Here is a 72,089-nt window from a genome sequence, read left to right as displayed (position 1 = left end):
ACTGTTCCGCTGGAAGAGTGATTGGTAGTGATTCAAGATCAATATTCATTGCATCCCTCTTCCTGTTCTACAAGTATTTTAATGGGAGGTGTTCCAATGTACTACAAGCCCTTGTACCTCCCCTTGTTGTACATACCCCTGACAAACCCGACAAGCAGCAAAATCCCACCCCTACACAGTAGAAATCTAATAGTTTCTTCCCAAGGACTGCTAGACTTTGTAATTCCCTTCTGGGTTCCTGCTTCCCTGACTGCGCTGACATGCAGAAGTTCAGGTGTAATGTGAACAGACATTTTTTTTTTTTTTTTTTTTTTTACACAGTGATCACCACTTATCAAATTGGATTATTTAAGAGGAACGGCTCATCAAGAACTTATTTACATTGGACTTGAAGACGACGAAATAAAAATATAAAGTTGAAAGAACTATCATTTTAATGATGCCTTTCAAATCGTAAACTGCCTGTTTACATTTTTTTACATTTTTCGAAGATAATAAAAAGTGTAAAAAAAAGCAAACCTATAGAATCCTAAAAAGATCTCCCGGGAGCATTTTTGAAACATGAAAAATATACAAACCAAAATAAAGAGAGGAGGCAACCCTACTCAAATATATGGTTTATTACATCGCCTAAAAAAAAGAAGAATCGGGGGCTCCAATAATACGATAATTTGATGGGGAAGTAAATTGTTTTCTTTTTTCTAACTTGGTTTTAAAAAGTTTTTATTGCTAACATTTATTTTCATAAACTCTAACCACACCTCACAACCCTAATCCCGACCGGTCGGGAAAAAAGTTTTTATTTTTTTTAATTTTGTTGAAACCGACAACACACATACGCACGCACGTACACACACACACACACACACACACACACACGCACGTACACACATACACGCACGCACACATAAGCATCGCTTGGCAGCAAGCTGAAGAAGAGAAAAAGTGGGGGAAGGAGAGAAAGGGTCGTGTTCTCTGCACTGCAAGTGCCGGGGTCAAACAGAAGTTAAATGAAATCGATTAAAAATGGCTCCACAAAGTTGTGTCTGAACGTTTTATTCTATGAAACTTAAGATTAATAAAACGAAATAATCGTGACCCGTGGAAATTCCACGGCGAATATTTCGCATTCAATAAGAACAAAACGAAAAAGTAGTGAACAAATAAATATATAAGAAAATGAATGTTACCAAAGGCAAGATAAGTTACTCTTCTACCTACCTAGATCACATTTTTGTTGTTTTAACTTATTTTAAAACGTTTATTTAACACAAACAAAAGTAGCGCACAGTTTTAAGTTAGAACAATAAAGAAGTGTCTGACATTTTACAGACATCTTGTGAGACTCGATAATCGCTCCAAACTCGAAAATTAAGCAAAATACTAGTAGCAACACATCCAATAAATGTCAGCAAACGTTCGAACATGTTTTTTTTTTTTTTTTTTTCACATTAGCGAAACTCTTATCAGAGCAAAAGCGAAAATGAGAAGCAAACACAAATGAAGAAGTCGGTTTTTATCGTTGAGCACAAAAACAAAAACAAAAAGAGTATCTAATCTAATAGGCCCCGTGCTATAGGTCAATCTCCAAAGTCTGTCCCATCGCCTCAGTGTTGCATCCCTGTTTACAAGTACTTTAATAGGATGTGCTCTGATGAACTCATAGCACTTACACCAGTGCCCGGAAAACTTGTCCCGGGAAAACTCGTCCCTGGAAAAACCGTACCCGGTCCAACCCGTACCGTTCAGTTTGTTCAGGTATGCTGAAAACGAATATCGCAAGGAAAATTAGCAGAGACAAATAGTTTTGGAACTAGTTTTATTGATGCGTGTATTCCGAAATGTAAATCACTGGCGACCATGTTTGAACAGACGGCATATGAAAGGGGCCAACCCTCAGTTTGTTCAGGTATGCTGAAAACGAATATCGCGAGGAAAATTAGCAGAGACAAATAGTTTTGGAGTTAGTTTTATTAACGCGTGTATTTTGAAATGTAAATCCCTGGCGACCATGTTTGAACAGGCGACATATGAAAGGGGCAAACCCTCAGTTTGTTCAGGTATGCTGAAAACGAATATCGCAAGGAAAATTAGCACATACAGACAGAGTTTATTTTGGGAGCTAGTTTTATTAATGCGTGTATTTTGAAATGTAAATCCTTGGCGACCATGTTTTAACAGGCAGCATATGAAAGGGGGCAACCCTCAGTTTGTTCAGGTATGCTGAAAACGAATATCGCAAGGAAAATTAGCACAGACAGACGAATAGTTTTCGAGATAGTAATGCGTGTGTTTTGAAATGTAAATCACTGGCGACCATGTCTGAACAGGCGGCATATGAAAGGGGCAAACCCTCTTTTTGTTTCAGGTATGCTGAAAACGAATATTGCAAGGAAAATTAGCACAGACAAATAGTGTTGGAGCTAGTTTTATTAACGCGTGTATTTTGAAATGTAAATCACTGGCGACCATGTTTGAACAGGCGACATATGAACGGGGGCAACCATCAGTTTTTCAGGTATGCTGAAAACGAATATCGCAAAGAAAATTAGCAGAGACAGACAGACTACTAGTTTTGGAGCTAGTTTTATTAATGCGTGTATTTTGAAATGTAAATCACTGGCGACCATGTTTGAACAGGCTGCATATGAAAGGGGCCAACCCTCAGTGTGTTCAGGTATGCTGAAAACGAATATCGCAAGGAAAATCAGCACAGACTGACTATAGATTCACCATCAAAGTAGTGAAATTTTTATTTTATTTTATAAAGGAATCACTACTTATCAAGTCCCAGAAGCCACTCGAGGATAAGGGTTAAAGTGTGTACAGTAGTCAATGGACAATATCATAGTAATCGTTAGAAGTGTACATTTGGTAAATTGGATTATTTAAGAGGAACAGCTCATCAAGAACTTATTTACATTGGACTTGAAGACGACGAAATAAAAATATAAAGTTGAAAGAACTATCATTTTAATGATGCCTTTCAAATCGTAAACTGCCTGTTTACATTTTTTTACATTTTTCGAAGATAATAAAAAGTGTAAAAAAAAGCAAACCTATAGAATCCTAAAAAGATCTCCGGGGAGCATTTTTGAAACATGAAAAATATACAAACCAAAATAAAGAGGTGAGGCAACCCTACTCAAATATATGGTTTATTACATCGCCTAAAAAAAAAGAAGAATCGGGGGCTCCAATAATACGATAATTTGGTGGGGAAGTAAATTGTTTTCTTTTTTCTAACTTGGTTTTAAAAAGTTTTTATTGCTAACATTTATTTTCATAAACTCTAACCACACCTCACAACCCTAATCCCGACCGGTCGGGAAAAAAGTTTTTATTTTTTTTAATTTTGTTGAAACCGACAACACACATACGCACGCACGTACACACACACACACACACACACACACACACACACACACACACACACACACACACACGCACGTACACACATACACGCACGCACGCACACATAAGCATCGCTTCTTGTCACCAAGCTGAAGAAGAGAGAAAGTGGGGGAAGGAGAGAAAGGGTCGTGTTCTCTGCACTGCACGTGCTGGGGTCAAACAGAAGTTAAATGAAATCGATTATAAATGGCTCGACAAAGTTGTGTCTGAACGTTTTATTCTATGAAACTTAAGATTAATAAAACGAAATAATCGTGACCCGTGGAAATTCCACGGCGAATATTTAGCATTCAATAAGAACAAAACGAAAAAGTAGTGAACAAATAAATATATAAGAAAATGAATGTTACCAAAGGCAAGATAAGTTACCATTCTGCCTACCTAGATCACATTTTTGTTGTTTTAACTTATTTGAAAACGTTTATTTAACACAAACAAAAGTAGCGCACAGTTTTAAGTTAGAACAATAAAGAAGTGTCTGACATTTTACAGACATCTTGTGAGACTCGATAATCGCTCCAAACTCGAAAATTAAGCAAAATACTAGTAGCAACACATCCAATAAATGTCAGCAAACGTTCGAACATGTTTTCTTTTTCACATTAGCGAAACTCTTATCAGAGCAAAAGCGAAAATGAGAAGCAAACACAAATGAAGAAGTCGGTTTTTATCGTTGAGCACAAAAACAAAAACAAAAAGAGTATCTAATCTAATAGGCCCCGTGCTATATAGGTCAATCTCCAAAGTCTGTCCCATCGCCTCAGTGTTGCATCCCTGTTTACAAGTACCTTAATGGGATGTGCCCTGATGAACCCATAGCACTTATACCAGTGCCCGGAAAACTTGTCCCGGGAAAACTCGTCTCCGGAAAAACCGTACCCGGAAAACTCGTACCGTTCAGTTTGTATGCTGAAAACGAATATCGCAATAAAAATTAGCAGAGACAAATAGTTTTGGAGCTAGTTTTATTAATAAGTGTATTTTGAAATGTAAATCACTGGCGACCATGTTTGAACAGTTTGAACAGGCGGCGTATGAAAGGGGCCAACCCTCAGTTTGTTCAGGTATGCTGAAAACGAATATCGCAGCAGAACTTAAAACACTTGTTCAGGTAGGTAGAAGAGTAACTTATCTTGCCTTTTGTTAACATTTATATATTATATATTTGTTTTGTATTTTTTTTATTAACTTTTACGCTTTGTTGTCTTAACTCCGAAGGATTAACCTTAGAATTTCCACAGGTCTCATTAGTTAAAACGAATTATTTCGCAGTTCAAATTGGCGTGAAATAAACAAATCTGACTGAAACAGGGTTTGCCATTTCCGGTTGTCGCCGCCGACAACGCTCTTATATTTACAATCGAAAGCGTCGCCGAGTTCGTTCGTCGCTGTGTCTGGGTGTGTGTAGGAGTGGGGGCAAAGTTGTAACATTCAATACATAAAATCAACAGCTTTAATTTCTATGAATCGTCATTCGCGTATCGGTGCGAAGTCGAGTGTCGGCGTTCTTGTCTCGAAGTAAGTTTTTTTAACACAGTTGAGTTGGAAATGGATTTCTGCACGTGCATGGCTGGACGATAAGAATAACAATACAAATAACAATAATTATTATCTTCAAGTCTCTTCTTAAAGGGGCATTCGGCTACGAAGTTACAACTAGCTAATCGACACTGTCAATGAGTTATGCGAAACAGACGGACTCTTCCGCTGTATCAAAGTTATTAAGTGTGGTTAGACTGAAACTCATTAAAGCCAGTAATCTAAGTTTCAACTAGCTAATAGACATTCGGCACTTTCAATGAGTTATGCGATCACCGCCACTTGTCCAAAAACGGACTGTTCCGCTGTATCGCAGTTATTAAGGGTGGTTAGAGTGTAACTCATCAGAGCCAGTAACCTAACTTACAACTAGCTAGTCAACATTCGACACTGTCATTGAGTTATGCGATACACTGCTAATTGTCCAGAGACGGACTGTTCTGCTGTATCACAGTTGTAAAGGATGGTTAGACTAAAACTCATAAGAGCCAGTAATCTAATTTACAACTACCTTATCGACAGTAGACACTTTCACTGAGTTTACGTGTGTGTGTGTCTTTTTGTGTGTGTGTGTGTGGTTCGTTAACATTCGGACTGTCCATTTTAAAATCCTTCGGGTATGCTGAAAACGAATATCGCAAGGCACAGACAAATAGTTTTCGAGATACTAATGCGTATATTTCGAGATACTAATGCGTATATTTTGAAATGTAAATCACTGGCGACCATGTTTGAACAGGCGGCATATGAAAGGGGCAAACCCTCAGTTTGTTCAGGTATGTTGAAAACGAATATCGCAAGGAAAATTAGCATAGTCTGACTATAGATTCACCATCAAAGTATTGAAATGTTTTTATTTTATTTTACAAAGGAATCACTGCCTATCAAGGCCCAGAGACCACTCGAGGGGTTAAAGAGTGTACAGTAGTCAATGGACAATATAATAGTAATCGTTAGAAGTGTAAATTTGGTAAATTGGATTACTTAAGATGAACGGCTCATCAAGAACTTGTTTACATTGGACTTGAAGACGACGAAATAAAAACTATACAGTTGAAAGAACTCGCGAAAAATATCATTTTAACGATGCCTTTCAAATCGTAAACTGCTTGTTTACATTTGCGTACATTTTTCGAAGATAATAAAAAGTGTAAAAAAAGGCAAACCTTTAGAATCCTAAAAAGATCTCCCGGAAGCATTTTTGCTACATGAAAAATATACAAACCAAAGTAAAGACAGGAGGCACCCTACTCTAAAATATGGTTTATTACATCGCCTAAAAAAAAAAGAAGAATCTTAATTTAGACGCTCCAATAATATGATAATTTGGTGGGGGAAGCAAATTGTTTTCTTTTTTCTAACTTGGTTTTAAAAAGTTTTTATTGCTAACATTTATTTTCATAAACTCTAACCACACCTCACAACCCTAATCCCGACCGGTCCGGAAAAGTTTTTATTTTTTTTTTAATTTTGTTGAAATCGACGAAATGTTCGTTTGGCATTATGTGACCAAGCTAAATCAAAACTAAATAAATTTGACCTGATGTCGAGTTTATCTAAAAGCGATACTCGAGTTTCACTCGGAATTATTCCTCGTTCAATTCAAGTTTCACGACATCTTGATTACATTGTTAGATGACAGTACAAAGAATAGATTTCTAAGTAATAATGTTTTTATTTCGGCACGGTAGCATAACTGCATAGGATGCATATATTTTTTTAAGGAGAGACTGGGTGTTTATACTACGCTGGGGTAGGTCGTAAAAGTAACCGTTTTTTTTTTTTAATTGCAATTTTTAAAGAAATCATTACCTTAAAAGTTAAGACAGCCATTCTTAATGTAGAGAGGGGAATGTTAACTATTCTGTACTTTCATCCAATAATTTAATAGGCAAAAGATAGGATAAAAATTGAATTTAACTTCAAAATTTTACCCAAAAATATCGCAGAAGTTTTCTTTGATATTTTTTACAAGTTGCCCCAGCGTAGTATTATCACCTCTAACCTCTCCATGATAAGAACGGCTTTCTGAAAAAAAAAAAACAACCTAGGAAGCCGTTCTTAACATGGAGAAATCGGGGGGAAGGGGTTCATTCCGAAAATCGTTCTTAAAATCGGGAGGTTGGGGTGTTTATACTACGCTGGGGTATGTCGTAAAAATAACCTTTCTGTTTTTACTGTGCCGCACTGGCGCACTTTAATAAATAAAAAAACTTGGGAAATTGAAACACTCGCCCAAAGTTATATTTACTTACGAAGTTTAATATCAGGAATAGACTCTGACCAAAGACCAAAGACCGTATGCTGTTACCCTCTCTCTCTCTCTCTCTCTCTCTCTCTCTCTCTCTCTCTCCTTTCCCCTATCTCTTTCTCTCTCTCTCTCTCTCTCTCTGGCTTCTCCGTGCCCCGGCTACTAAGTTTTTATATATATATATATATATATATATATATATATATATATATATATATATATATTTTTTTTAACTTTTTATAACTTTTTAAATTACCGGGTGCTAACCTCTCTCTCTCTCTCTCTCTCTCTCTCTCTCTCTCTCTCTCAACGACGCACACACCCACATACACACACACTTGCATAAACACACACACACACACGCCCACGGTTACTCTTCAAACTAAACAAATTTAACTCAGCACACACACACACACATACACACACTCGCATAAAGACACCAACACACACCAACACAAAGTATTACTCTGTGTGTGCGTGCGTGCGTGCGTGCGCGCATATCACGCCACATTCACTCTTCAAACTAAACAAGTTTAAATGAACCAATGAAAAGGCAGCTAGGTAACACAAACTCCATAAAAGGTAAAAAGGTTGCGTCATCGACTGCAAACTGTTCGATTTTTCCCGGAAAAAGTTAACGGTTTTCACGCCGATGGTGAAATATAAAAAGATCCCTAAAACGGGCTGTAAATTCAGTTTGGACCCTGGCAGCGAGATGAGTTCCTGGAGAAATGATGACCAGCCAGTCGACCCAGCTAAGCCGCCGCCCTGCCGCTCCTCTTTCTACTTCTATGATGTAAAAAAAAAAATAAGGTATTTCTTCTCGTTTCAAAGTAGATGACACATTTATTTCAGTTGTGTAAACTGCACAAGTGTTCAAATGAACGTTGTTAGTATGAGCACAGTTCATAAACACGTCGAATTTCTTTTCAAATTTCGACACTTGTGTAGTTTACACGATTTTAACGTTTAACGTCTTTTTATATTTTATTATACTGTTAGAAAGCCAGCCAACAAATATTACCGTGACAATTGTGCAGTTTATAGACCATGCTGTTCTTGGTTAAAATATTTAAATTTAAATCTAAATTAACGTCTTTTTTTTTTAATTTGTTAGGTGAAAGCATACATATAATATTATTTAAGGGTGGTCAATAAACTATAGAATTACCGTGACAATTGTGCAGTTTATATACCGTGCTGTTCTTGGTTAAAATATTTAAATTTAAATCTAAATTAACGTCTTTTTTTTTAAATTTGTTAGATGAAAGTATACATATAATATTATTTAAGGGTGGTCGATAAACTATAGAATTACCGTGACAATTGTGCAGTTTATAAACCGTGCTGTTCTGGGAAAAAAATATTAAAATTTAAATCTAAATTAACGTCTTTTTTTTAAATTTGTTAGATGAAAGTATACATATAATATTATTTAAGGGTGGTCGATAAACTAAAGAATTACCGTGACAATTGTGCAGTTTATAAACCGTGCTGTTCTGGGAAAAAAAATATTAAAATTTAAATCTAAATTAACGTCTTTTTTTAAAATTTGTTAGATGAAAGTATACATATAATATTATTTAAGGGTGGTCGATAAACTATAGAATTACCGTGACAATTATGCAGTTTATAAACCGTGCTGTTCTGGGAAAAAATATTAAAATTTAAATCTAAATTAACGTCTTTTTTTTAAATTTGTTAGATGAAAGTATACATATAATATTATTTAAGGGTGGTCGATAAACTAAAGAATTACCGTGACAATTGTGCAGTTTATAAACCGTGCTGTTCTGGGAAAAAAATATTAAAATTTAAATCTAAATTAACGTCTTTTTTTTAAATTTGTTAGATGAAAGTATACATATAATATTATTTAAGGGTGGTCGATAAACTAAAGAATTACCGTGACAATTGTGCAGTTTATAAACCGTGCTGTTCTGGGAAAAAAATATTAAAATTTAAATCTAAATTAACGTTTTTTTTTTTAAATTTGTTAGGTGAAAGCATACATATAATATTATTTAAGGGTGGTCGATAAACTATAGAATTACCGTGACAATTGTGCAGTTTATAAACCGTGCTTTTGCTGGAAAATATATTTTAAATTTAAATCTAAATTAACGTCTTTTTTTTTAATTTGTTAGGTGAAAGCATACATATAATATTATTTAAGGTTGGTCAATAAACTATAGAATTACCGTGACAATTGTGCAGTTTATAAACCGTGCTGTTCTTGGATAAAATATTTTTAATTTAAATCTAAATTAACGTCTTTTTATTTAATTTGTTAGATGAAAGCATGTATATAATATTATTTAAGGGCGGTCCATAAACTGTAGAATTACCGTGACAATTGTGCAGTTTATAAACCGTTCTTTTTTTGGATAAAATACTGGATGTGTATTTTCCCCCCTAAAGTCCAACCCTATCCTCACCGTGGTAGGGGGGTGTAACGTTGTAGTTTAACAGCTACACGGCTAAATGGGCTCTGGCAAAAAAAAAAAAAAAAAAAAAAAATCCAGAAAATGTCGGCATTAGTTTGTTGCGTCCGTCATCTGGTCGTCTTTTTATACGCTTGCATGTGGCGAGCAAAAAGGCGTGAAGGGAGCAGGCTGAAAGGAGAACAATACCCGAAAGATGTAAACCGAACGAAAGAGAAAAATGGGCCTTCCTGCAAGGCCCCGTGTTCTCCCCAGCCTGCTCCCAGTTTCCCCGACTTTGCATGCAACTGGTTTTGAGCTTTTGGAAAGCTCTTTTCTCAGTGTCGGGGTGTTGACTCCACTTCCAAGTTAACAAATAGCTGCAAGTCTGGGTACGGTCCGATTGGTTCCGAAGCTCTTCCGCTGTGAGGTGCGCTTTCGAATCTCCCGAAGGGGGCTACCCTCTAAGCAGGCGACACGTGCTCGTGTTACTATATAATGCAGGCTTGCCTCGACTCGACTAAGGACGACTAGAGTTCGACTAGATTGTGTGCTCACAAGCCGCTTTAAGGCCGCTTTTATTATTCCTACTGTCTAGGAACTCCGAAACGGTATGGTAGTGCAATTATATATGACCGTCCTCCAATACGAAATGGTAGTGCAATTATATATGACGGTCCTCCGATATGATAGTAGGAATGCCAGTTTTGTGAGCGATCATCGCCGTCTTATGAACACAAACTAGTGGTATCTTTACGAATCCTGTTGGGTAGAGAGAACACCTCTGTTTTCTGCTCCGCCTGTTATTCTGAGTAGAAACCGCTTTTTAGGAGATGTTCGCAGCAAAGCTTGTTTTTATATAGTGCCCCTCCTTTCGGGAGTTCATCACCTCGCTGCCCAGACGAGAGCTTTCTCCGGTGGAACCTCTTTTTTTTTTCTTTTTTTTATTTTACTTTCCAGTTTAATGGCGAACGAACAGTCACCAGCAAGTGGTCTGCACCGACAGGAAGATGAGTATAGTATCACCCTTTCTTCTTTTTATTTCGATTTCAGTCTTTGTGATTTGATAATTTAATTTAACTGTTTCCATTGTTCGAGCTTTCACACAGCAGTAGATTATCAACACTATAAATATCATCTCTTTTTTATAGATTGGAACAAGCAATGAAACCTAGCAGCATCACCGTTCCTGTCTGCCACATGTCTTGTGCACTTTGAATCCAGTATTTCTTTGTTTGCGTTCAAGCACATCTGGGTACAATCAAACTGCGTATGATGTATGTCTATCTGTTTCTTCCAACATTAGCATCTCGAAGTCTTGGCAGCAATCATTGTCATAGAAGTAGAGTAAGTATTCTTTTTCTTTCCTTCTGTGTGTATATTTTTGTAATTTCAGGTACTCCCCTTGATCATGGTGGAATTCTACTATCAGCTATTGTTAGAATTATGTGCATTGGAAAAAACAACTGAATCCAGCAGCATCACCTATCCTAGCTGCCACATGTTTCCTGTAGTTGCAGAAGTCCTCAAGTAAGTGTTTCTTTCTTTGTGTACATGCACATCTGGGTACAATCAAATTCTAAACTATTAGCTTTATTTAAATGAATGCAGTTCTGCTTGTATTTCTTCTCATCAGCTAACTTATGCAACTACAAAAAAAAAGTAGTACATGGGTGTTTGATCATAGCCAGAAAGTTAAATATATCATTAAAAAAAAAGTTTTTAAATTATTAAAAAAAAGAAGTTTTTAAATTATTAAAAGGAAAAAAATCATCACAGTAAAAATTATATATATGTAACAAAGAACACAAACAAACATGAAATTGCCATGAGTTTCAGCAAGAAGCAGAAAAGAGAAAAAGTGGAGATAACACCTGGGAAGTAACAGGTAAGAATTTTCTTTATTTCTTATCTCAACTAGCACATAGATTTTTTTCAAATATACATTAAAAAAAATTACCCAAGTCAAACAATTGATGGAAAAACTAAGCATTAAAGTTCAATTAAGCATAAAAAAAAATAAATTCTAATAATTATGTAATCTATATACAAATTGTCTCCCTTGAATATATATATATATATATATACATATTCAAGGGAGACCATTGGTATATAGATCACATAATAATTAGAAGTTATTTTTTTAATTGAAATATATATATATATATATATTCAAGGGAGACAATTTGTATATATATCATATAATTATTTGAAGTTATTTTTTAATTCAAATATATATCTATATATATATTTATTTATTTATTTCAATTAAAAAAATAACTTCTAATAATTGTTATCTGTATTCACATAGTCTTCCTTGAATATATATATATATTCAAGGGAGACAATTTGTATAAAGATCACATAATTATTGGAAGTTATTTTTTTTAATTGAAATAAATAAATATATATATTCAAGGGAGACAATTTGTATATAGATCAGATAATTATTAGAATTATTTTTTTTAATTGAAATAAATATATTTATATATATATATATATATATGTATATGTATATATATATATATATATATATATATATATATATATATTATACTTGCATGGGTTACTGGCGTAGCCCCGGTGTTTAGCGGTGTATGCTGCCCCCCTCCCCAACCCAAAAAAAAAGCAGAGAAACGGTTAATTTTTTAAAACTTGACCCCTATTATGAACCCTTAAAATTTATTGTTTGGGGCTCCAACGGAGATATTAAGTTAGATCCATGTCCAAGGAAACTATATGTAAAATTTCAAGTGTTTAGACCCATAATTGTCGGAGGAGATTTGTAGGGTTCTCAAAGGCCAAATCATTGAAGTTTGACCCCTCAATCGCCAAATTTCTGTCCAAGTACCAATCACATAGATTTTCCAAAATCTCAGTACCCTTTTTATCAAAATTTGGAATATGTAGACTAAAATTGACAGAGAAATGTACACACAGACAGACATATTCAATTCTATAGATAGATAGATAGATAGATAAATAATGAGAGACAGAAAGATAAATATATACAATGATAAATGAATTAGTAGAGATAGTTGTTAAATTTTTGGAAATATGTATGGCAATTTGATGGTAAGACTTAGAGCTAACTGTTAATATTTAAAATATATACACAGAAATTCAAATGACAGGACTTATATGTAGAGTGCTCAATACATCAGTAGAGCAAGGTAATAAGTTAAAAAAAAATGCATACGTCAATTTAGATAACCACAATTTTTTTGGTATTCTTGTGTGAATATGACATAATGTAATATAAATTTTAATAATTTTATTCTAAATGTTATGATTCTCAATGAAAAATCTAAAATGTCAATATATATATATATATATATATATATATATATATATATATATATACATATATATATATATTTCAATAAAAAGAATAACTTCTAATAATTATGTCATCTATATAACAATTGTCTCCCTTGAACATATATTGATTATATATATATAAAATATATATATTTATATATATATATATATATATATATATATATATATATATATTAAAAAAAATAACTTCTAATAATTATGTGATCAATATTAAAATTGTCTCCCTTGAATATATATATATATATATATATATATATATATATATATATATATTTCAATAAAAAAGTAAGGTCTAATAATTATGTGATCTATTTACAAATGGTCCCCCTGTAATATATATATATATATATATATATATATATATATATATAAATATATATATATATTTCAATTAAAAAAATAACTTCTAATAATTATGTGATCTATATACAAATTGTCTCCCTTTTTTTAGCACTATTTAAAGTGTAATTATTAAATACAAATCTAAATAAAATGTCTTTATTGCTCTATGTCTAATTGAGCACTCTTATATAACTCTAGTTTAATCTTAATGTTTACTTATCCTGTAATAAAATAAACGTTTTATAATATCAGCTCTGTCTAGTTTTGAGCACTATTTTAAAGTGTTATTATTAAGTAAAAATCTAAATAACATGACTTTATTGCTCTATGTCTCATTGATTGAATTGAAATAAATATATATATATATATTTACTTCAATTAATAAAAATAACTTCTAATTATTATGTGATCTATATCAAATTTCTCCCCTGAATATATTTCAATAAAAAAAAACTTCTAATAATTATGTGATCTATATACAAATTGTCTCCCTTGAATATATATATAGAGAGATTATATATATATATATATATATATATATATATGTATTTCAATTAAAACAATAACTTCTAATAATTATGTGATTTATATATTTACCAATGATTCTTGCATGTGCTCCATAGTTTTATATAGCTGTGTAGTAAATTTAAAAATTGCTTTGTTTAATTATACAAGACGATTTTACTTTAAGAGTGCTCAATGCATTTATAGAGCTTTGTAGTAAGAGTTGGAAACATTTTGGCAATTATTTTAGACAAATCTACTTCCAGAGTGCTCAATATATTAGTAGAGCTAAATAAAACATTTGAGAAACAGATATGGCATTTCAACTGCATAAATTTATTTTGACAGAGTTCAATACATTAGTAGAGCTAAATATAGACTTTCAAAAAACATGTATGGCAATTCAGCTACACGAATATACTTAAGAGTGCTCAATACATTAGTAGACGAAAGAATAAAATTCAGAAAACATGAAGAGCTCTGCAGTATGTTTTGAAAACCTAAATGTCAATATGTAAGTATAGATATACTGTAAGTGTTTAATATATGACAAGTATTTAAAGCAAGTTTCTTATTTGAGTGCCTAATATATTTGAGAGCTCTATGGTAACTTTATAAAACATATTTCAAAAATTATGTTAGATAAATTGTCTTTGAGAGTGCTCATTTCTAAGTAGAGCTCTGTAGAAAATTTTTGAGACATGTTCAGCAATTTAAGTTCATATGAGTTAATAAATAGAGCTATATAGTGACTTGTGCAAACTTATATGGCACTTATCCTAGACAAGTTAACTCTTGTAGCTGTGCAATACGTAAGTAGAGTTCTGCATTAGTTTTGGGGTATGGTTCTCACTTTATTAGGGCAATAACTTGGACACATTATACTATGGACAAATCCATTGAGGACAACCAAAGGTAACCTGTTTTTTTCCACTCTGCTGAATAAGACTCATCCGTCTTGGTTCACTCTTGGGACATTAAAACACACAAGGTGAAGAATTAAAAAAAGAATGCAAAAATGTAAATGTCTTTGCAACTCATTCATTTTCACTTTCATAACACAAAAACATCTGTAAAAACTTGATAAAAGAATGCACAAACAATAAAATACAACTTTGCTGTCTTGGAATCTGAAATCAGTAGAAACTTCCCCTACTGAAATTCCTGCACACCTCAAAAAAAAAAAAGAAAGAAAAAAGAATCCTTCCCAATGCAATACTTTTCAAGCAATTACAGTGTCAGACTTGGTACTGCAATGACTCTGTAAACTGAAAAAATATACATAATCAAAAATGTTAAGCAAAATTGATTCATGTTAACACCTCTCCCAACACCACAGATTAACTACAAAAATACTTGATAAAGCAAGACGCAATTACAAATGTGTATGAAAAAAATAAAAAAAATCAACCAAGCAATGGCTCATGATTTCCTGGTGTTTGATGGAATGTGAGTAGGCATACAGCCTGGATAATTTTCCAAGGTAAGTGATGATATTCATCATTATTGTCTTTTTGGATTAGTTCAGATATATCTCATAACTATAATTGTTTTATGTATATATTTATATGTCTAGATGTTATGTGTGCTATTTGCATGTTCCCTATAGAAAAAAAGCTACATAAAATCTACAAGTGTATTCTGATGTAAAATTAACCAGTAAAAACAATGCTTGTGTTCCTGATACACCAACTATTTCTTATTAGCATATAAGTTGAATCATGAAATTTATCTCCCTTGCCTGTCTCTCTTTATACCTCTGTATTTATCTAGATCTGTCTATCTCCCTTTTCTTATTCTTTATCCCTATTCCCCGTCTTGCTATCCCAGGTAACAGTAGGCGTCGATGAGGCACATCCAGACGCCAACCTACACGGTGCAGAGAAAGGACAGAAAAAAAACTAAGTCCCGATGTGCCTAGCAGATTAGAAGGCATTTTGCTACGCCTACATGCACCCAACATGGCAGTAGGCGTCGATCGGGCACTTCCAGACACTTACTTACACTGTTTTGGACTTAGAAATTTCAATTGAATACTACTTGACATGTGTTGGTCAAGTAGCTCCTCATCTACCTATACCTACGTCCACCCCTGTTTGGACTTAGAAATTTTCAATTGAATACACGTTGACTTGCCTTGTTCTGTAAGATTCTCATCTACATATACCAACATCCCCCTCTTGTTTGGACTTAGAAATTTTTCAATTGAATACAATCTGAGAAGGCTTGGTCTATAGGATTCTCACCTATCTATACGTACATCCCCTCTTGTTTGGACTTAGAAATTTTTCAATTGAATACAATCCGAGAAGGCTTGGTCTATATGATTCTCATCTATCTATACCTACATCCCCTCTTGTTTGGACTTAGAAATTTTTCAATTGAATACAATCTGAGAAGGCTTGGTCTATAGGATTCTCACCTATCTATACGTACATCCCCTCTTGTTTGGACTTAGAAATTTTTCAATTGAATACACGTTGAGAAGGCTTGGTCTATAGGATTCTCACCTATCTATACCTACATCCCCTCTTGTTTGGACTTAGAAATTTTTCAATTGAATACAATCTGAGAAGGCTGGGTCTATAGGATTCTCACCTACGTACATCCCCTCTTGTGTGGACTTAGAAATTTTTCAATTGAATACAATCTGAGAAGGCTTGGTCTATAGGATTCTCACCTATCTATACCTACATCCCCTCTTGTTTGGACTTAGAAATTTTTCAATTGAATACACGTTGAGAAGGCTTGGTCTATAGGATTGTCACCTATCTATACCTACATCCCCTCTTGTTTGGACTTAGAAATTTTTCAATTGAATACACGTTGAGAAGGCTTGGTCTATAGGATTGTCACCTATCTATACCTACATCCCCTCTTGTTTGGACTTAGAAATTTTTCAATTGAATACAATCTGAGAATGCTTGGTCTATAGGATTCTCACCTATCTATACGTACATCCCCTCTTGTTTGGACTTAGAAATTTTTCAATTGAATACAATCCGAGAAGGCTTGGTCTATAGGATTCTCACCTATCTATACGTACATCCCCTCTTGTTTGGACTTAGAAATTTTTACAATTGAATACACGTTGAGAAGGCTTCGTCTATAGGATTGTCACCTATCTATACCTACATCCCCTCTTGTTTGGACTTAGAAATTTTTCAATTGAATACACGTTGAGAAGGCTTGGTCTATAGGATTCTCACCTATCTATACCTACATCCCCTCTTGTTTGGACTTAGAAATTTTTCAATTGAATACACGTTGAGAAGGCTTGGTCTATAGGATTGTCACCTATCTATACCTACATCCCCTCTTGTTTGGACTTAGAAATTTTTCAATTGAATACAATCTGAGAAGGCTTGGTCTATAGGATTCTCACCTACGTACATCCCCTCTTGTTTGGACTTAGAAATTTTTCAATTGAATACAATCTGAGAAGGCTTGGTCTATAGGATTCTCACCTATCTATACGTACATCCCCTCTTGTTTGGAATTGGAAATTTTTCAATTGAATACAATCTGAGAAGGCTTGGTCTATAGGATTCTCACCTATCTATACGTACATCCCCTCTTGTTTGGACTTAGAAATTTTTCAATTGAATACAATCCGAGAAGGCTTGGTCTATATGATTCTCATCTATCTATACCTACATCCCCTCTTGTTTGGACTTAGAAATTTTTCAATTGAATACAATCATAGAAGGCTTGGTCTATAGGATTCTCACCTATCTATACGTACATCCCCTCTTGTTTGGACTTAGAAATTTTTCAATTGAATACACGTTGAGAAGGCTTGGTCTATAGGATTCTCACCTATCTATACCTACATCCCCTCTTGTTTGGACTTAGAAATTTTTCAATTGAATACAATCTGAGAAGGCTGGGTCTATAGGATTCTCACCTACGTACATCCCCTCTTGTGTGGACTTAGAAATTTTTCAATTGAATACAATCTGAGAATGCTTGGTCTATAGGATTCTCACCTATCTATACGTACATCCCCTCTTGTTTGGACTTAGAAATTTTTCAATTGAATACAATCCGAGAAGGCTTGGTCTATAGGATTCTCACCTATCTATACGTACATCCCCTCTTGTTTGGACTTAGAAATTTTTACAATTGAATACACGTTGAGAAGGCTTCGTCTATAGGATTGTCACCTATCTATACCTACATCCCCTCTTGTTTGGACTTAGAAATTTTTCAATTGAATACAATCTGAGAAGGCTTGGTCTATAGGATTGTCACCTATCTATACCTACATCCCCTCTTGTTTGGACTTAGAAATTTTTCAATTGAATACACGTTGAGAAGGCTTGGTCTATAGGATTGTCACCTATCTATACCTACATCCCCTCTTGTTTGGACTTAGAAATTTTTCAATTGAATACAATCTGAGAAGGCTTGGTCTATAGGATTCTCACCTACGTACATCCCCTCTTGTTTGGACTTAGAAATTTTTCAATTGAATACAATCTGAGAAGGCTTGGTCTATAGGATTCTCACCTATCTATACCTACATCCCCTCTTGTTTGGACTTAGAAATTTTTCAATTGAATACACGTTGAGAAGGCTTGGTCTATAGGATTCTCACCTATCTATACCTACATCCCCTCTTGTTTGGACTTAGAATTTTTCAATTGAATACACGTTGAGAAGGCTTGGTCTATAGGATTCTCACCTATCTATACCTACATCCCCTCTTGTTTGGACTTCGAATTTTTCAATTGAATACAATCTGAGAAGGCTTGGTCTATAGGATTCTCACCTATCTATACCTACATCCCCTCTTGTTTGGACTTAGAAATTTTTCAATTGAATACACGTTGAGAAGGCTTGGTCTATAGGATTCTCACCTATCTATACGTACATCCCCTCTTGTTTGGAATTGGAAATTTTTCAATTGAATACAATCTGAGAAGGCTTGGTCTATAGGATTCTCACCTATCTATACGTACATCCCCTCTTGTTTGGACTTAGAAATTTTTCAATTGAATACAATCTGAGAAGGCTTGGTCTATAGGATTCTCACCTATCTATACCTACATCCCCTCTTGTTTGGACTTAGAAATTTTTCAATTGAATACACGTTGAGAAGGCTTGGTCTATAGGATTGTCACCTATCTATACCTACATCCCCTCTTGTTTGGACTTAGAATTTTTCAATTGAATACACGTTGAGAAGGCTTGGTCTATAGGATTCTCACCTATCTATACCTACATCCCCTCTTGTTTGGACTTAGAAATTTTTCAATTGAATACAATCTGAGAAGGCTTGGTCTATAGGATTCTCACCTATCTATACCTACATCCCCTCTTGTTTGGACTTAGAAATTGTTCAATTGAATACAATCTGAGAAGGCTTGGTCTATAGGATTCTCACCTATCTATACGTACATCCCCTCTTGTTTGGACTTAGAAATTTTTCAATTGAATACACGTTGAGAAGGCTTGGTCTATAGGATTGTCACCTATCTATACCTACATCCCCTCTTGTTTGGACTTAGAAATTTTTCAATTGAATACAATCTGAGAAGGCTTGGTCTATAGGATTGTCACCTATCTATACCTACATCCCCTCTTGTTTGGACTTAGAAATTTTTCAATTGAATACAATCTGAGAAGGCTTGGTCTATAGGATTCTCACCTACGTACATCCCCTCTTGTTTGGACTTAGAAATTTTTCAATTGAATACAATCTGCGAAGGCTTGGTCTATAGGATTCTCACCTATCTATACCTACATCCCCTCTTGTTTGGACTTAGAAATTTTTCAATTGAATACACGTTGAGAAGGCTTGGTCTATAGGATTCTCACCTATCTATACCTACATCCCCTCTTGTTTGGACTTAGAATTTTTCAATTGAATACACGTTGAGAAGGCTTGGTCTATAGGATTCTCACCTATCTATACCTACATCCCCTCTTGTTTGGACTTCGAATTTTTCAATTGAATACAATCTGAGAAGGCTTGGTCTATAGGATTCTCACCTATCTATACCTACATCCCCTCTTGTTTGGACTTAGAAATTTTTCAATTGAATACACGTTGAGAAGGCTTGGTCTATAGGATTCTCACCTATCTATACGTACATCCCCTCTTGTTTGGAATTGGAAATTTTTCAATTGAATACAATCTGAGAAGGCTTGGTCTATAGGATTCTCACCTATCTATACGTACATCCCCTCTTGTTTGGACTTAGAAATTTTTCAATTGAATACAATCCGAGAAGGCTTGGTCTATATGATTCTCATCTATCTATACCTACATCCCCTCTTGTTTGGACTTAGAAATTTTTCAATTGAATACAATCATAGAAGGCTTGGTCTATAGGATTCTCACCTATCTATACGTACATCCCCTCTTGTTTGGACTTAGAAATTTTTCAATTGAATACACGTTGAGAAGGCTTGGTCTATAGGATTCTCACCTATCTATACCTACATCCCCTCTTGTTTGGACTTAGAAATTTTTCAATTGAATACAATCTGAGAAGGCTGGGTCTATAGGATTCTCACCTACGTACATCCCCTCTTGTGTGGACTTAGAAATTTTTCAATTGAATACAATCTGAGAATGCTTGGTCTATAGGATTCTCACCTATCTATACGTACATCCCCTCTTGTTTGGACTTAGAAATTTTTCAATTGAATACAATCCGAGAAGGCTTGGTCTATAGGATTCTCACCTATCTATACGTACATCCCCTCTTGTTTGGACTTAGAAATTTTTACAATTGAATACACGTTGAGAAGGCTTCGTCTATAGGATTGTCACCTATCTATACCTACATCCCCTCTTGTTTGGACTTAGAAATTTTTCAATTGAATACAATCTGAGAAGGCTTGGTCTATAGGATTGTCACCTATCTATACCTACATCCCCTCTTGTTTGGACTTAGAAATTTTTCAATTGAATACACGTTGAGAAGGCTTGGTCTATAGGATTGTCACCTATCTATACCTACATCCCCTCTTGTTTGGACTTAGAAATTTTTCAATTGAATACAATCTGAGAAGGCTTGGTCTATAGGATTCTCACCTACGTACATCCCCTCTTGTTTGGACTTAGAAATTTTTCAATTGAATACAATCTGAGAAGGCTTGGTCTATAGGATTCTCACCTATCTATACCTACATCCCCTCTTGTTTGGACTTAGAAATTTTTCAATTGAATACACGTTGAGAAGGCTTGGTCTATAGGATTCTCACCTATCTATACCTACATCCCCTCTTGTTTGGACTTAGAATTTTTCAATTGAATACACGTTGAGAAGGCTTGGTCTATAGGATTCTCACCTATCTATACCTACATCCCCTCTTGTTTGGACTTCGAATTTTTCAATTGAATACAATCTGAGAAGGCTTGGTCTATAGGATTCTCACCTATCTATACCTACATCCCCTCTTGTTTGGACTTAGAAATTTTTCAATTGAATACACGTTGAGAAGGCTTGGTATATAGGATTCTCACCTATCTATACGTACATCCCCTCTTGTTTGGAATTGGAAATTTTTCAATTGAATACAATCTGAGAAGGCTTGGTCTATAGGATTCTCACCTATCTATACGTACATCCCCTCTTGTTTGGACTTAGAAATTTTTCAATTGAATACAATCTGAGAAGGCTTGGTCTATAGGATTCTCACCTATCTATACCTACATCCCCTCTTGTTTGGACTTAGAAATTTTTCAATTGAATACACGTTGAGAAGGCTTGGTCTATAGGATTGTCACCTATCTATACCTACATCCCCTCTTGTTTGGACTTAGAATTTTTCAATTGAATACACGTTGAGAAGGCTTGGTCTATAGGATTCTCACCTATCTATACCTACATCCCCTCTTGTTTGGACTTAGAAATTTTTCAATTGAATACAATCTGAGAAGGCTTGGTCTATAGGATTCTCACCTATCTATACCTACATCCCCTCTTGTTTGGACTTAGAAATTTTTCAATTGAATACAATCTGAGAAGGCTTGGTCTATAGGATTCTCACCTATCTATACGTACATCCCCTCTTGTTTGGACTTAGAAATTTTTCAATTGAATACACGTTGAGAAGGCTTGGTCTATAGGATTCTCACCTATCTATACCTACATCCCCTCTTGTTTGGACTTAGAAATTTTTCAATTGAATACAATCTGAGAAGGCTTGGTCTATAGGATTCTCACCTATCTATACGTACATCCCCTCTTGTTTGGACTTAGAAATTTTTCAATTGAATACAATCTGAGAAGGCTTGGTCTATAGGATTCTCACCTATCTATACCTACATCCCCTCTTGTTTGGACTTAGAAATTTTTCAATTGAATACACGTTGAGAAGGCTTGGTCTATAGGATTCTCACCTATCTATACCTACATCCCCTCTTGTTTGGACTTAGAAATTTTTCAATTGAATACAATCTGAGAAGGCTTGGTCTATAGGATTCTACCCTACGTACATCCCCTCTTGTTTGGACTTAGAAATTTTTCAATTGAATACAATCTGAGAAGGCTTGGTCTATAGGATTCTCACCTATCTATACGTACATCCCCTCTTGTTTGGACTTAGAAATTTTTACAATTGAATACACGTTGAGAAGGCTTCGTCTATAGGATTGTCACCTATCTATACCTACATCCCCTCTTGTTTGGACTTAGAAATTTTTCAATTGAATACAATCTGAGAAGGCTTGGTCTATAGGATTCTCACCTATCTATACGTACATCCCCTCTTGTTTGGACTTAGAAATTTTTCAATTGAATACACGTTGAGAAGGCTTGGTCTATAGGATTCTCACCTATCTATACCTACATCCCCTCTTGTTTGGACTTAGAAATTTTTCAATTGAATACAATCTGAGAAGGCTTGGTCTATAGGATTCTCACCTACGTACATCCCCTCTTGTTTGGACTTAGAAATTTTTCAATTGAATACAATCTGAGAAGGCTTGGTCTATAGGATTGTCACCTATCTATACCTACATCCCCTCTTGTTTGGACTTAGAAATTTTCAATTGAATACAATCTGAGAAGGCTTGGTCTATAGGATTCTCACCTATCTATACCTACATCCCCTCTTGTTTGGACTTAGAAATTTTTCAATTGAATACACGTTGAGAAGGCTTGGTCTATAGGATTCTCATCTATCTATACCTACATCCCCTCTTGTTTGGCCTTAGAATTGTTTCAATTGAATACACGTTGAGAAGGCTTGGTCTATAGGATTCTCACCTATCTATACCTAACTCCCCTCTTGTTTGGACTTAGAAATTTTTCAATTGAATACACGTTGAGAAGGCTTGGTCTATAGGATTGTCACCTATCTATACCTACATCCCTTCTCACCTATCTATACGTACATCCCCTCTTGTTTGGACTTAGAAATTCTTCAATTGAATACACGTTGAGAAGGCTTGGTCTATAGGATTGTCACCTATCTATACCTACATCCCCTCTTGTTTGGACTTAGAAATTTTTCAATTGAATACAATCTGAGAAGGCTTGGTCTATAGGATTCTCACCTATCTATACGTACATCCCCTCTTGTTTGGACTTAGAAATTTTTCAATTGAATACAATCTGAGAAGGCTTGGTCTATAGGATTCTCACCTATCTATACGTACATCCCCTCTTGTTTGGACTTAGAAATTTTTCAATTGAATACAATCTGAGAAGGCTTGGTCTATAGGATTCTCACCTATCTATACGTACATCCCCTCTTGTTTGGACTTAGAAATTTTTCAATTGAATACACGTTGAGAAGGCTTGGTCTATAGGATTCTCACCTATCTATACCTACATCCCCTCTTGTTTGGACTTAGAAATTTTTCAATTGAATACAATCTGAGAAGGCTTGGTCTATAGGATTCTCACCTATCTATACCTACATCCCCTCTTGTTTGGACTTAGAAATTTTTCAATTGAATACACGTTGAGAAGGCTTGGTCTATAGGATTCTCACCTATCTATACGTACATCCCCTCTTGTTTGGACTTAGAATTTTTTCAATTGAATACACGTTGAGAAGGCTTGGTCTATAGGATTCTCACCTATCTATACGTACATCCCCTCTTGTTTGGACTTACAATTTTCAATTGAATACACGTTGAGAAGGCTTGGTCTATAGGATTGTCACCTATCTATACCTACATCCCCTCTTGTTTGGACTTAGAAATTTTTCAATTGAATACAATCTGAGAAGGCTTGGTCTATAGGATTCTCACCTATCTATACCTACATCCCCTCTTGTTTGGACTTAGAAATTTTTCAATTGCATACAATCTGAGAAGGCTTGGTCTATAGGATTCTCACCTATCTATACGTACATCCCCTCTTGTTTGGACTTAGAAATTTTTCAATTGAATACAATCTGAGAAGGCTTGGTCTATAGGAGTGTAATCTATCTATACCTACATCCCCTCTTGTTTCGACTTAGAATTTTTCAATTGAATACAATCCGAGAAGGCTTGGTCTATAGGATTGTCATCTATCTATACCTACATCTCGTCTTGTTTTGACTTAGAAATTTTTCAATTGAATACACGTTGAGAAGGCTTGGTCTATAGGATTCTCACCTATCTATACCTACATCCCCTCTTGTTTGGACTTAGAAATTTTTCAATTGAATACAATCTGAGAAGGCTTGGTCTATAGGATTCTCACCTATCTATACGTACATCCCCTCTTGTTTGGACTTAGAAATTTTTCAATTGAATACAATCTGAGAAGGCTTGGTCTATAGGATTCTCACCGTCACTAGTTTATATATTTACAAAAAATTTTAATAAACCTATTTAAACAAAAATTTGGATTTTTATTTTCATAAGAAATAAAAATTGCAATAAGTTTACCAAGGTAATCAAAATGGTAAACTTAAAATATATTATAAATATTAAAGCGTTAATATTTACAAGTGAAGTAGTCTCAACCAGATGTAAAAGCTCAATAAAACCGAAAAGGAAATAGAGCTTATGATATGAACAAATGATTAATAAAACATGTTAAAAAACATCTTGAAAAAGAGTTAAAAACATATTTAGTTTTAAAAAGGAAGCACAAGATAAGTGGATACGCGATTCCTTTGGGACTTACTTGTTGGATTGGAAGTTTTTAATTCGACCGTGTTTGGATTTTACCATTTTTGGATTTTTTACCCTTCACCGGACTATCCATTCATGTGAAATCTTTTTATCATTTTTTCTTTTACCTCCTATTCCCCTATCCTCACCTTTTTTTTAACCAAGTAAGATCTGTGACTTACTTGTGGTTTCATTAAATACTTTTACATGCAAAATCCGATCCCGCATTTTGCTAATTCCTGCCTGCTGATGAGGAGGAGAGTATTTCTTCGAAACTCCGCGGATTAAGAACTATCCACTTATCTTGTGCTTCCTTTTTAAAAATAAATATGTTTTTAACTCTTTTTCAAGATGTTTTAACATGTTTTATCAATCATTTGTTCTCGTATATATATATATATATATATATATATATATATATATATATATAAATACAACAGTAATAATAATAATAATAATAATAATAATAATAATAAAAAAGCAAATTAGTTATTTGTGGCTTGGTAGACCAAATGAAGACTTACAATTAAAAAAAAATTGATTTTTATGTGTATTTGGATCTGTTTTGAACGAATATCACATTTAAAATTTTCAGCAAGTAATTTACAAGAAAGAGGAAAAAGTCAACCCGGTTTCATTTTTGATTTTCCCAAATTTTATTTTTGGAGGACGGGGAGAGAAATCGCCATTGGAGGTATCATCAGTGCAAGAAAAGTTTTTTTTTTTTTTTTTTTTTTTTTTTTTTATGCTCTCGTTTATAATTTATTCGGGAGGGAGGGGGCACATAGACCGTAAGAGGCTATTTGGAACTATACCTATATTTACAGACGAGCAAGATGTTTGTTTACATTACATTTAAATTTCTGCATGTCAGGGAAGCAAGTAAAGCTGATTAGAAAAAAGTCCATTTTTATGATGATGCACGACTAAGTTTATTCAGATTTTATCAAAGAATGGGACAATAATTTTATCAAAGAATGGGACAATAATTTTATCAAAGAATGGGACAATAATTTTATCAAAGAATGGGACAATAATTTTATCAAAGAATGGGACAATAATTTTATCAAAGAATGGGACAATAATTTTATCAAAGAATGGGGCAATAATTTTATCAAAGAATGGGACAATAATTTTATCAAAGAATGGGACAATAATTTTATCAAAGAATGGGACAATAATTTTATCAAAGAATGGGAGAATAATTTTATCAAAGAATGGGAGAATAATTTTATCAAAGAATGGGACAATAATTTTATCAAAGAATGGGACAATAATTTTATCAAAGAATGGGAGAATAATTTTATCAAAGAATGGGAGAATAATTTTATCAAAGAATGGGAGAATAATTTTATCAAAGAATGGGACAATAATTTTATCAAAGAATGGGACAATAATTTTATCAAAGAATGGGACAATAATTTTATCAAAGAATGGGACAATAATTTTATCAAAGAATGGGACAAGACTTATGAGGCAATAATTTTGCAGGTAAGTTCTTTCTCCAAAGTTCTTGAAAACTGGTACCAAATGAAGGGAATTGAAATTTCTGAAGGATTTTCTATCAACACATTAGAAATATCTTGTTTTGAGTAATAACACTTCAGTTTGAGAGGGGGTAGATGGTTGTCTAGAGGTTGACGACATGAAATGACCACCTGGGTGTTCCAAGTTCAAATCCAGTTCATTCCACAAAAATCACTTTCACTTACGATGTTGGCAACCTTCATGCGGTACTTCCCATAATCCCTGATGTCTTTGTAGAAAGAATTCTACATACTTAATACATGCCTTGTGTCCTATCGGTTCTAAGAACCAAGCTCGACTCTTTAAATCTGTCAAATGTAAAAAAATGTTGGAACAACCGAGAGAGAAAGAGAGCAAAAATGTTGAGAGTTGCTGCTGTGGTATGGTTTACGTAAAGACGATTTTTGCGAATTGGTCAGCGGTTCAGACTTTTTTTTTTTTTTTTTTTTTTTTTTTAATGTGTGTAACATGGCCATAACGTTCAAACTTTGTTCATTAGAGTTTAAACCTCTCTTGGACCTCAGCACCATTGAAAAGGACCAAGCAAAAATAAATTTAATTCTGCTTTTCTCCCTGATTTAGCAAAAGGCATTTATTACCAGTACTTTCCAAACAATGCCTGCTTCTTGTTTTTTCTCACTGTTTATTTCGTCTGTCATGAAATTAAAACTCCACCAGTTTAAGTCATTGCCACTGCAGAGCCACATGTCCACCTCACGTGGCCGTGTTTTTCTTTCTCTCCAACCGCACACCAACCATTTCTCGTCTTCGACTTTATACGTCCATCTTGTTCAACGTGCACTTCAATTCTCTCTACCATGTGGTGTCCTTTATTTTCTTTTTGTCATGCAAGTCCGTGCACACTTTCTAATTTGCATATGTGCTTTTTTGGCTACTGCTAATATCTTCATAAGTCAGCCGTCTTACAGCTCCTGCTGATATTTTCTCATGCACTCTGTTACATGTCATTTCATTCACGGTGAGTTTACGGTCTGTTGGGGGAGAGGAAAAGAAGACTGCTGCTGTATAAAACCCAAAATCCGACTCTTGTTTGTGATTTGTCGACTCAAATGAGCTTAAGTGAATGAAATGAGAATTAATTCCTTAAAAATATGATTCAATCATGGAAAACTTTGTAGCTTCGTGAGGGATGCCCTTATCTCTTCCCTGCAACTTCTTTCCCAAAGAAGAGACGTTGCGAGCCTGTCTCTGCTTTATCATTATTTTCATGGCAAACGCTCATCTGAGCTTCAATCCCCCCTCATCAAACTTTCACGGAAAACACTTGTCTGGCCAAAAAACCACTATCAATAATTTCCCATACTCCTTGTCTGTGCATAGACCTAAATGTAGATTCCACGAACAAAGCTTCTTTGTGGAATTCTCTTCTGATTGCCTGCTTCCCAGCTGACTACAATTTGATTGTCTTCAAGTCCAACATAAACAAGTTCTTGATGAACCGTCCCCTAAAGTAATCCAATTTACAAAGTTCACACTACTTATGTTTACTACACTATAATCACATTGACTAATGTATAGTATACCCATTAACCCTTATCCTCGAGTGGCCTCTGGGTCTTGATAAGTGGTGATTCCTGTGTTAAAAAAAACACTAGACAATCTTTCAATATTTGTAAAAATGTTTTGTTTCTTATGCTTGAAATTTTTTCATACACAACAACCGTTTTTATCGTTTATTTTATTTTTTTTTGTCCATTTCAACTTGTTTTACATTTTAATTGTTCCTGTGAGTCATTAAAACCAAGATCCATTTAAGCAAGTACCAAGGTGAATTTAGCACTTAAATGGTTACCCGTGCTAATCACTTCAGCATAAGTAGATTTTATTTTCTTAATTTTATTTATTTATTTTTTTCAGAAGTCTCCCAAGATTAAAAAAATTGAAAACTCTCCTCCTGCTTCTCCTCCTCCTTCTCCAGTGCAGTTAGCCAGGGCAGAAGAGAATCGTATAATCGCTCTTGCAAAGTTGCATCAGTCGCGTACGCAAGGTTTGTTTGTTAATGTTGGGCCATCATGGATGAAGGTACTTGAACCAGAAATCAAAAAGGAATATTTTCAATCTGTAAGTATTACAACCCCCCCACGCCTCCTTTTTTTTTTTTTTTTTTTTTTTTACATAATGGACATAAGTTTTTATACTGTTCACTTTTGGCTTTTTATATATTCTATTTCTCTGCTCCCTTTCCTTTAGGAAGTATTGTTGGTGAACGGTGTCATAAATCCAGACTTTTCCAAAATCCTTTGAAAGTTTTTTTACACTTTCATAAGATTTTAAGTTATAGTCAACTAACATATTTCCTAACTTCCGGTGTAGCATTACCGGAAGCAGTGACAGGCAAATCAGTTCCTTCACTTTTTTAGGTACTCATGCACTTATTGATCCATGCTGAAATAATAACGTTAATATTTAAATAACCATTCTTAACATGGAGAAGGGAGGGTGTTTTGTACCTATTCTGTACTTTAACCTTACAATTGAATAAAAAAAACATAAAACTTTAATTAAACTTGGAAATACGATTTAAAAAATAGTGCAGATCAGTAAGTGCATTAGCATCTTTTTTTTCTCACGCCTATATCTCCCCATGTGCATGTACTTTTCTTTCTTTTTTTTTTTTTTTTTACTTTTTTCCATTCTTTGATATATTTTTGAAAAAAAATTTATTTATTTATTTTTTTTTTTCCAGTCTTCTTTTAATTAAGAATTATTGAAATTAGTTTTATTTTATTTTTTAAGAATTAATGAAAAAAACTTTAAAATATTTTAAAACTATATTTTAGGAATATTATGTATACATAATGTTATTTTTATGTTTGAAATTTTGTTATTGTGATTTCAATAATTTTATTTTCATACTTTCATAAACATGTATTATATAAATGCAAATAAAATAATTTTTTAAAATTCAAAAAACTTATTTTTATAATTTCATAAACATCTTTCGTATAAAATTTCAAGTAAAATAAAAACTTAAAAACTAATTATTTCTATCTGTATAATTTTTGTGGAGAAATGCGTGACTTACCTGGATAGACCACGTGCGGGTCGGTCACCGAAAATAAATAAAAAGAAAGAAAAGAAACGGTCAAGACTCTTATTTATAGAGTAGTGATCACGTGAGTTAGAAGAATATGCAAATAGAGGTGAACGATTTTGCGATATAAAAAGCCTGTGTTGTTAAGAGGAGGAGCAGACTGTTGGCAGAAGTCAGTGCTGTCAGACGTGCTTTAGAGTTTTGTTATTATATGCTGTGTTCGATTGTTGGGAGAGAGAAAAGAGAAGAGGAGGAACCAAGAAGACATTCTGCAGATACTTGACTTTGTGTTGGTTTTAAGCTATCTCGGCGCTTGGTGTGCGGTTACTAACAATGGACAGATTCGACATCTGCTTAATACCCGAGTTCGACAGATCTACCACTGGACCGGCTGTCGTTGAATGGATTGAAAAGGCAGAGAAAATCTGTAAACTGTGCAAAATTAAAGAACCAGCCACAGTTATCCCTTTGAGGCTAACCGGAGGGGCCTATGCAGTCTACCAACAACTCGGGGATGAACCAGACTGGGATGAAATCAAGCAGAGCCTGTATACAGCATTTGGTACAGATCCATTTGTTGCGTGGCAACAGTTCACGAGCCGGACACTTCAACCCAAGGAAACAGTCGACGTGTACCTAGCCGACCTGCGAAAATTATCTGTACCGTTTGGTGGGGTCAACGATAAAATATTAAGCTGTGCTTTTTTGGTAGGCCTACCCGAGGAGGTCAGTAAACTGTTGCGGGCATCATCAAGAATCGATGAATTGTCAACTGATGAGTTATTGGCCCGAGCTCGAAACATCTGTAAGGAACAGGAACCAATTGCAGCAGCAGCTCGTTTTCGACATGGAGGCAATGTGGACTCTCTTCCAGATAGTAATAAGCATGCCACCCCAGTGTGCTATAAATGTGGGGAGGCCAATCATTTTGCTAAAGAGTGCCGGAGTGATAGGAGAGGTGTATATCCACAATCAAAGAGACCAGTGCAATGCTATCGCTGCAATAAGTTTGGGCACATATCTCGCAACTGTTCGGGAAACGAAGTTGGGGGCAAGGTACTATCGCTACTCTTGCCCCCTGCCAACCAATAAACACAGGATTGCCTGTCATTAGCGTTAAACTTGATGATGTGCAGTGTTCAGCACTTATAGACACGGGGTGTTCCCGGTCTATAGTTAGTGCCCATTGCTGTCCGGTGTGGCGGAGGAACCCAGTTGGCGTTATGACCATTAATGGCTTATCACGGGTATGTTGTGGTGAAGGGACAGTCACAATCTGCACTGAGAAGGGTGACACAGCTAAAGTTGACGTTCTGGTGATGCAGGAGAAACCCCTTGGCTACGACATGTTGCTTGGAATTGATGCAATACAAGCACTAGGAGGCGTTACAATCACAGCAGCTAGAGGTATCAGGCTTGGAGAAGGGAAAGATGTCTGTGCAGCCATGTCGATTGAAGAAAAGGACTTCTGTGCTACATTTGATGACAACGAAAGGGTGTGGACTGCAAAGTGGAAATGGGCCATGGGCCAGGAACCAGATCGGCTGTGCAACACGATTCCAGAGTATGCAGTTTCTACCAAGAATAGGGCCGCATATGAAGAAGAACTTCAGATGTGGATTGACAACGGTTGGTTAATACCATACCCACAGGAACGTCTGGGACCACCCAAGGGATTAATTCCGCTCATGGCTGTTGAACAACCTACCAAAGAAAAAATTCGTCCCGTAATGGATTACCGAGAGTTGAATCGGCATGTTGATGCGTTTACCGGAAACGCAGATGTGTGCGCTGCTAAACTGAGAGAGTGGCGTCAAAAAGGGAGCAATGTAGCACTTCTGGATCTAAAGAGGGCCTACCTGCAGATACGTGTCCATGAGTCATTATGGCCGTTTCAGACAGTACTACTCAAGGGAAAACTATATTGTTTGACACGTTTGGGTTTTGGCCTAAACGTAGCACCCTTGATTATGACAACCATTATTAAAACTGTTTTGATGCAGGATGAGACCACAGCAAAAGCTGCTTCAGCCTACATAGATGACATCTATGTTAATGAGGACATAATGTCTGCGGATGCAGTTCGAATAAAACTGAAAGCGTTTGGGTTAATAAGCAAAGACCCTAAGCGCCTAAAGGATGGAGTGCCCGTGCTAGGCCTCGAGGTCTGGGAGGAGGGCAATACGTTGCGATGGAAACGAGGGAGCCCACTTCCAAAGTTACCCAATGTATTAACAAGACGTACTGTGTTTTCTATCTGTGGTAAATTGGTAGGACATCTACCTGTCTGTGGATGGCTCCGATCGGCAACAGGAGTGGTGAAAAGACGAGTGACTACAGTAACAAAAGGATGGGACGATGTTGCGGATGATGATTCTCTCCAACAAATGATGGCTGAAATGTTGTCCAGAGTGCATAGGAATGACCCTGCCCGGGGTGAGTGGCAAGTGTCTGGAAACGAACTAAATGCATGGGTTGACGCAAGTTCATTGGCTACAGGTGTCGTGTTGGAGCAACTAGGTGTTGTTGTGGAAGATGCATGCTGGCTTCGTCCGAAAAATGATGCCCAACATATAAATTTGGCAGAACTTGATGCCACGTTAAAAGGTCTTAATCTCGCATTGCAATGGCAGACTAATGTTGTGCATCTCCACACTGACTCATTGTGTGTTTACCATTGGTTAACCGACACCTTGACTGGAAAGGCTCGAGTTAAGACTAGAGCTGCAAGTGAAATGCTAGTACGAAGGAGACTAGCAATAATTAAGCGTCTAGTTGACGAATACAGCTTGCAGGTAGACATTACGTTAGTCTCGTCGATGCAGAATTTGGCTGATAGCTTGACTCGAGTACCAAAGAGGTGGATCGATGCAATGAGGCAGGGATCCGATCTTCAACAACAAACATGCGCGACTGTAACGGATCAATTAACACCTGACCAGATCCGTATGATACACCAGCAGATTGGACATCCTGGAATTCAGAGATGATCCTGATCACTTACTGCCCCTTCAGGTGAGCATAGAAACACCACCAACAGAACCAGATGAGGGAATGATGGGACATACTGATGACAATAGTGAGGAGAGCGATGGACACAAGGAAGTAATGCCTCATCGAAATACTCGACAAAGACGAATACTGCCCACCCCCCGTGATTGCGAAACCCAGCGAGAAGGGATGATGGAGCATACCGAGGAGATGACGCCTCCGATTCTTCGGAGAAGTACCCGACAAAGACGGATACTGCCCCCCTGCCCTGATTGTGAGACACCGCCTATGGAACCACGAGACGGGATAATGGAACAGACTGGTAGTAATGATGGTGGTAATGAAGAAAACAGCAATGAGGAAGTGCTTCTTCGAAGGAGTACCCGCCAACGACGATTGCCCGCATGTTCTGTTTGTGATCATGAGATCAGGGGGGAGTGTGGAGAAATGCGTGACTTACCTGGATAGACCACGTGCGGGTCGGTCACCGAAAATAAATAAAAAGAAAGAAAAGAAACGGTCAAGACTCTTATTTATAGAGTAGTGATCACGTGAGTTAGAAGAATATGCAAATAGAGGTGAACGATTTTGCGATATAAAAAGCCTGTGTTGTTAAGAGGAGGAGCAGACTGTTGGCAGAAGTCAGTGCTGTCAGACGTGCTTTAGAGTTTTGTTATTATATGCTGTGTTCGATTGTTGGGAGAGAGAAAAGAGAAGAGGAGGAACCAAGAAGACATTCTGCAGATACTTGACTTTGTGTTGGTTTTAATTTTAACTTTTATTGTATATTTTTCAATACTGAAGAACAATAAAAGTGAATGAATTGATTTGATTTGTTACCATTTCCGGTAGCACTATGCCAGAAGTCAGGAAGTATGTTAATTGATTATAATTGGAAGTTAAATTTAAATTTTTTAAATTTCCTACTTTGTTATAAACTTATGAATCAAACGAAATTGTTATAAAAGTGTAAGTAATTTTGTTTAATATTGCTTATAAACTGATTAGATGTGAATGGGATTTGCTGAGAATTTTAAAGCAAGAAATGAACAGTTTAAATGCTTCCAAATTCCTTTGAATTTTTGAAAGCATACAATACAAAGTAATTTAAGTATTAGCAAAAAAGTAATCGCAAACTTGTGGACAAATAAACCAATATGTAATCTAGTGGATTTAATTCTGTAATTAATTTTTGTAAATGAGATCTTTTTAGAGTTTTTAGTACATTATGCTGGTTTTTTTTTTGTGTTTGATGACATATTAGCCCTTTTCCAGATTCAGTCATTTTCAAGTTCTTAACATTTAACTAATTCATTCATGATGTAAATGTATATCTGTTATGGTGTAAATGTCGGAAAGAATGAGAAGACTCGCAAACAGTAAAATGAAAAATATATTAAACAGAAAATACAGAAACGACGTTAGTTGAGTGGGAACTCCACTCAACTGTAATGTTACAACTGCCTCTCTCTGAGTATTGGGTTCACCGCATGTGACGTCAGGAATAGTCCATTGTCAGAATCTGTATGGGTGCCCCCCCCCAACAATATCTATTGTTTCATGTTCTTCGCAGGAAAGATTCTATTCAACTCACAGACTAGAGTTTAGTAGGTACTACCACTTGGTCAGCGTGGAGGTGGGAGTAATGATTACTAAAGGAATGACTCCCACCACCATTAAACAGTTCAGTGCTATACCCAGGATGGTTAGAGCTAGAGATATTGGGTCGGGAAATAAGGTAGGTAGAATGGGGGGGAAAAAAACAAAGTGTGGGAAAGATAAATTTTGGGGTAGATGAATACCTTGCTCAAGGGTTTCTGTGGCAAATTCAAATAACACATGAAACATTGATGGGTATTACAAGTCAGAGTAAACCTGAGAGTAATGATAACTTGAAATTGACACAACAATAATAAACTCATAAATTTATGCGTTATCACTGGGTATGCTTTAATTCCATATTAAAATAGAATAACTAGAATTTCATTTTTTTTTTTTTTTTTTTTTTTAACAATGTTAGGTTTGTGTGTGCTAAACAAAATGAAGAAAAAGTTAAAATCAGTATTTTAGATTAGGATAGATTTATATAAAAAAAAAAGGGTAGAAAATTCCAGTAGAAGTATAATCACAATTAGAATTATACTGTAAGATATTAAATGACGGACAGGAAGTCGCAAGTGATACATTGTGAATAAGCTGATTGTATCATTATCTTGTTGAATCATGATGAAAGTGGGCAGATTTTTCGACAGTTTGTACCTTGAGTGGAGGGGTCTTATGCATATATATTATTACAATAGAAAAATGTGAACATGAAAAGTAATATGGTTAAGCTTAAACATCGAAAAGTAAAAGAACTAGTTAAAACTGGGAAAGAAAACAAGATATTCTAGTAAAAAAAAAATATAAATTTATAACTTAAAATATTGCAGCATTAAGAATTTTTTTTAATTCAATTTATAACATTATATAATCAAGTCTTAACACATCAAAAAAAAAAATGCTGCAATATTTTAAGTTATAAATTTATATTTTTTACTAGAATATCTTGTCGTTTTCTTTTTCAGTTTTAACTAGTCCTTTACTTTTCCATGTTTAAGCTTAACCATATTACTTTTCATGCTCACATTTTTCTATTGTAAACCATGATTTTTCCAGGCTTCCAGTAAATTTATTTGTTCTTTGTTTAATTTGTCTTATTTTTTTGCCTCCATAAACATAACATACACATATGTACAGCAATTGTCTGCTTTCAATAAAATCCCTCAATTATCTCCCTTTCATTCTGTTTCACTTGTTACTTCTCTTTTCGTGAGAGCAGTGAATTGGTAGCAACAGTAGTCTCTATGGAAACCAGTTTTTTATGATTTTGAATACCAGTAATTGTTTTAAATTTGGTCGAAAAATGAGTGAGCAGTGAAGCTTTAAAGCAGTTCTAAAACTGTCACTTAACCATACATTCCAAAACTACCGTGTTTGAATGATAATCTTTCAGATTTGTCTAAGTATAGATCATTCAGCTTTAGGTAGAAAAATTCTTGACAGATTACTTTACCTTCATCAAATGAATGCAGTTGATGTAAATATAATTTCATAAATCGCATTGGACCAAGAAAAGAATAAGGACTTCAACTGACTCATGTCAAGTGAAAAAAAACAATAGAACAGATTTTGGTCTTCGTATGTGCAAATGACTTCTGTAAACAAATATAAGTTGATTCGTGTAATACTTTTTTTTTACAAAGGAGTCACCACTTATGAAGGTCCAGAGGCCATTTGAGGATAAAGGTTAATGACTGTACAGTAGTCAATGGGACAATAATCATAGTAATTGTCAGTAGTGGAAATTCGGTAAATTGGATTACTTAAGGGGACGACTCATCTTATGTTGGATTTGAAGACGACCATATTATAGTCAGCTGGAAAACAGGGAAACGTAAAAGAGTTCCACAGACGTGCAGTTCTAAGAAAGAAGCTTTGTTCATGGAATTTACAGTTGGGTTTAGGCACAGATAAAGAGTGTGAGAAATTATTGATAGTAGTTTCAGCTAGACAAGTGTTTTTAATGAAAGTTTGGCAAGGTGGGGACCATAGATTGGGGTTCAGACGAGCACTTGCCATGAAATACCTAAGGAATCAATAATTGGGTTTAGTTTTTGACCAATCCATGGTACTCTTACTTGGACAAAAGAAGACAACTGAGTTTTCTGTGTGTCATGAATTGCAATATTATAAATATTTAAAAAGGTTGTCCTTGTTTAATGTCTTTTTTCGTTTTTTTAATGTAGCTTTGCAAATTTATTGCAAGTGAAAGGAGCAAGCACACAATCTATCCACCAACAGATGAAGTCTTTTCCTGGACCCGCATGTGTACATTAAATGAGGTAAGACTTCTTATTCTAATATTGATTTGAAATATACTAGCAGGGAGACCCAACGTTGCCCAGGATTGAATGATAACTAGGGCTATGACAACAGCATTTTTTTCAGTTTTGTGACTCTAGTGGGTAAAACTGTTCACTTCTTGTAAATAAAAATAAAAAATACTCGAGCTATGAATAACGCAAGGTCTTAAAAGCATCGATCGCTAACAGACAATCGCCAATTTTCTTTGTGTAGCATGCTCTGTCATGTTGCGCACGTGACTGCTCGTGTCACCTGCTCTGCCCAGAGGTCGTGGGAGTTTGCCAGCGGCAACTTTTTATTTTTTTAATGCCATCCAATCTGCCCACAGTGTCTCTGTGATCGGCCAGTCAATCGTGATCAACGTAATGGGCACTCCTGATCTATTATCTGCAATGTCTACTATTTTTATGCAACACCAAAACATGCTGCACACTGCATATTTATGATGCAACATGCTTTTTTTCTTTTCTTTTTTTATATGGTAGTCATCACTTATCAAGGCCCGGAAGCCACTCTGGGATAAGGGTTATTGCGTGTACAATAATCAATGGGATAATCATTAGTAATGGAGATTTGATAAAGTGTCTTAAGGGGGCGGTTTATCAGGAATTTGTTTATGCTGGACTTGAAGACATCCAAGTTGTAGTCAGGTGGGAAACAGGCAAATGGAACAGAGTTCCACAGGCGTGCACTTATAAGAAAGAAGCTTTGTTCATGGAATCTATGTTTTTATTTAGGCACAGATAAAGATTGGGGAAAATTATTGACAGTGGTTTCAGCTAGACAAGTGTTTTTCGTGCTTCTATCTACATCCTCATGTATGTCCTTATGTCAATTTGTAATAAGGTGAGCCAAGTTAGTAGACGTTTAAGGACAAACCATATAATGAAAAACAAATGTAAAAGTATTATGTTGGATTCTTTTGGTATGACCTCAGTCAGCGGACAATGATCAATTAGTAATGAAATAGTTAGCAATTCATGTTATTTAAAATATTGCATTGGAAATTCAAAACAAATGTAAAAATAACATGAACAGAATAGGAAGGGACACAGAAGTCTGGAGAAAAAGAATTTATGCATTAGGTTGGAAACTTTAGGCAATGAACAATGTAGCTTAACAGACTCGCACTTATATATATACTAGCGAGGGGTACCCGGCGTTGCCCGGTTGTTTGGAGGTGGGGGGGGGGGGGTTAAGAAAAAAAATAAGTATGAGGCTCGAACCCTTGAGGCAAAGTTGTGGAAAAAAAAGTGCAACGTTAACCATTGCCCCACCGCGACATGCTTACGGAAACACGTTTGAATTTATTTAATTATTTGGATTTAGCAGGTGCACGTTTTAATGAGTTAATGAGGTCAAGTTTGACTGCGGGATTTCATTTACTGCTAAACACTTTCCCCCCCCCCCCAAGACGTTATAGGTAAAAGACTAACCCACATGCGGCGAGCGACAAATATTGAATATTTATCTTCCCGAAATCGAGCAAATTAAATAGGCAGGTGAGCTTCGTTAAGTGTGAGATATTACGATTTATGTGATATAAAAAGTTTTAAAAAGTTGTGAACCGAGCGACTGCTTCTCTGAAAGAAGCCTTTTGTAGACACAGAAAAAGCGAACACACATACATACATACATAAATTTTCGCTTTTATATATATATATATATATATATATATATATATATATATATATATATATATATAAACAGATATTTACAAAATAGATTGTCATCTAAAGAGATTTCAATTGTATCAAATGTTAAACAAAAGCCAATATTGATTACTATGAACTATAGTTTGTTTATTTTTATTTATTTATTTATTTTTATTTTTTATATTTTTTTTTTGCACGCTTGGAATCTGCAATAATAATAAACACTAGTAAAGGGAAGCACTTTTCAACCAACAAATGAATAGTTTGAGTCAGGATTACTACCGTAGTATCAGTTCAGTTTCTATTATCCAGCAGATCATTAACTCACTGCCCATCACATTACAAAATCTCATTTAATATTCTTTCTCTCTCTTTAGAATTTTGTTCCGACACATCTGGTTAGATGTAAATAAACTCTGTTGAAACTCTGAGTTTGGCATTAGTGTAATAATTTTACCAAGAATTCATGATTTTGGTTTCGGTTTTGATTTTAGCTGAAGAAACTCAAGTTATATATATATATATATATAATGATTGCATCGCTTGGTTTCCTAATGAAACTTGCATGATTATTCAAGAGTGCTCAATATATATAATTGTTCCCATTCCACTGATTGGAGGTCATCCTCTAGTGTTTCTGCCATTTCCTTAGATATGTGTTCATTTGTTTTCCCCTCGTGCCTGTTATAGAGGGTGATGTCATCTGCAAATATACCCATCTTAGAGACAATTTTATCAAGGAGGTCATTTATGAATATTAGAAATAATGAAAGTCCAAGGATAGACCCCTGTGGTACACCCGCATTTATATCCTATTGGTTAGATGTACGACCATCGAGGACAACCGTGACTTTTCTCTTATTTTTCTCTTGATTATGTTAAGTATTCGTCCCGCGATACCATATGATCTGATTTTCCTGAGAAGATCATTGTGCCAAACCCTGGCAAAAGCCTTAGATGTATCCAGGGCTACTGCTCTACCCTCCCCTGCTTTGTCCAGTGTATGGTATATATGTTAAGAGATTACAGTTAGGATGTCTGCTGTAGAAGTGCTTGCTTAAATCCGTATTGTTGGCCAGTCAGAAGTTTAGCAGTTGTAAGGTGATGGACTAGAGCTTGGTTCAGTAGGGACTTGAATATTTGGGCGGAGAGCGGGAGGAGGCTAATGGAGTGATAATTTAACAGGTCAGGTCTTTTGCCAGAATTTTTGTAAACTGGTACCACAGAAGCAGTTTAAAAAAATGTTTTCAATTGCGTGTACTTATGTTACAGAACTGTAAAATAAAATGGTATTTATGTATTTGTTACCATGCTATTTTTTTAAATAGTATTTTCAAGTTAAATTCAAGTTTTACAATATCTTTTTGTTTATTAAATTGTTAGGTGAAAGTACAGAATAGTTACAAGACACCCACCAGTTCAGTAATATAAGTGCACACAACTGAAAATGATTTTTTTATACAAATTTAAATCATTGTGAATTTATTCAAACGGTCCTTTATCTCGCTAATTTAATTCCTCCACCCCCACCCCCAAAATATATATAATAAAATGAATTCAAGTTTTACGATGTCTTTTTGTTTATTACTTTCTTAGGTGAAAGAATAGTCACAAAACGCCCGCCGGCCCGGTAACATAAGTGCATAAAAGTACCAATAAAGTGATTTTTTATATCATACTAGACTACCCGTGACCCGTTGGATCAGTATGTTATATTAGCTATGGAATTCATGTATGAGCGTGACACTTGTGACGTAAAGAAAATATTTTTTTTTGACATAACGGACACATTTCTATGAAAGTATATTAAAATGAAAAATCACGGACGGATCACTCAAACGTGAAGAAAAAAGTCCTCCCTATTCATGTAAAGTTACCTATTTTTCCCAATAATCGCTCAAAAATAAAAAATTAAGCATTATTTACCTACGAATCGAACGCCGACAAAAATCATTTAGCAGCAAAAACGCACCTGAACCTACCAATGAGAAATATAAGAATGAAAAACCCATATTTGGATCCTTCAATCAAGTTATAGAAATTGATATTTGATTGTTTTAACATTTTTTTTTTTTTTTTTTTTTAATAATATTTAAACAGGGTTGTTACTTATACACCCCCCCCCCTCCGTACACACATCTACAAACACCCGGGCAATGCCGCTAGTTTATAATATGAAGGGTAAAAATATGTGTGTTTGTATGCCTGCTAAAAACTTTTGACAGACACTTCGGAACGTGACGAAGCCGGTATGATTTTAAATCTCAAACTTTCTGACAAAAAATATCGAAAAATTGGCGAAAAACATTACTTTTTTTTCACCCTCAATTGGAAAGTTTTCTACAAATTTTCGCAGATATTTTCACAAGTCATCCACTCTTCGATTGAATAGCCTTAATTTTGATGTTTTCCACTTCTGGTTTTGTGAGGAACACAACAGCAAAAATGTCATGTTTTTTTTGGGTTTTTTTTCACATTCTTTTCCTCCTTTGAATTTGAGCCTGCCTACTACCACTTTTTTTGTCAACACACACCTCCAAACATCCAAGCAACAGTGGGCATTCAGGCTAGTTTTTTATATATTGTCATTATTTTCCATATTCATGTTATCAAACGTATCGATACTTTCATACATCTTTTGGAAACGATACATTATATATTTGATACCAATGCCATTTAAAACGTTGCTATTACAAAATCAAAATAAATATATAAAGACCAATGTTTATGTATGTATGTGTGTATGTGTAATCTATATATATAAAAGCGAATATGTATGTATGTGTGTTCGTTTTTTCTGTATGTCAACAAAAGGTTTTTTTCAGAGAAGTGGTCGCTCGCTTCACAACTTTTTAAAAGTTTTTATATCACATATAAATCGTAATATCTCACAGTTAACAACGAAGCTCACCTGTCTATTTAATTTGCTTGCATTCGGGAAGATAAATATTCAACATTTGTTGCTCGCCGCATGTGGGTTAGTCTTTTTCCTATAGCATCTTGAGGGGGGGGGGCGTTCAGCAGTAAATGAAGGTACCATCCCGCAGTCAAATTTGACCTCATTAACTCATTAAAACGAGCACCTGCCAAATCCAAGATATTAAATAAATTCAAACGTTTTTCTGTTAGCAATGTTGCACTTTTTTTCTTTTTTTTTTCTTTCACACTTTAATTATTTACAACTTTGCCTCAAGAGTTCGGGTTCGATCCTCATACTTACTTCCCCCCCCTCCCCCAGAGGTTTCACACACACCTCCAAACACCCGGTCAACGCCGGGTACCCCTCGCTAGTATATAATATACTAATCTAATATATTCTAATATAGCATTGTGAGAAATTCTCCATTGTTTTGGAAGACTATTATTTTGGGAATATACAGCATAATCATGTTGACACACTGGTTAGATCACCAAAGTTAAGCACTGTTGAATCTGGTCAGTACTAGATGGGTGACCATTTGGGAATTCTAGGTGCTGTATGTGCTCTCCGCTTATCTCAACATTGTTTCCAGTCATTGAGCTACTGGACTCAAACAGTGCCAGTTGAGGAGAGGTGTGGTTGGAGATTGTGTTACCCTTGCCTCACAATTACACGCACAATTACCCTTATAGGCGGTATCCATTGTCTTTCAAGAGTAAACAGAAGCATGGATTTTGGGGATTTTTGGTTTCTGTGAAGATTACCATCCATGTTTTTCAATTTGTGTTTTTACAGGTTTTGCATATCTCCTTTTCCTTCTTCAAATTCTAATTTTTTACATTTCGTATCTTGAACTTTGCAGCAGGTTTTGAAGAATATCTATTCATCTCCTCGGTGTTCAGTGATACAGGGGAAATAATTTCCGCTATCCAACGAAAGACGTGTAAAATGCAAATATAATAAAAAATTTAGGTGGTCTGGATCACCAGTTTCTAAGGAATGCGTTCTACACCAGTTTTGTGGTCTTTAAGTTGTTTTCTAATGAGCTAAGTACTTTTGGGGTGACCTGGCTGCAGAGAAATATTTTCAGCAAAAAAGATTTGCAGGTTTTATAACCAAATATAAGAAAAAGAAGACCTTATCATAAGCTAAACAAAACAAAATTAGTTAAGAAGGCATATAGAGGTATTTTCTACGTTTAAAATGAAAGTTTACAGCAATAAGAAAACATAGATGTGTGGATATTTATTTTTTCTAATTGCATTTTCACCCCGAACAAGGCACAGTGCCACTTTGATGTAGAGGACTACTATCAGGGACATCAATTGCAGGGATACTATGGAGGGAGTTGAGCAACAAGATGTCTGTTCACATTACACTTGAACTTCTGCATGTCAGTAGAGTTGAGGAAGTAGGAACTCAGAAGGGGATTCCAAAGTCTAGCAGTTCTGGGGAAGAAACTATTAGAGTAGAAGGCTTTCTTACATCTAGGGATCTCTACTGTGTAGGGGTGGGACTTTGCTGCTTGCCGGGGTATTTACGTCGAGTGGGGTACAAGGGCTTGTAGTTCATCAGAGCATCCATTAAAATACTTGTAAAACAAGGGTAAATTCATTAACTGAGACATTGAAGAAGTCTGAATTTATTAAGAGCCTTAAGTTAGTTGGGTCAGAAAAATTATCAAAACTTTTCTGCTCTCATTTATATAAATTGTAATTCATTGAAAGTTGTTCATATGAGTCAGTGTTCATTTGTTTTTATATTAGAAAAGTAGTTCATTGAGAAAAATCGGAAATAATTCGATGAATGAAGTTTCTACGGATTGGCAGACGATAATAAGTCGATCATTAATGTTTATGAGTGGAGACATGGTAGAGATGAGAACCCAGCTCAGGGGTGCCCAGCAATATCGATCTATAGATTCATGTCAACTGGATTCCATTGGTTTATTGAATAAAAATCTGGCTTTTTAAAGGACTTAGGTGGCTCCCAGAAAGACCATATCCAATAAATTCAGAAAGTTCTCAGATGGGTCCAAAATATAATTTGGTGTTTTTATTCAGGCTAGTGTATGTGCGCATGACGTGCATACAAACGAATTTACGTATTTTGATTTTGGATGCTGAGGTGTAAACATCAGCCGCTACAAAAATTGAGGCATCTGCCTAACATAGGAGTATGTAAAGATAAAAATAAAAAATTAAAAAAAAAAAAATTTATGAGTCAATTAATTCCATCTTTTGACATTTGGAATGAAAACTACTGAGATATATATATATATATATAAGTAGATTGTAGTTTGCTTGAAGCATTGTTGAAGAAAATTATAAGGTAAAATTAAAAGCCAAGAACAATGCGAGATTTTTTTTTTTATATATATATATATAGAGTAAAATTAAATGAAAACAAAAGAAATAAATTTCTTTTTTTGTTGTTGTTTGTTTTTTCTTTTTCACACAAATTTTAACTCTAAACAACAGTAAATTTTTTTTTTTTCTGTTGTATTCGATGGTGTTATAAATCTCAATATATTTCAGACCTATTAGTCCTTTTTCAAGAGAAGTCTGAAATATATTGAGATTTATAACACCATTGAATACAACAGAAAAAAAAAAAATTTAATGTTGTTTAGAGTTAAAATTTGTGTGAAAAAGAAAAAACAAGCAACAAAAAAAAAGAAATTTATTTCTTTTGTTTTCATTTAATTTTACTCTATATAAAAAAAAAATCTCGCATTGTTCTTGGCTTTTAATTTTACCTTATATATATATATATGTATATATATATATATATATATATATATATATATATTTACTATAATAATTAAATACCTACAGACACTAGTGTTTCATCCTTTCGGGAATCTTCAGTGTAGGGTGTCACGATTAACACCAGTTGACAGATTCAAACTCAGCACCACGAGCCATCTCTGGCTTGATTAGCAAAGACCGTATCCATTCGGACACCATTAACCGCGTGAAATAAACGTTGAATTTAAACATTTTTTAATTTTAAACGTTCTTACACACGCACTTCTGTCACTCAAAAGTTAGCAAGACATGCCTTTTTCTAGACCTTGGATAAAATCACTTTCAAGTTATGAGAGGAAGTGAAAAACAAATTGGACGAACCACCTCAGACTTAGTCAAAACCTACAAAATATTACATTTATAAATAAGATTAGAAATCTTCAGTTTCCAGCATTGAGACCTCTTCCCCATTTACGTAGGTCTTATTATATTGTTTTAAATATTCTTTATCAGTTATCTGAATCTCTTGCATATCTAATTTCCCGCTAAGTTCAGTTTTTGTTTTTTTCTGTAGGTTTGTGTTTTAGTGTGAAGCCTGGTGTTCAGCGTCCCCCAAGGTCAGTAAACATTCTTATAATAAATCTTAAATTAATATAATGAATTAAAAAATATTTGAATACAACGGGTGAATCAAAGGTTTTGAAATAGGTTGCAGAAGTGCAATACTAACATTTCTGCCAAATTGTATTTGCAGAAATGCAAATATAAGCCCACAAAAGTTTTTTATGATCAAACAGGATGCAAGGCTGGAATCAAGTTTTACAATATTTAGGTGATTTATTTGTTTTTTGTTAATGTTTGTGTGTATTATTGTAATAGTTGGGGTATCAGTTGTGTGGAAACGCAATTTTTTTTTTTTGTTAGCTGAAAACATTTTGTATAGTCCTAATGCTATCAAATGAACATGCCTAAGAAAACAAGAAAAAATCGTTCAGATTTACATGAAATTAAATTTTAACATACTATTTGTAAAAGGAACAATTGAACAAAGATATATAAGCAGTTAATGTCTCATTAAAATATAAATTTCTAAACTCTGCTTATGTTTGAGCATTGAATATTTCCATTTGAGAAAAGGAGGTAAAATACAAAATGACTTTCACTTGGTTTGAAAGTCCTCTAAATGACTGCAGATATGTTTTTAAAGGTGAAATCAGTTTCCACAAACGTAGCAACATCTATGCCTACACACACACACACACACACACACACACACACACACACACACACACACACACACACACACACACATTTTGATTGGTGGCTTTCAGGCTTAAATTAGTGGAGTATGGTTCTGGTTCAGTCCTTGAAAGCCATCCTCCTGAACATTACCTCCTCCAAGTAATACCAACTGGTGTAATCCTGGCATAAATTTTTCACCAATCTAAAGTGACAAGCATTCAAGATGCATTTAAAAAAAAACAAAAAATGTGAACTTAATCTTTTCACCATTGATTACATGTACATGTTCGGAGTGATTATTTCTTTTCCTACTTTTACCACTCCATTTATTTATTTTTTTTTTCCTTGGCGATCAATACAGCGGACATTAAATTGATGTCTATCTACCATCCAGAAGCATATAAATTACGAAAGTAGATAGATCAAAACATTAATAAATTCGAATATATATAAAGTAAACAAAACATTTGCATGGCCTTACTCTCAAGTAGATATGAGTTAGAATAATATGTGTGTCTTTATTTTTTCATTTTCTTCCTTTGGAGAATGTAATGTTGGGTATAAGGCAGCTAAACCAGCTGCCAACATTGCTCTGCTTTTTATTAAAACCAGTCGAGAGCTCTTTTTAGTATCCTCGTTGTTCCTTTAAGTGCAATTGCACTTGGTTCACCAGAAATATTAGTTAGGTAGGACTTCAGGTTCTTCTTCATAAGCTTTGTGGCACCTATAATATGATTGATATCTTCCCAAGATCCCAGTTTCTGAGTTCATGTTGATCACTGGTGGTATCAAGCTGTCTAAAGATATTGGCTTCCTGAGATGAAGGCCCTGTCTGTGGGACATTAGAATACACTGACTCCTCCCCCCCCCTCCCCCCAGAGGGTAAAAGTCCCTCAATGGGTGTCCTGGATATGGCCTTAAACTATATCCAGTGGTGAGGCCCCAGCTTGCGGGCTTTGGGGAGTGTGGAGCCACCCTTTAATTACTATTGCTCCCAGGTCCACTCTGACCCGGAGTGGTAGTACCTGTTAGAGTCCCAACTATGGGTTAAATAGAAACTGACTTGAAAACAACAAATATATTCTATTAAAAAATTTTTCTTAAATCTTTGGATTCGGCATTAAATAACCCGAAAAGGGTTGATATGCCATAAAACAAAAACAACCAACCAATCCTGAGATGCTTTTTGTTTATCTACTTCCTTTTGCAAAACTTAACTATGTTCTGCAAAACCAAAAACCATATATATTGTTGAATATATATATATATATACACTTTTCCTTCCCATTTTTCCTCTCTTTCTATCTCCCCCACTTCCTGACTAGTTTCCTAACTTCAAATGTACCAAAAATTAATTCTGTAACCCTTTTTCCTCTCCCATTGCAAAACTCCTTCATGTTCTGCAGGACAGGAAACAAAATCGATAAAATCCACTATCAAACACTACAAACTAATGATTGAAAATACAAAAAGCTTGAAGAATAAAAACCTTCTACAAAATAACTGAATGCAACATGAATACTATTTCCAAAATAACTGGATTCGGCATTAAATAACCTGAAAAGGGTTGATATGCCATAAAACAAAACATTGTTTGTCCTGGTGCCCATTCGTTGTGTGTAATACAAAAAAATGGAGAAAACCTACAAAGTTCCATGATGTGGCAAAAATGAAGTTAGATGAAATAAAAATAAAATGAACAGAAAATTTTAAATTCATCTACATAGTCTCAATAACGGTGATATGCCACACGGAAAATACGAACAGTCGGTTTCATTTCTTGACCGAGTCTGTTGACTCATTCAGAAAAACAACCTTAATAAACAAAGTTAATTTTGGTTTAAATAGCATGTTCATCAGTTCGAATGTCACATTAATGAAAGAAATCTCATTATTTTTAAGTTTTTCTTATTTATTTTAAGCTGGGGATGGGGCATCCTACCAGATGTAAGACATTTGCCTGCTATCTCGTATATTCCAGCAGAGAGATCTTTTTAGGATTCTAACTGCCCCTTTAAGTGCAATTATTTGAATCTCTCTTGCACTTGGTTCACTTAGTATATTTATCAGGTAGTTTTTGAAATTCTTTTTCATGGGTCCAGTTGCTTCTATAATTACTGGAATGATAGAGATCTTCCTAAGATTCCAATTTCTTTTTATGTCGTACATAAGACCTTTGTATTTTATCTTTTCCCTCTCGGCTGTTTAATCCTTGGGAACACTTTAATGTAGTTGGCAAAATCATCCTCTCTTGTTAGGTATGAGATTGAAGAAAAGTCACATGGTCTCCTTTTGCCATGAAATGAAGACACGAAATCTGCTGATATTAATATTACAACTAAAGTAAATTTATTTACAGCATAGTTACAAATTAAAGATTGTAAAAGTTCATGGTGAAAGATGTATGAGTAATGTTACTTGCGTTTTGACCTTAAGAATCCTTGATGAGAGGTCGAACATCGGTTTGGCCATTTGCCAAAACTGGGAAGTTGTTTTCTGTCACATCTGCACTGAGGTCCAGCGAAAAGAGAATGAATATAAACTGAAAGTGAAGGTAGGCTGTATCGCCATCTTGTGGCAAGGAATGATATTACCAGAGTTAAAGAGTGATAATCATGTTTGGCTTCAAGTCATCCGTTTGTGTTTGTGTGATCGTTTGTGTAGAGAACTCAGTTCCTATACACTAACTTCTAAGGTTGCTTCTTTCTATGTCGGGTTTAATAGCTCTGTTTTCTAGATACGTAGCTGTAGGAATGGCATAATCATAATAGATGATGTATGGCTTATTTCCTACTGTTCTTCATGGTCTGAATTTACAAAGATGGTCAACACAAGTGTACAAAATCACTTAACCGTAGCGCCCTCTTACTTTAAAAAACATCTAAGGGAGATAATTCTGGTTCCCAACACTTGTATACAGAATGTTCATTGTACAATAACTTTTGTTTTTGTTTTTTTATACCAACATTTTGTAACTATTTTTTTCTTTTTTGTATAAATGTTTGTACTTTTTAATTGTCAATTAAATGGTTATTCTTTTTCTGCAATTTTAAAAATAATTTTCTTTCTCTTTTTTTTATTTTTGCTATCAGCTTAGCAAATATGTATCAAGAACTTTCCAAAGATATTCCTGAATTTAAATCTCCAGATCATGGCTGCTTGACTGGCTGGGCAAGTCAAGGTAAGTATATTAGCTTTGAATTGATTTGGTCTATATAAGTGGTTCCCAAAAGAATATAGGCACGTTTTCTTTTAGGGAGTCAACAGAAACATTAACTTTTTTTTATAACTTAATTACTTAACCTTGAAAAACTTTCTGGCCAAGATCAAAGTGTAGCATCTGTTCTGATGCTACACTTCAATTTTTTGTTCTCGGTTAGTGGAGGAGAAATCTTTCACGACTGAGACCATTTTTTTTTTCCTTAAAAACCGACCTAGGAACCTAATTCTGAAAGCTCTGCAGTTACTTTCCACAAAGTAATGAATTTCTCAGAAATGTGAGACTGTCACTTTTTAGCAAATCAGAAAAAATAGAAGTCTCAATTTTTATTTATCTTTTCTTTCTTTGAATTGCTAGATTTACATCCTCTTTTTTGTCATTTTGCTTGCTTGATTGAGGGGGAGTCTTGCAGGATTGTTTTTTTATTCTTTCATGAAAATTTAAAAAAAAAAAAAAAACAGAAACAGTGTTTTGAAAAATGTCTACATCTCTTTATTCTAAATTTATCTTTTTAAATAAGACTATAAGAAAGGAGAAATCGATTCACTTGAGTGATGGTGTATGTTGGGGCAAGAGGAAGAACATTTTTAAAAAGGAAATGTTGGTATTAATATAGTGAGGGGACAAACAAAAAAGAGGGCAGTCATGTCCAATATGAATTCTTATGCTTTATTGGTATATCTTTTTAGCTAGTTATTTATATTGGTGATTTTTTTTTTTTTTTTTTTTAAACCAATTGATTTCGAATGAAAACATTATGTACTTATCAATCATGAGGAAATTAATATAAATTACAAAAAATGATTCAGTAGAAAAATAATTACAAGTAAAAATACAATTTATTGAATTACGAGGTTTGTGTGTGACAAGTCCGTGTGACAAACAAGGGAGATAACCCTTGACCTTAAATTAAGGAGCTGCCATTTTTAAATCAACATTTTCAGAATGTAATTGTGACTGATTTTTTTTTTTTTTTTTTTTCAAATACTTCTAGTACATGTTCTAATGGATCATTTTTCATAGTTTTTGCAGTTTATATTGATTTCATCATGATGCGTGAATACATAATGTTTTCACCCGAAATGTGTTGGTTTAATCACCAATATATTGGTCCTGGATATGACCTAAAACTATATCCGATGGTGAAGCCCCACCTTGCGGATCTTGGGGAGTGTGGAGCCACCCTTTAATTACCATTCCTCCCAGGTCCACTCTGACCTGGAGTGGTAGTACCTGTTAGGGTCCCAACTATGGGTTAAATAGAACCTGACTTAAAAAAAAAAATATACTCCATTAAAAATCGTTCCTCAAAATAACTAGATTCGGCAGTAAATAACCTGAAAAGGGTTGATATGCCGTAAAACAAAACCAACCAACCAATATATTACTTTCATGGAAATTATCTCCCTTGAAAATTAATGAGCATATTTTAAGTTTTTTAATCCACCCCACACACTTTTTCTTTTTTTTTTTTTTTTTTTTTTTAAATCACTTTAGTTTAACTATCAATATCAGCAAAACTATTGTATAGGAAAAATAGAACAATAGAATTACAAACACCAACATTAATTTATTTATTATAGGCTGCTTAAAAAATATTTATGCAAGTTAGGCATTCAAATAATCTGTCTTTGGGTTGTTCATCTGTATATGTTCCTATCTCTACTATTATATAAAATGAATTTTGTATGAGTACCCTATGGACTTAAACAGCTGTGCTGATTTTATTTAAATTTCACACATATGGACTTCATGTGTCTGGGAATGTTCTTGCATAGGTTTTATATCGGAATGATTTCAATAAGTATCGATAATCCAAAAAAAATCTTATTAAAGAAGGAATTCTGATTTTGACCAAAGTTAACACTTTTATATAATTTAACATCAAAAGTATATTTGAAGTTTTATCACCACACAAGCAGTAAGGCCCGGTGTATAAACTCAACAGAAGGTTCTTTAAGACAGTGGCACGTTCAAATATAGGAGTGATAAATGAAAAAAAAAACATTTGAAGCTTAAATATCACCAGAACCCACCAGCCTTTTTTATTTTACTTAATCATTACTTTAATATCAATACAGAATAGTTTCAAGATTTTTCTTTTAATTCTTTGCTGCTTTCATTTATGTATTCTAGTATAAACAAAAATTAGATGAAAAGGTTCAATTAAGTAAGAATAAAGATTGACTACAAGGGGAGATAATTCGTTTCTCATTAATTAATGTTTGATATTTTTTTTTTTTTTTTATTTGTGATACTGGATGTATGGACAAGTAAATTAATATTTAGGAGATTATCAATCCTCATCTCAAACTTTGAAATCTAATTTTTTTTTTTTTTTTTTTTTTTTTTATAGGTGTTTTATTGCTGAATGCGTGTTTAACTGTTCGTGCGTCGCAAGCAAATTCTCACAAGGACAAAGGCTGGGAAAAACTAACTGATGCCGTCATCAAATGGCTGAATAGCAACCGTTCTGGTCTTGTCTTTATTTTGTGGGGAGCATATGCTCAAAAGAAAGGATCTTTTATCGATCAGGTAAATCATTTTTTTTAATCCTTTGCTATGAGGCTCCATAATTTGTGTATTCATTATTTTTGCGGACTTCATAGTTTTTGTTTTACCACGCTTCAGCCAATTCCTCTTCTGGCCTTCTTCAGGTGATTAATTGCAACATAGGAATGCCGAGTTTTGTAACTTAGCCACAGTAATTACTGTCTTCTATAGTTGTTGTCTTGTCATGTTTTTCGCCAACCAATTCTCTGGCCTGCTTGAGCAGGATTGAAATCGCTATCTTCGGCCAATGCTCACCTAGAACCATAGAGACTCGGTTCCTCCATCTACTGTGTCATGGGCCCTGAAGCAGTGGATAAAGGTGTTGCATCTCTATGGTTCCAGGTGAGCATTATCTGATTTCCATCCTGGCCAAGCAAACCAGAGGATTAGTTGGTTGAAATGTGGTGAAACAAAAACTATGAAAACAACAGTCCATAAAAGGAATGGATGCATAGGTAAGTCTTGTTATCCTAACCAGCAAGACCGATAGAAATTTCACAGTTTAATCAAAATAAGTTTTAAAATTATCACAGTGTCAAAAATGATGGTATACTTTTTCATGTAGTTTTATTTATTGTATCATTAGTTATCACTAGTGATAGGACGATTCTAATATTTTCCCCAATTCCGATACAATTCATTATTAATCTCTAAATATTTAGCTATAGAAGTGTTATTTTGTCCCGATTACTGTAAAACCACATCTTAAATGTGCATATATTTTATCAAACGTAAAACACATTTGTGACGGTGTGATCAAGAGATTTTAGTCCTACTGGAAGTTTAAATCAATAAATATTTATTTTATTATTGCTACAAGCAGTGGAAGATGTTTCTTAAACTAAAATCAAATAAAGATAATTTAAGGAATCGGTTTTGGCATCAGAAAATAGGCTCAAAGTTTTCCGATACCGATTCTGATACTGCAAATTAATCATCCCAACACGAGTTATCACACGGGTATTTATAAATAGTGCGTAATTTTTATTGATGAATTGAGTGTGGTCAAACTTAAACATCCATAAAGAAAAAGAAAATCTTTAAAAAAAAGAAGAAAAAAATTAAATACCTAATACCTTTCTCTTTATGTCTGTATTTTGAATTTTTCAAAGAATATAATTATATGAAAAGTTATGGCATCAAATGATGCTGATATTGTGATGAACGTGTACTACACTTTGATCTTAGCCAATTTTTAAACAAATAAAACCAAGAAAACTATATATTTAGTGTGTGAACATGCATGTTTTTAAATAATTTTATTTATTCATGCCAATAATATTGTGGGGCCTTCGTTTGCACAAAATTGAATGAGATGTAAACAATGTACTTACATGCATCGTGATTATTTCGCATTTCCATCAGATAACACGTTAGGAAACATGCGGCTAGTCAGTACTGAGACCTGTGATAATTTTGGAATACCTGTTGCTGTAAGTTTGGAATTCAAAGTAACTATAAAGTCATTTTCTCTAATCCGTGATAAGTGTTTTGGGATTACAGGTTTTATCATATGGGAGATATAATTGTAGGCTTCAAGTTGAAAGGGGAAAACTGAAAATTTAAAGATCAAAGAAAACCTTCACAAAATCTGCTAAAATAACAATTCCCAAACTTGCACAATGATGAAAAGGAAACTGAAGCAGAAAAAAAAAGTTACAGAAATTAAGGAGAAAAAAAAAAAAAGAAGCAATCTCATATGAAACTCGTGTCGTGTAAACTGAAATTACATCTTTTCCAAAAATGTCATTTAATAAACTTTTGGTACTGGTACGGTTTTTGAATCAAACTAAATTAGTTTTTGTCGACGCAGAATTATGAGATGAAAAATACTGAATCAAAAAGGACATTGAAATCAAATTGGAGGTGGCATTCCAACATGAAAAAAAAAACATTTAAAGCAAGAAAAAATGTCTTTGTTTGATGGAAAAAAAAAAAAAATGACGTGTGTGTGTGTGTGTGTATATATATATATATATATATATGGTGGATTCTCTCATCGAAGACAATGAATGAGGATTCGGTATGCAATCTTCAGCAGCTTCTAAGCTCTGTGCCACCACATGTATAATTGCAATCCTGTAGACATCCGGCACACTCCTCCGCAGATGGTGAACTTTCATATGCTCGTCAGTCAAAGATGCCTTCTCGAGTGAACAGATAACCCTGCTTTGCTGCGTGCTCTGAAACCACAGTGGCATACATATTCATTTTTAGGTGGATTTTTCTTGTGTTTTGCCTTCATATTTGTACGAAGGGTGTTCCTATGACAAAGGCGGTTATGTTCAAATTCTTTGATTCCCAGGAAACACATCTTCCTCCATTCTCTGTGATCCCCTGCTGCACTTTCCCAGGAACTCACAGAAATTCCACAACGTTTCAGGTTGTCTTTTAGTTTATCTTTGTAACGAAGCAGGGAACGGCCGATTGAACAGCAAGAATTTGTCAGTTGCCCATAAAAAAGTTGCTTAGGAACTCTGAGTCATCCATTCTTACAAGATGACCCGACCACCGCATTTGTATCCTGATCAAAAATGATTCAATACCAATATATATATATATATATATTTTTTTTTTTTTTACAAGGAAATCAAATTAAAATTTATTCAGTACTGGTCCAGTATTTAGACCAGATAAAAATCAAACTGTTTTTTTTTTTCTTTTTAATCCCCAAAACGAACCTACATTATAGTTGTAAAATTGCTCCCAAAATCGTTTGTCCGTTTGTTTGTTTGCACTTGTCTCAATAACCACACCTTGGATTTTTTGAAATTTTGCACAAACATTAGTCATAGTGAAAGTAAATTTTTCACTAATGGAGGGGGACTCCACATGCTAGTCTTGTTCCACTTGAAATAAAATTTGGAGCTCAGCAGGAGCTCCTTGTATTTCATGTAATTTTTTTTTTTTCAGATTATCAATGTGTCATCACCTACCTCCTAATGTTTTCAGTTTTTTTTACTTTCATCAATGTCTTATCTACTAGAAGATATAGTGATATATCCTCCAGATGCATCATTTAATATGATTTAGTTTTATGGTTTGTCACTTTTTAAGATGTTGGTTTCTTTTTTATCAAACAAAGGCTGGCTTACTAGTAGAATTTGTATGATGCCAAAAAACAACATGCTTACAATGAAGCATTAAGTTGTGTTTTTCAATCTATAAACTTTTGTCGTATTCAGAAAGCTTAAAAAAAGTTTTATTTTTTTGTATTTGTTCAGAATTCTCCTCTCATGAACCTTCAAATAAAAATCTGAAAAAGGATGTGCTTGCCAGTGATGGAAAAAAGCATTTTGTATACCAAAAATCATATTAAGTGGTTTTATTTTTAAATAAGAAAATCAAATTTTATGACTAAACTACTAGTGCCGATCTTGCAGCAGTATCTTGAAAACAGTCTGAAGGAACAATGGAGATAACTCCATATCAAGATTTTAGAAAACTATTCTTAACGTGGGTTATGGAGAGCATTGAAAAAACTCAATTCACTTAAAAATTCTTTTTTTATAAAAATAAAATTACTTGATCAATTTATGTGGTCTTTTGTGAAAGATATTTTCTTTTTGTCATGGGTACGTACATCATACAGATTTTTCTATATATTTGTTTTTTGTTTGTTTCGTAGGGCAGGAATTCTGGATAAGTTGGTTTTTTTTTTTTTTTTTTTTTTTTTTTTATTAATAGTATCTGCCACCACATAGGATTCATGTTTGACGTCACTTTCAAGATAAGATATGTGCTTGTTTTCTTATCAAGGGTAGCTTATTGGTAGAGTTGATATGTTTTTAAAACCTGAAATGAGTGATGAAACATATTAAAGTGGCTTTCATTAAGAGTCACACTTTATTTACAAAGCCATTTGGCAGAAGTGACATCAGAAAAATTTTAAGTTGCAAATGACCAGCACTGTATGTGATGTAGTTTTATTCAGTCTTTGTTTGAACTTTTATAACAAAATTATTGAACTTTCGGGTTTGTATTACTGTACACATAGATTCGAAAAAGTTGTCAAAAAAACAAATATGTAACAAATAAATGTTATCAAAGGCAAGATAAGTTACTTTTCTACCAAACTGGATATATTTTTCGTGTTTTTAGTCAATGTAACATGTTTATTCAGTCCCAAAAACATAGTGTTTACCGATGTATTGGAAAATTCAAGATGGCGCCCGACTCTCTTTTTAACACGGTAAGTTTGGGAAAAGGTGTTATAAATTATAAACTAGACAAAATACTATTAAAAACCCACCGAATATATGTCAACCTATGTCACGGTAACATATTGAGCAAGTTTCTAACAGTATTTTGTCTAGTTTTATATTTATAGCACCTTTTCCCAAACTTACCGCGTTAACGAGAGAGTCGGGCGCCATTTTGAATTTTCCAATACATCGGTAAACACAGTATGTTTTTCGAGCTGAATAAACATGCTACATTAAATAAAAACACAAAAAATTATCCAGTTAGGTAGAAAAGTAACTTATCTTGCCTTTAATAACATTTATTTGTTATATATTTGTTTTTTGACAACTTTTTCGAATCTGTGTACAGTAATACAAACCCGAACTTTTATAACAAAATTATAACCTTTTATTATAGAAATATGTTTATGAACTGTGTTCTTTTTTTTTTTTTTTTTTTTTAATCAAACATTAGAGGTGTTGGTAATTTATTTATTTTTTTTTTTACGTGCTAGAACTGGATGACAAATCAAACTTCATCAAGCGCTGCATCAACACCAACAATTTACACCTATCTTCATTCCTCCACTTACCTAAATTCAAACCATCACGAAACCTCAAACTGCATGGAGAAACTCCTTTAATATCTTCACCAACATATTGAAGAATTCAACGCCACTGAGCCTAAACTAATGATAACTTCTATATTTATGCGTCATAAAATAATTACAGCCTTAGACCAATGTTACCACTAGACAAATTCACATGGCTACTACACAAAAACAACCCCACACACCCTCTTGGACAAGAGGGCACCACTCCTAATATTCATGCACACCCTAGTCACAGACCTCAGGAATTTTGTCACACACGAGGAAAAGGACCTTCTTAGTATCCAACCCAAATTCATTATCACCTAGAAAATTAATGACACTCTTTTCAACTTAATAGCACACTTCTGCAGTGCAGTCTACAACCTAAAATGGCTATCCACTATCAACACTCGCACTCCCCACACTACTGGCGGATTCCCCAACTAGATCACCCGTTGCGTTCTCCACCCAATGACCCAGAATTAGACATCAAGTTCTCAAGATTGAAACACAACATTTTCGACATTATCAAACACAGACAAGCAAGCATTGTACAAAACATCTCATACAAACAACGCTGCCTACTTGAGAGCCTCAAAAATGAAGACTTTCTCTTCCGATAAAGGGAAGGAGTTCTACATCATACCCCAAGACACATCTTGCACTCACACACCTAAGAAATGACACCCTGTGCGCCTAAGAAATGACACCCTGTGCGCCTAAGAAATGAAACCCTGTGCACCTAAGAAATGACACCCTATACACACCAGTAGCTGACCTCACATCCACACATATCCAAAATCATATAAACTCTGCATGGACCAACATATGTAGAAGTAAAAACCTCCCCAACAAACATAAACAGAACTTCATCACTAAAAATAGCTAGCTCTCTACTTTTTACCACCTCATTAAAACCCACTAAACCACGTCAACCCCACAAATTAGACCAATAGTGTCAAGTATCGAAGGACCTTTGTATAAGATCTGGCTTTTCATGCAACTATTCAAATCCTTACGCTTCTCCTTCCCTTGACATGTCATCAGTTCCGATGAAGTATTCAGATGTCTACACACCCTTCAAACTTAGACAAAACAAATGCACTTTTGGTCTCTATGTAGTTACCCTTTACACTACAGCACACCCAGCTTCACTGACCACATCTCCTCCGATGACTTATAGTGCTTCAACCTTACTCCCTCAGACATCCACAAGCTCTTACTCATAATAGTCGATAACACATTCTTCATATTCCAGCACCAAACAGACAAATCACAGGACCGCCTATGGGATCCAGTCTCTAAGAATTTCTTGCTGTTTTTGTACATGGACAGATTTAGAATGTCGAGCTCTGAACACCTGCAATTTGGTCGCATTTCTCTCAAGATATGTCGACAACGTCCTCATCCTCAGATCATCACGCGCTGATGCTGAGAACATCTACGCCATGTTCTCTGATACCGACCCACAAATAGAATTCACCATTGAACACCCTGGCGCTGATTGATCCTTTTCACTCCTGGATTTTAACATCAAAATCTCAGACGAGGGGACTATCACTACAAAATTCTAAAGACCGATAGCCAGCCAAAACATATTTGTAAATTATAAGTCAGCCCTCCCTACTAACGCCATAATCAGATACGCAGCGAATAGTCATCCGCATACAAAACAAGTGCAGTAAAACAGCAGACAAGATAGAATGCACTAAACAGTTCTTTCAGGTGCTGGAAACGAATGGATATCCCAACACTCACCGAACGCCTCTGGGGGAAAAAAAAAAAAAAAGAGCAAAAAGCTTCCCTTCCAATACCTGCTTCCTTAAAATACCCCACCTCAGCGACTGGATCACGACACCTATTTGTAGGACTATCAGAAGAGATTGCTTTAATATGCAATTGGCCCACTCTGGTCCATTCCTTAGACAGCAGCTCTCTAAACAGAAGCACAATGATGGCCCATCTCTATACACATTGCTCTATATACTCCACAAACATTTGTCACTGCACACATAAGTCTATAGGTTAGAGTGCTCCATCTGCAAAAAATTTTACATGGGTAGCACTATGACGCTCCTACATATAAGAATCAAAGAACACACACAGATACAAGCATCATCATTCCACAAACACCTCAGCAGAAACTTAAATAGATCTATTAAAGTTGATATTTTAACCACAGAACACAACGTTGGAAGTCTTTGTATAAAGAAATCACTACAGACGGAACTTAACAGACTAGAACTCAGTTCATGATTCGTTATGTAGCATTCTATATAGCTTCCACCACGACCATCTCCCCATACTCTACTATTCTAACAAGAACAGATATGGCTATACCACTACATCCCTCTCTTACATCTAACCTACTAGTACAAATATGGCTTTACTATTAAAATATATATATATATATATAAAAGGCAAAACGGCTGTGCACATTTTTGTATGTACAAAAAAGGCTCTCTTTTTTCGCGGGGGTTCTCGACAAGGTTACTATTTTAGAGAAGTTTCCTTATACTCCATAGATTGTAATATCTCCGATTTGCGGACGGACATCGTCTCTATCTTTATTTTGATCGACTTTTTAACAAATCCCTGATTTCCAGTGTTTTTCTCTTTCTCGTGTAAATAAAGCGAAACTAACTGAAGCAAAGTCACTCGCTGGCCTTCATGGCCAGGACATCTTGAAGGCGAACAGCTTTGATCAATGTGGGGAAAACCCTTCATATCGGACAATTGCTATTCCTTTGGACACTGCCAGCATTTCCCCTTCTTTGTGGGGAGCTGGTTTTCCCCAACATCATGGGGAAACAATTACAAGGCAGAAAGCTGAAAGCTTAACGCTTGTGTGAACTCATTTACTTAACTATCCATTTCTGCAACTTTTTGATTGCCATCAACAAATTTGAACGCTTTTTGCTTCCTGTCGCGTCATAGCATAGCAGTAAGATGTCAGGTTTTCTTTCACTTTCTTTTCCTTCTTTGCGTCACAGGTTCCAGCCTGCCTGCCTGCCTACTACCACTTTTTTTTTTTTTTTTTTGCTCGACACATACCTTCAAACACCTGGGCAATGTCAGGCACTCCTGCTAGTAAATTAATAAAACAAAATATAAATACATAAATAAACTAATAACCCTAATCTTAAAGTTAAGCTAACATGCCTAATCAAATCAAGGTATCTAATAAACACAGTTAAATATGTTTAATTAAACTTCCTGAAAGGAAAATATCCAAATAACATTTAAATAGAATAATAAAAATAATACAAAATAATAAAAAAAAAAAAAGGTAAAAATTAATTTGAATTATAAAAAAAAATAAATAAAATAAAATTTAAAAAAATAAAATAAATTAAAATTGGTACTAATTTTTTTTTTTCTTTTTTTTTTAAATTAGCGGAAGGGTTAGGGTTTCTGCATTTCGGTTTGGTACGCTCACTAAGAAACCATCCTTATCAGTGGGGTCATATCCAATGTGAGTAGTCTGCCGAGGTTGTGTTTGCGTCTGTTAAAAACGGACTCATCTGTCTCCACCATATGGCGTGGGTCTCCTATCTGCCAGGGATTCCTGACAAAATAATCTCGCCAAATGTAAGGTGGAGTTTTTTTTTTTTTCTTACAATTGGTATCCAAATTCTTGTTTGCTGCTCATGCGCACAGCGTTGTGATTGGCTGATTTCCATGTTACGTCCAACAGCAGCTAAACCCGAACTGTTGACGTTGTGTTCTGGAGAAAGTTGAGCGAATGCTGAGTTACATCCAGTTCAAAGGATGTATAAGTATTAAAATTAAATTAGTTAATAAAATCAATATTAGATAGCAACCACTAAATGAACTACTAAAACCACATATCATGACTGACACAACTATTAAATATTATAATATTCTTTTATAGAAACATTCCCATCAATAACATAAAATCCCGTAAATAAGATAAAAAATAAATCATTAACAATTAACTAGTCAACAAATTTAGGAGTAATAATTAAATAGTTCAGGCTGGCATATAAAAATAACCATTGTTATTATGGGACTACTTATGACAAAAAGATAAACAAATTTAAAAAAATAAAAATAATAAAAGAAGACCCTTCAGATATTAAGTGGCTAATATACAGGGTGTTTCAAAAGTCTTGGGAACATTACAAATGCGTATATCTCATGAACTATTCCAGGTAGAAAAATGAAACTGGTGCCATTTTAAAGCTTGCTTAATCAAATTTTTGGTCATACTAATGATTTTCGTCTTATCTTTCCATGTGCAGTAATGGCGTTCTCTAAACAAGACAAGGCGTTTTGCGTCCTCCAATTTGCAAAGACTGAATCGTGGACATGTGTTCAGCATGCATTTCGCAGGAAATTTAAAAAAGAAGTCCCTGAAAGGAAACCCATTGTCAGATGGCATGCTAAATTTGTGAAAGATGGATGTTTATGCCCAAGTAAGCGAACAAGTCGCCCTTCAACTTCAGAAGATGCAGTTGAGCAAGTCCGGAAGCCTTTCAGCAGAGCCCCTGTAAATCAGTGAGAAGAGCCAGCAGGGAACTTCAGCTTGCTCCAGCAACTGTCTGGCGTGTCTTAAGGAAACGACTGCAAATGGTACCTTACAAGCTCAAGTTGGTCCAAAAGTTGAAGGACACTGATAAGCCACTTCGCCGTGACTTTTGCATTGCAATGCAAGAGAAGTTGGAAGATAACGGCTTTGATGACCGGCTTGTTTTTAGCGATGAGGCGACCTTCTATCTGAATGGCAAAGTTAACAAGCATAGCACTCGCATATGGGGTACTGAGTGTGACTTTTTCCTTTGGGGCTTTGTCAAGCAACAAGTCTATGTGCCGCCCCTTCTAAGAGATATTGACGAACTAAAGGCTCGAATAACGGCAGTTGTGGGAACCATTGACGTCAAGATGCTGGAACGCGTTTGGCAGGAAATGGACTATCGACTAGATGTCTGCCGTGTGACGAATGGTGCTCATATTGAGCAAGTTTTAAGATTCCCCACAAAACTTGAAACTTTAACCTTTCCAACGGTACCAATTTCATTTTTTAACTCCTAATAGTTTTTGAGTTATTAAAAATCTTTATGTTCCCAAGACTTTTGAAACACCCTGTATAATGCTCCTTATCTTGAGTTGAACATATTGGGAAGTGATTCACGATATACCATTAGTGTATTAAGCGATGCTCTTTGTGTAAACAAAACGAGCTTAGGTATTCGGATGATGTCAAAACTTCATTAATTCACTACCTGCACAGCAGCGGCAATTTAGCGTAATTGGTCGAAACTCGTACGGGCAGTCGAACTGATGAGCTGTGATACATGTCCAGTATCGTGACCATGTAATTTTATCTATATCAATAAAAATATATCTTGTTTGTTTTTTTTATTGAGCACTCTTAATAACTTGTTAAATTTGTGAGTTTTCTCTTGAATACCTATTTCTTCCTCAACACCTACTGCATTCAATTAGCTTTCTAAATCTCTTGTATATACCTATCTCACACAATGCTTCAAGCAAACTACCTCTCATTTTTATAAATATAACTTATGAAAAATATTTATGAACCATTTTTTTTTCTTTTTTTCCCCCAACGAGATATTGTTTAAAAAATATTTTGTTTTTAAAACGAAAAAAAAAATCATAAACTATAATATTGGGGGATAAAAACAGTACATAAATAGATTAAAAAAAAAAAAAAAAATAGTTAAATATTTTTTTTTTTAAGTTCTATTTCTATGTTTGATGTGGAAAAAAATTAACACCTGATATTTGATTTTTGAAAGAAAAAAAAATGTATAAACATGTTTTTATTAAGTTTATAATTTTGTTAGAAGTTTTATTCAACTTTTCATATTTTTATATTTTATTTTGGTCATCCGTATTTAAAAAATTTTCTGACGTCATTTCCACCAAATTATTATGCAAACCAACAAGTGTGACCCTTAACGAAAGCTGTTAAAGTTTGATCTTATGATTTTATTTATTTATTTATTTTTTTTTTTATAGAAGAAACACTGCGTATTGAAAGGAGTTCATCCATCCCCGTTATCTGCCCATCGTGGATTTTTTGGTTGTCACCATTTTTCCAAGTGTAACGACTACCTGGTACAACAAAACAAAAAACCAATTGACTGGAATATGTTACCAGCAGAATTGATGAAAGAAAATATTAACATCCAAAATTGAATTCATAGAAGTAAACAAGTGGAGAAGAAATTTTAAGCATTCATTTAATTTCCTTGCACTTTTTTGTACTTTTTTGTTTGGAGAACAGTTTTGTTTTTATTTTCAAAGAATTTAAAGGGGAGATAATTCAAGAAATTCTTAAAGTTTATAATTTTGTAATGATTATTTTGATTTATTACAAAAGATGAATTTTGTAAAATGGCTTTACAAAAATTTCTTTTGAAGCCGTACATTTTTTATATGATCAATTTCATTTATTGCAGAATTTTCTTTTTTAGAGAGACTGTTCATTTAAGAGTTTGTTTAAAAAGTCATACATTTTCAAAAAGTTCTTTTTGATTTATTTATTTTTTTAATTTTTAATTTTTATTTTTTTTATTATTTTTTTTTTAATTTTTTTTTTTTTTAGTCATAAATTTTTATTTAATACAAAGAATGATAATTGTAATTAAAAATCTAAATTTTATTTTAATTCAATAAATGTTCAAATGTTTTATTTTTGTTATTTCTAATTCAGTGTGTTTATCTTTTTCTAGTGTTATCTGAAACTTTTACAAATGCTTGAATCATGTAACCCTTAGAATTCTTCAAAACTGAAAACCAAAAATATGTCCTCCGAACGTAAAATGCACAATTGAGTTTTTTTTCCTTCTTTTTTTCCATTCCATTTTTCTGGATAGTTGTCAAAACTTTTCTCTATATTAAAACAAAAAATACAAATCTTTATCGTGTACATACCTGTAACTGAACAAAAAAATCATATTTTAAAAAATCATGTAAATGGGTCAAGTAGTTATGTTTTTATACAGAAAATAATTTTTGAGCGATTTTAAGTGTGTAATGGGATGTAATACATTGCCGGGTTATCTGCCCTTGTTTCTTCAAGATGTCACACGATACAATCCATTTTTACTTGCTCATAAAATTTGATTTTCTTAAAACTACTTGATCAATTTATGTGAGTTTTGGAATATGACATTTGTTTTAGATGTTTGTTTAGATGGTTGTTTAGATGTCTGCCGTGTGACGAATGGTGCTCATATTGAGCAAGTTTTAAGATTCCCCACAAAACTTGAAACTTTAACCTTTCCAACGGTACCAAATTCATAGATTTTTTTGTTTTTTTCAAATATGGGGGAATTTTAGACAAACTTTTTTTCTGTATGTTATTTCACTGAATTTTGTTTCTTTTTTCAAATCTCATATCCTTCATCGAATTACGAAAGATGGGCATTATCTTTTTCCTTTGATTTGTGGTTAGCGTTGGATTGAATGTGATCAACATTCAAATGCACCTACTTGAAACAAAATCCTCAATAGTTATTTTGGTGCTACTATATTATAATAACGAAAAAATATTGAATTTCAAATAAAAAAAATGGTACCTACATAATTGTCATGTGGCAAATTGTAACATATCCAAAAATTACGAAAAACGATAGGTAGAAAAATTATAAATGAAAGTTTTCGATAAAGTTTAGATGATAAATAAAATTTGTCCGACATTTTGAATTATTTGATGTAAGCGACAGAACTTAATTATCTCCCCTTTCAACTTATCTCTTTTCTTTTTAGTAACCGTAACAATGATTTCGCTCCATTTCAAATTTCTTTTTTTCATTAAGAATTATTTTTCTATCATATCGTTTTTCGTAATTTTTGGATATATTACTATTTGAGACCTGATAATTACAAAGGTACCATTTATTTCACTTGAAATTCAATATTCTTCCGTTAATATAGAAGCGTCCTTATTTTGCTAAGCAACCATTTGCAATTTTGGTAAAAGTACATGTATAGTCGGTTATACCTTATGACTACCAAGAGATAACCCTACAAATTTAAGCATATATAAAGATACACATTTTGACAAATTTTGGTATTGAAATAACTGTTAAAGAACAAAAATGGACTGACAAGAGTTTGCGTTTATCATAGAAGAAACTAAAATAATAAACAAATTGTTGGAAATGGATTGAAGCAAGAAATTTATTCAACAGGTGTGTCTTTTGATCAGTAACAAGGGTGACGGCAGATGTGTGTTCAATCACATGCAAAGGGAAGTAAGCTCTGTCCAAATATGTAAGGGAGATAACTCTAACCTTACCAAAACTTTTTTTTATGAAATATGATTACTATTAATGTCAGTTATTAATTGACATGTTTGACACGTCTCTTTAAAATCCTTTCTGTTGTTACTTCAATTCTAGTTAATTATTCTCAACAACTGATAAAAACAGAACCTTTATATATCCTGCATATTTGCATGGTTCTTACACTAGTTATGTATATGCATTTTTTCCAAATTGAAAATGGTAAAATAAGTGTGAGACATTTTGTGTCTGATGTAATTGTTCATCATAACGTAAAAGTAAATATAACTTGCTTATAAACAGTATAAGAACTATAACCAATTTAAGTGTCATTCCCCTAGAGTTATTCCCCTTTAACTCTTTCTAACAGTGCTTGAATCTGGCATGGTATAATTTCTAAACGTTTTGTAAAAAGATCAAAATTTGTTTTAAAAAAAAAAAAAAAAAAAAAATTATTTCAAATATTTACCTCAAGTTGGTGCTCTTAAGAACATCTCATTATTACTAGGCAGGAAAAGTGCTCAAGTTGGTGATATTTTTATTTGCATATTTATATATATATATATATATATATATATATATATATATTATTCTCTTTTAGTTAAATTGTCCAGCAATCTGCAAGCATTTAAAATTTCTCAAATCATAGTTTTCCAGAGGTTTGCCATTGTCACAACCTGAGGACAATACATAATTTAAAAAATATTTATAAACTTTTGATAAATTCATTTCCTGGGCTGCACGTCGTAAGAATATGCCTAATAATCAGTTAAATTTGTAAAGGAAATAAAAAATTGGAGGGAGGGTGCAAGAAGAAACTGATGTTTTCTTAGTCTTTACTGGCAACCATGATATTAACAATATTTCTGTTTCTGCTTCATATTTAATTGATTGGGTGTATACTGATAAAATTTTATGAATCAAATTTATCAGAAGTTTATAAATATTTTGATTAAAAACTGTATTCAATCATTCACTTTACATTATTTTATGTAAAAATTAAGCTTTCTAGAATAATTACATTTTCTACTATAAGAAAAATGTTGGCCTTGTTGCCACTTTTAATCTCTGTTCACTGATTTGATTTTCAATGTTTGTTTTATAGTTGTGAAGAATTTTTTGGAGATGCTATGCTCTTCATGTGAGCCCCCATTAATGATTTTTACAAATTCTGGTGTTTCTAGTATTTCTTTCAGTTACTTATTAAATGATCTGAAATGTTTACAATCAAAGAAGTTTACAAAATTTATTCTTTGTTTAAATTCTTCAAACAATTTTTTTTTTTAATCTTTTCTGTGGTGATGTTACCATGTGGAAACCTATTGGTTACTTTTGAAAAATTAGTGATGCTAACTTTTTTTGTATTTTGTTATAGTAAGCATTAATTTTCCAAGATTTTGGATTTGAAAAAAAAAATGAAGAAAAAATATTTGAGTGTCTAAATTTGGGCAATTTTATATTGTGTGTGATGCCCAAATAATCTGTTTTAAAACCATTTTGTAATTATTCAATCTGTTCATTTAAAATCATTTTTATTTTCTTGAATTATAATGATCAAAGCAGCATTTAAAGATTTTGAGAAAGCATTACATATATATATATATTATGAGACTAAACTATATTCTAAAATATCACATCAACCAAAGACAGGGATTATTTCAAATAGCAGCATTTGTAGCTAAAAATATAATAAAAACAAAAATATAAATTTCCATTTTGTATTTAAAAAAAAAAAAAAAAAAAAAAAAAAAAGTCTGCATCATCACTTCAACTTTTTTTCTTCCCTTCTGGTCCACCATTCAACATATCATTCTATCTTACTCTTTTTTTGTATCCAGCTGCCTATATGCACCTCTATCATCTATGCATTAAATCTTTCATCTTTCACATACCTTTTATCTACAACCCACCTCCATCCTCCAAGAAAAACATTCTCCCATTCACGCATCCATCTTAAAGATTTTTCTCCAAGCTTTTGTATATTTCATCTGACTTTGTACAATAAAATGCTATTCTTGACAAAGTTTCATAACTGAAGTGAAATATTGAATCAAGAAATATAAGTATGTACATTTTGTTCATAATTTGTCAATACTCTCATTTGGTAACATGCTTCTTATCTCGGGAAGAGCTCATTGTATTCGCATTTTTTTTTTTTTTTTTTTTTTTTTTTCAGAATTTTTATTTAAACGCATAAAAGACAAATATTCTATCTTCAGATCATAATTATCAAAATGTCTTTTTTTTTTCCAAATGTTTTTAACTTCACGAGATATAATTATTATTCTCGATTTTATTGTAAATAATTTAAATCTTTTTTTTTTTTTTTTTTCAAAATGATTTTCATGGAACCAAAGTTCAAAATATCAATCATGTGTAGACATTTTGTATTTTTTTTATTTTTGTCATCTGAAAGTCCAAAGATGAAAAGAATTTTTTTATTTTTCTATTTTCATAATAAAATTGTGCAAAAAAACAAAAAAAAACAAAAAAAAACTTCACTTGTCTCTGTAATGACTTGATGGGGAGGTGGTTGTTAAAGGATATTCTTAAATTTGATAACGTTCTCAAAGCAATAGAAGCTTTCTATTAAAGCATTTATAAAAGTTTGAAACGGCAGAGGCTATAGAACATTCCAACTACTGCAGTGCTTGACAAACATGATACTTATAAAAACAATGGCAATGGCGTCTCATCTGGCCATGGGATCATTAAAGCATACTTTTAATTCAATAAGTAATTTCCAACTAAATTTCCACAACATTAAATAAAATAGTTCAGACCTAACGTAAAATGTTGGGTCAGTTTTTGTTTTGCATTGCAAATATGTTTGAACGGATATGAAAAAGATTCAACTCTTCAAAGTTCTGGGGCCTTTCGCATGTTTTATTTTTAATTTAGACAAGATGGTCAACCTGGAAATAAAAAGACCATTTGGAGCTGATTAAAAAAAAAACACTGAGCAGTTTGGGTCAGCTTGAAACACAGATGAACCAATGCATCAAGAGAATATATCAAAATATTCATCACTTCAGCAGTTGGAAATTTTCTATTGTTGCAGAAACAAATAACTGGAGAGTGTCGCATCACCGCAATAAATATTGATGCTGTTATAATTGAAAGGTCACGAGGTCACAGTATATTTATTTGTCTTTTTTTTCCTTGCTACTATCGGCTTTACATAACGGGTATAAGTTGTATTCTTCAACAAATATCCAAAATCTCTTAGTAACTTTTTTTCTCCCCCCCCCAAACTAGCCTGGATGCCCGGCATCTCCCGCATGTTTGGAGGTGTGGTGATCAAAAAAAAAAAAAAAAAAAAAAGTGTGGTAATAGACAGGCAGACTCGAACCCGTACTGTGAAGGAGGAAAATAACGTGAAAAAAAATGTGATGTCTTTGCTGTTGCAATGGATTGCCAAACCGGAAGTGGCGAAGGTTTAAATCAAAACATCGAAAAAAAAAAAAACTAACGTAAGGCAAACGAACAATGTTAAATGTAAAAATCGAAAAAAAACAAAAAAAAAAACAGAAAAACGAACACGTGAAAAATGGCTTAAATAAGCCTGTTTCGATATTAAAATTTTTTAAAAATCTGTGGGTACCCGGGTGTGTGGTCGGGGGTGGATAAGCGAAGTAAAAAAAAAAAAAAAAAAAAAAAACAGAAAAACGAACGTTACGTGAAAAATGGCTTAAATAACACTGGTTCAATATTTAAATTTAAAAAATTGAAAAAAAAAAAAAAGATATCTCACACCACGATTCGAACCCAAAACGTTTAGATAACGAACCAACGCGCTAACCAACTGAGCTAACATGACCTACATGAAATTTAGTCATTTTTTTTTCAACTATTTAAAGTAAATCAGGTCATGACGTCGTCACAAGAGGACCGTTTTTGTTGACACCCTGTCAAAAATTGTCGATTTCGGGGTGAAAAAAATTTAATGTTTTTGGCCAATTTTTTGATATTTTTCGAGCAAAGGATGGGGCTTCAATATGATACCGAGTTTGTGAATTTTCGTCGTGTCTGTCGAAAGTTTTTAGCAGGCACACATACACACATTTTCGCTTTTATATTTATAGATTAGGCACATTGTAACTGAGACATTAGGAGTCAGGTTTATAGGGAGTATTCTGAGTTGGGCAGCAAGACGTTTGTTCACATTACATTTAAATTTCTGCATATTGGTATAGTTGGAGAGCAAGGAGGGAATTTCAAAGGCAAGAGTATGTTTTCTGGCATCTGAGGGACCTCTACAGTGAAAGGATAGTTTGTCGTCAGGTGTCAAAGTACAGGAAGTTCATCGGGGCACATTTTCATGAAAGTACTAGTGGACGAAGACCATGGATTCAACATTGTGGTGATGGGGCTGGAGTTTGGTAGACAGTACCTGATTTATTAGATTAGAGAATGTTTTTATACTCTAAAAGGGATAGACTAGAGGTTGGTCTATCAGCCTGGATATGACCACAATAGTCAATGTTTTTAAGCATGTTTTTTTTTTTTTTTTTTTCAAAGTGATTTGTTACTCTGTAGTAGCTATATTCTTTTCCCAAATACTGGACATCTTGTTTGCTTATGTATGTGATCCGAGCCATTACACCCGTAGCATTTTGCAACTGTTTTTACTGGATTGTTTTCATATGATGATTTGCTATAATAATATGCAAAAATATTAGAATATAAGTATCTGAATTTCAAATTTCGTAAACACGTGGACGACACTGCTATGGCAGATTGTAAGATATTTCAAAGTATGGAAATGTAGCCATATCTAAATATTTAGGCATTTCCATAAATTTTAATGTACCTATTTACTTTGCCTCCCCACGGGACAGAGTTAGACACCAGGGTCGTTTTTTAACGTGGAGAAAAGGTACAAAAATAAAAATTGTCTCAGTCGTGAAGGATTTCTCCTCCACCGAAAGAGAACAAAAAATGGAAGTGCAGCATCTGAAGAACAGATACTACACTTTGATCTTGACCAAAAGGCCAATAACCAAACAAGCAAATACCTTTTTTATTTATTTATTTATTTATTTATTTTTTTTACGTTAATTTGAATAATTAGGGAATTAAATTCAGTGGAGTATTTTATTTAAATTTCTTTTCGGGATTGATTCTCAAAATTGCACACACGTTAACTTTTTTGTTTTTTGGTGGAGGGTAAGTTTGTACATTAGATCCACTTCCACAATTTTCTTTAGAATGACGCCTTTTATAGGTTTTTCTACTATGATTATTAAGAAAATCTCATTCAAATTTTGTGGAGATCAGTACTTATAGAGACATAAAGACCTGTATCATACATTGTATTCATTAGCTGCCAGGTTTGTACACACACACGTGATAAACAAGTCTATTTCTCTCCTACTGACACGGTCCTGGATATGACCTTAAACTATATCCAATGGTGAAGCCCCAGCTTGCGGGCTTTGGCGAGTGTGAAGCCACCCCATAATTGCCACTGCTCCCAGGTTCACTCTGACGCGGAGTTGTAGTACCTGTTAGGATTCCAATTATGGGTTAAATAGAAACTGACTTGAAAAAAAAAAACATGTTCTATTAAAAACTTTTTCTCCAAAATCACTGGATTCGGCATTAAATAACTTGAAAAGGGTTGATATGCCGTAAAACAACCACCCAACCTACTGACACTACCACCCCCTCAATTTTTTTTTTTTTTTTTTTTTTTTTTTTTTTTAAGCATTTGCGGAGTATGTTGACAATGATTATTACGGTTAAAATTGGGAATTATTTTTTTTCTTTTCAGTCAATAACAAACCTTTTTTTTTTTTTTTTTTCCTATTTTCAATAACCTGAAAAACAACGCTTTTAGACCTTTTCAATATTTTAGCAATCTTTTTTTTTTTTTCATCATCTTTTTTTTTCATCTTGAAAATCCGTCGCCTCTGTCGAAGTTTTAGGCAGCCATACATACATACATTTAAACAGACAGGTGAGATTTATATTATAGATATAGATTATATATTACAAGGAATAATTTGCTTGGTTGACTAATTCGCAAACAAAAAAATAAAATAATTAAAAATGATAATCTCATTCATCAAATTCTGTCTGTTTTTGTTTACAATATCACGTCAGCTGATATTTGGGCTTGACGATGAATGCCCTGGAAAAGTCACTTTTTATTAATGTTTAGTTTTAAAATATGCAAACAAATGATTTGCAACAATTTTAAATGGTATCTCTTTTATCGTAAATTGAATTTATTAATAAGAAAAAATTAAAATAAAATGGTGAGGTACACCTGAGCTTGAACAGGGGATCATTCGATCTGCAGTCGAATGCTCTACCACTGAACTATGTTTCCAGATGTCAAAAGGTCTGGGGTCGTTTTCTAAAAAGAAATTATTTGTTGAGATTTTATTATCTCCTTTGCCAGTGCAACCTAAAATATTCTATTAAATCCTTTTCTTACGATAAAAAGATGTGCAGAAAACATTGTTTAAGGAAGCATTTTTGTTGCCTCTGTAAGCTTGAAATGAAACTTAGTTGAAGGATAAGTTTGGTTAAAAAGAAAAGTTTGTTTTATATTATGTAGATTGTTTGTTGAAGTTCATTATCTTCAATCTTAACCAAACTCGGGTATTTTCCTGCATGATCATTTTTTTTTTTAATATTTCACTGAGAAGTAGTCGCTTTTATCATGCCCCTCCCCTACACACACAGACCAATACTTCTATTATCAGTTATATATGTAGACTTAACAATAACTGTTTTTGGTTATGGGTATTCATTAAATTCGTATAGGAAAGCAATCGTTCCCTGTAAAAAAAGGAAATATTGAAATGATTTTGTTAGTTTCTATTTTTTTACTGATATTTATTTGTGACCCGTTGTATCGTATGGGTTAGAACTCTATACCACTTTTTTTTTTCAAACCACTCTCAGAAATTGTCTTCAGATAAATGAACTGTCGCGTAGCCTTTTTCCAGTCAGGTGACTCGACAGTTTAGGATCAGGTGGTCTGTGTCCTGGTGAGCTTCCTTGCACTTTGAACAGATTGGGGAGTCTATTTGTCGCTACCTGTGTTTGTTTACTGCAGTCCTGCAATGTCTTGTTCTGATACAGCTTGCAGCTACTCACTGCTTCGTACTATTTGTAGCAAAACCTGGGAGGCACAAAGTTGGGTCTTCAACAATGTCCTCTCCTTTGGAAGTATTGTTTCTCCATTCCTGCTTTCATGTCTCAACTGGGTAGAAATTTTTGCTTTTTGAGTTGTAGAAAAGCTTTCGGGACTTGAGTCTGAAGGTATCTGAGGGCATCTTTTGAAAGTTATTGGATTGGTAAGTCCCTGATGTCCTCAACATTTTGAATCCATTTTTGTGACTGTTTACATGTAATGGAAGGAAATTGTTTGACAAGCATGAGTGTACGAACTATTATTGGAACCATGAAAAGTAATGAAAAAAAAAAACTAATCCAATGCAAATCAATAATCAAGTTTACATATCTTTGAGTATTTTGTTTGCTGATTCCTGATATCTGTCTTTGAATTTGAAACATTGGGCCTAATCACGATATAGAAGCCCCAGTGTATTTTCTACTTGATATCTTCTGCTTCACAAAAACAAATAATCCCAGTTGATTTTGCCAGTTTACTTGTCTTTCTTTATTTTTTTCCATTTTTTTTTTTTTTTTTTTTTTTTTTTTTTTTTTTACTTCCATGTATAATATAACCCTACCCCTCTCTCATCCGAGGACCAGGCCGCATCCGTCGCTATCCTGGTTCACTGGAGCATACTTGTGATGTACTTCTGGCCGTGTTCGTCGCTCCCAGCTCACAGGACCATAGATGCAACCCAGCAGGGCTACATTCTTACTTGTCTAGTGGTGGACCCCTCAAGGGTGACCAGACTCTCACTGGTCACTGGAAAATATCCTTCTGCTGCTCAGGGCACGCGAAATGTGCATGACCCTAAGTCCGTGTGGCAACATCGTTAATTTCGGCCGTCACTCTGGCTTCGTGCTGGACCCAGTCTGTCTCCTTCATCATCTGGCGTCAGGGAATACCTGAAACAAACTGCATTTTCATTCAGGCCGGCAAGCGAGAAACAAGGAAAAACTCTGGGACATTTTTATATAACGAAACAATAATTTATTCATAAATCGTTTTACACTTGTTTAGTCGAGTTCTTTGATTCAAGCTTCATGATGCAGGTTGCATACTTTAGTTCCATTAATCAATTTCCCAGCTAAAAACAAGAGCTTTTCAACTTAGCTCTTATGAGGTTTCATAACTCTCAGACCAACTGATTTTTTATTCAACAGTTTAAATGCCTTCACATCACTTCCAAC

The 72,089-nt window shown here is 34.1% G+C and overlaps 1 protein-coding gene across 1 annotated transcript; it reads left to right on the top strand.

Moving 5' to 3' along the window:
- The first annotated feature begins 26,775 nt into the window (after window positions 1-26,775).
- Window positions 26,776-61,701, top strand: LOC145283991 (uracil-DNA glycosylase-like). The gene is made up of 7 exons (XM_080133086.1): window positions 26,776-26,796; window positions 28,295-28,498; window positions 36,251-36,365; window positions 44,244-44,310; window positions 48,028-48,116; window positions 50,512-50,690; window positions 61,492-61,701. The coding sequence occupies exons 1-7, from the start codon at window positions 26,776-26,778 to the stop codon at window positions 61,669-61,671; spliced, it is 855 nt and encodes a 284-aa protein (XP_079989212.1). The 3' UTR covers window positions 61,672-61,701.
- The last annotated feature ends 10,388 nt before the right edge of the window (window positions 61,702-72,089 follow it).

The sequence above is a fragment of the Euprymna scolopes genome, chromosome 8 (genome assembly GCF_053919585.1).
Source record: "Euprymna scolopes isolate OS-2025 chromosome 8, ASM5391958v1, whole genome shotgun sequence".
Classification (NCBI taxonomy): domain Eukaryota; kingdom Metazoa; phylum Mollusca; class Cephalopoda; order Sepiida; family Sepiolidae; genus Euprymna; species Euprymna scolopes.
This window is presented reverse-complemented; position numbering and strand designations above follow the sequence as displayed.

Bases quoted from the DNA above. Each gene is read 5' to 3' on its own strand.
- LOC145283991 (XM_080133086.1), top strand. From the start codon at position 26,776: ATGTTGAGAGTTGCTGCTGTG. The intron at 28,499-36,250 runs GTAAGTATTACA...TTTTTAATGTAG, and splicing joins AAAAGGAATATTTTCAATCT to CTTTGCAAATTTATTGCAAG. The intron at 50,691-61,491 runs GTAAATCATTTT...TTTTTTTTATAG, and splicing joins AAGGATCTTTTATCGATCAG to AAGAAACACTGCGTATTGAA.